Below are 72089 nucleotides of genomic sequence, written 5' to 3' on the forward strand. Positions count from 1 at the left end.
CAATGTAAACGTTTGTTTTCTCATGCCAATAAAGCTCCTTTGAATTGAATTGATAAAGTACATTAAACAAACACAAAAATCTAAATGTGTGTTAGGTAGATGATTTCTCTGTTGTGACAATGCTTCTTAAATTATTGGCAATAATCTGTACAGCATTGGAAAGCCTGTTTATTTAAGTGGTGCCAATCGGATAAGATTAGTGGAACAGGCCTGCAGGTCTGTTATACAGTGAGATCCTATGGGGACTTTGGGAGCCCCCCCAGGTACCCCATGTACCTTACCCGTGAGTGTATATTACATAAAATAAATACACTACACAGGTATATATATACACTTTCATGCAATAATTTCCATATGTGACAAGAAAATACAATTATCATTATCCACTGCCTGCAGATCTTTAACAATGACAAAAAAGTCTCCTGCAGCCTAACAACATTCATTCAGTTTCACAGCATTTTCTCACCAATTAGCATTGGATCCTTAATGGAAATAATTCACAAATGTATGTATCTGTATCTCACAATTGAGGTTGTATTTTGCTATATAAAACAAAGATTTGTTCCTTTGTCCAATATTGAGATATGCACAATGCACACCCACAATTAAAAGAATTTTCCTCTGGCAATGTACCACATAGCAAAGTATTTCTTTCTCTTTCTTCAACAAAAGTCACAGCCACAAGCTACATTCTGCCCACCTATATAGGCTATTCAATATTCGTAGTGGCAACATGTTTTGAAGTCATTTATTCATAAATGCATTAAAGTCAAACTTAGATTATATTTATATGTGCACACTGGTGGCATATGAAATATGTATGATGGCTGTATATTCACGCTGCTCTGAGCCTCACAGTATGAATAAATGCATGAAAGTATAGGCTACATGCACATATGAATGCATGCATAGGTCTATGCATAAAGCATGCCTACTGGAGCGTACAGGGCCGGAGGAGGCATACCATGGATATTATGCGTAGATGGGCACTGTAGGCAAGACAAACTGGCATAATAACATACTCAGCATTATTTCTGCGAGGACGAGGGGGACCTACACTGTCGCAAACATTATATTAGGTGGCATTTTGATTACCGGTAATTAACAAATTAGTATGAGGGGCGGCGTTCGTTCATTCGTTCTAATATCCTATCCTCCTTTATTCTAACTCGGGGCGCGGCTTTATCCCTCCTTTGTATTTTGTGCGCGCACCGGGTTCACCTAAGTTAACCGAGTCTACACGCACGCGCTCGCAAGCGGCCTACTTTTCCAGTGTCTATCGCACATGCGGAGAGAGAGTCAGTGGATAGAGAGGCGGATTCTTTTCGCAGGCTGCTGTTGCTGTGCCAATGCGCAAACAGTCCATGCCGTGGTGGGATAGGTCTCCCCAAATTGAGGCTGCGCTCGAAATGATCATGCGATTGAGTGACGGGCGCGTCGTCATGCCTCCTGTGTCTCTCCCCTACTGTTCTACGGTGCGATCGGTGAATCTGCGTTCCGCAAGCAACCCCCTGGGATCTACCGTACCGCCCTCGATAGCTCTGCTATCGGCGTCTTTCTCATAATGAATGGCTGCTTGTAGCAAGGGAAAGCGGGGAGAGAGAGCAGAGCACCGCGTCCCTTCCACTGAAAGGCTCCGCATCAACTTCCCAGCACTGGCGAGGCGGTGAGTGTCTGTCTGCCGCTGTATGAAGCTCTCAGCCGGGGTCGTCTGAGGATCAGCGACGGTGGGGGGAGGACGTCTGTCCCGTGGCCGGGTAGGTGACTAGTTTAATAGCGGTAGCGCCGCAGCACAGAGTACATTTGGTTTGATAATTAAAAAAAAAAAGTATTCAACATACATACATAACTAACTTTTATCTATGTGATTTGGTGGATGGGCTCCAGGTTGGCACGGCCATAAACTTTATATTCACCTTCATCGTCGTTCTTGTTCCTACACAAACCTGAAACCTCAGCGCTTCATATCAGAGCCAGGGGAGGGTTTTCAAAGCGCAGTAACGTTACAGATATAACGGCACGTTTAATAGCGAAGCGTTGCAATGTTGAAAATAAATGCCAGGTTCGGACGTTTAAAATGAATTGTGCCTTGTTGTGCGGCTCCCACCCACCCTCTCCTCTCCTCTCTCCTCTCCTGTCCTCTCCTCTCCGCTGCGTGCCGCACTGGTTCCGTCTGGCTCTGCCCTCTCAGCTGCTGCGTGTCCTGGGATGACCTGTTGATGTCGGGAAAATGGAGAATGGCAGGGGGAGCGATTTCCCCCATCCCCAAATATATTTAAATAAGTGACATTTGGTATTGACAGCCGCCGGTGTGTAGTCGTGTCATCACGGGTTCGTCGCTTATTAATATTCGTTACTTTAATGACAGCCTGGAGCGGGGGCGGGGGCGATCACTTGAAGTGTTGATGTTCCAGCTGTGCGAGTGAGCGAGCATTAATGTGGATGCTGCCTGGCGAATCCAAAAAATATTGAAGTGCGTTAGCTTAGCCACCTGGTAGCTCCTGGGCCTGCGGGACGGAGGGTGGCACACGGCATCAAAACATCTATGCTACCGGAAGGTGGCAAATTAGCTGACTGTCTTTATCTACTCAAGCATTGTTCAGAATATATAATCGGGATTAGTTGCCGTTACCGAGAGCGCGAAATACAACGTTTACTGCCCTCCTTTGTGAGACTGTGTCGCCCTCCGGATGCCAGCAGTCCCGGGCAGACAGACTGGCACTGATCGGTGCGGTGCGACCTTATCTACTCCGTTTGATCTGGCATCCTCTCTCTGGCGCTTCCATCGGGGACGGGGAGGAAGGACGCACGTAGTGCACAAGGTATAATATGCCCGGACCGGTTAACTGCAGTGCAAAGTGTATAACGTAGCTATTATAACTTAAGGATTAAAGTTGTGTCAATCTATACAGTAGAAGTGTGTTGCATTTGGTATGCTGCGTATGCACCATGGTATCCAGCTTCAGTACAAACTTGAATTAATGTACCTTGTGGTTTGATAAGACGAGCAAGACAGCCATATTGTAGGCATGGGCACTTGAACCAGGAAATGAGAGAGAGAGGCAGAGAGAGGCATCTACAGTATATAGGCTACCTACCAGTATCTCCCTACTAATAATCAACATAGCAATGTGAATTACTTTAGCTGTTGCTCTTTTCAGACTTGGACTTGGATGAAGTAGAAAATGTTCTTTAGACTTAATATAAGTTCTGAAATATGTTGGCAGCCGGCCCTTCATAACATAACATAAGCCCTTCAAATGCTGGCAAAACATTCTGCAGGCTTGCTATGAAAAGACTTGGTCTTGAAGTATGTTGTATGTTTGACCCACTTTTCTCTCCAGGCTGTGTATTTGCCGGCTGGTATGAGATCTAAGCCACAGGGTCAACTTGGGTTAACTTTTATTTTCATTGGTGCTATTGTACTCTACTTTATATCTTTAATCAAATTAAGACCCCAGAATGATCCCACTCTTCTCCAGAAACATGAGCCCTTCTGCAGGCCCCACAGCCTTTCTTTGCCACGCACACACACACACACACACACACACACACACACACACACACACACACACACACTGTCACACTCTCGGGGCAAACTGTGCAAACACTCCCCTGCTCTCAGCCCTATGTGTGTTCTTGTGTGCACATGTGTGTGCATGCTGTGGCTCCCTTTGCCAAACTGTAAACAAGCAGTATTGTCTAATGTGTGTGTGTGACTCAGTATGGCTTTTGTGGGTTTGTTTGAGTTTGTGTGTGCGCATCTGTGTTTTAGTATGAGAGAGAGGGAGCTTGAGAGACACAGAGACAAAGAGAGCATTTCTCTTTACCCCGGAGCTTGGCTGAAGCCCAAATGAAAGGCTTTGGATATGATGGGGCGGATCGCTGCAGCCTTCATCACAGTCACACTAAAGTTGGTACACTTTACACACACACAACAAGATCCTGAGTGTTAATTTAACTCAGAGAGTGTACAAGTGGACCCATATTCAGTGTCAATGTTTACACTCCGAGTTAAATTAAAGCATGAACTTATTTGAACGAATACAGTATAATTTGAACCAATCTGTGTATGGTAGATATAATACATTAACAATCACGTCTGCAGTGGTTAGAAGTGGCTTCCACTTCCATTGAAAAATGTAGACCCTGGTATCAGTCTGTCAGGTTTAGTCCGGGAGTGAAAGGGTGATTTTTGGCCGAACGTGGTTTCGTCAGATAAAGTTTTTTTCTCAACTGATTCTTGTAGCTTCACTAGCTTGGGGTCACCTCTTAAGAATTCAAGAGGGTGCCCAGTGATATCCCTTGAGCATTTTTTGTTATTAACCCCTTAATGCCAAAATAGAGTTGTATGGTATTTAATGCAAAATACTTGGTCTAAATGCATCAAATTGGCTTTCTACAGTGTTTATGAATTATGATATGCACAACGATATAAACTCAGCAACAAAAGTTTGGGTTACTTAACTTTGGTCCATTATTTCTCTACTTGATTAGTCACCTCCACAACGAGGTATAGATTGTAAAGATCAGGCGTTCGTGGAATGAGCAACACAGCTAAACATGTGGGTAGCGCTTCCAAAAAATTTGCCAAAATGGCAAGTGGTTGGTATTCAACCCTTTGCTATAGACCGATTCCGTAGCGGGTCTCATGGTCGCAGCCTACGTATTTCCTGTAGGCAGACTCGACGTAGCTGCGGGGGTAAAACCCTCACCAGGCGCACCTCTTCCACTACAGTGAACGGCAGAGTGACTGATGTTAGTTTGCCTCAAACTTTACTCCTTTACCTGCTTTTTTACTAACACTAACATTACAAAGATGCCCAGAACATTGAGATGAACCTGTGTAGTTTATGGCTGCTCCAACAGTAGTGGCAACATTAAAAAAAAAAAAAAACGGAATGTCTAATATCCACCGCGGTGGCGGAGACCAGAGCCATTGAGTAATGGTTGAGACAAAGCAGTGAAAGATACATAACGCAAGTCTTACCCAATACCAAATATTTCTGTTTTATTAACACAAGGCTGCTGTACTTTATACCTCATACTTTAAATGCTTAGTATGAGGTATAAAATACAGCAGCCTTGTGTTCATAAAACAGAAAGATTGGGTATTGGGTAAGACTGAAATTATGTATCTTTCAGGACCCTTCACTGCTTTGTCTCAACCATTACTCAATGGCTCTGGTCTCAGACACCACGGTGGATATTTTGCCATTCCGTTTTTTTTTTTTTTTTTATGTTGCCACTACTGTTGGAGCAGCCATAAACTACACACGTTCATCTCGATGTTCTGGGCATCTTTGTAATGTTAGTGTTAGTAATAAAGCCGGTAAAGGAGTAAAGTTTGAGGCAAACTAACATCAGTCACTCTGCCGTTCACTGTAGTGGAAGAGGTGCGCCTGGTGAGGGTTTTACTCCCGCAGCTATGTCGAGTCCGCCTACAGGAAATACGTAGGCTGCGACCATGACACCCGCTACGGAATCGGTCTATAGGTGCTTAGTGGATTGGATGATTGAACTCTTCCACAGTAATAAGGGGGGGGGGGACGACATATTGGCCTAATGCATTAATCATAAATCTAATTCATTGTGCATATCATCCACATTCATAAACACTGTAGAAAGCCAATTTGATGCATCTAGACCAAGTATTTTGCATTAAATAACATAAAACTATTTTGGGTGGATTTTCAGTGTTTCTGGTATTAAGGGGTTAATAACAAAAAATGCTCAAGGGATATCACTGGGCACCCTCTTGAATTCTTTAAAGGTGACCCAAAGCTACAAGAAAAAATCTGACGAAACCACGTTCACCCCCACGGCTCCCGGACTAGTAGGACAGTCTCCCCTGACCAAGTAGGGATTTTTATCAGTTTTCTAGAAATTTGGTCTCAAAAAAATAAATCCTGTTCAAATCCTGGGTATGACATGAATATGACATGCAATTTATGGATTGCAGCTCTAACGCTCAGGACTTTAGTGTATCATATTATGTGCACACATGCTTGTTTGTTTTGGGTATGTTGTTGTTCGATCCACAGTTGGTATCCGTATACTAACATACATCGGTTGTCATTCTTTGTAGAGCCTAATCGATGCCAGATTATTGGGTCCAAAATAAGGATGACAGGTTAAAAGTGTAAAAATACATTTGGACAATGCCAATACAGAAAAACAGTTTGGGGGTCCATGGACTATTGCGTATCAAACTGAGGGTCCCTTGAAAAATCACACTTGTGTGAAATGAGGGGCGCTCTGATCTTCATACATCACATTCCGTGCTCAGCCAATCAAATCATCACATTCCGTGCTCATGCACAAACACACAAAGCTGTGCATAGGCCCTCAAACAATGGTGAGAATCACTGCTGTAGGCCTATAGCATTGGCGTATATATTAGTGTATACTGTCTTTGTTAGCTGGGACTGTGCAGGCTCTCTCTTGTATGCATGAGAGAACAATTGCACTGCGTCTGCTTATGCTGCCTTTTGAATGTCAGTGTGGTTGAAGTGGCCATGAAAGATGTAGCCACTTAACAGTACTGCTGAGACATATGCCTGCCTAGTCTGCACAGTGCATAATATTCATTTCCAAAGTAAAAGTAAACATTCTTCTGTATTACAAAATGTTTACAGGGCATGCATGCTCTCAGAGGGTACAGGGTGAGGTGGTATGTTTATCTTGGATTGTTTATGGAAAATGAATTGACACATGCTATATGGTGTTTGTTTAGGCCACTCCGGCGTTTGCACATAGAATACCAGAACATGACCCAGTTATCTAAGGACACTGGATTTTATAGGCCTAGTCACTGAGAAAAAGTGCAATAAAGGTCCAATGAAGAACAGGATTAAGGCAACACAGAGATTACCTGTTTAAGTTTTAATAAAACTGTTCCTGTGAATCCTGTCTCAAAACAAATTACTATTGAATTAGGCATAATCGGTAGGAATTTGTGAAGCAGTTTATTGGGAGGATGGGTCGACTGCATCAAGTGATATAATGTTGCCTTTACGTAACGTTAATTTTCTGGAAGGATTGGGATTTGGCAATGCTGGTTCACGACAGAACTGCTTGGTTGTAAAATGCATGCCCTGGGGAATGCAATCTTTTTGTGCCCATGCCCAGGGCACAGAAATGGGCAAGTCAAACACGTTATAACCTTGTAGATCTATTATTAAAATGCTCAAGATATCTATTTTTCATATTTTGAGAATCTCACTGTTTTTGGAAATTTGTAAACAAAAGAAAAGAAAACAACTAAAGACTAAAAACCGTAATAATTTAAGCATGCAATTAATGCAATGAAAGTGGTTACAATTAAAATGTATTTTTAAAGGTATAGAAAGTATTGTGATATAGTACAAAGATTGTTTTTCTATAGTTTCTGTATATTGCAGTAATAATACGTGGTCAAAATCTCATGATGGAACATTGGACTGGCCAGTGTGCCTTGGCACACTGTTTGGGAACCACCGTTAACCACTGCCTTGGGGTACTAATAATGCATGTTGTTAAGCATTTGTCATCTTTAGAGTGTGTTATGGAATTGTTTTTGCTGCCCATTTATGCAACACTTCCCAATTCATTTTGGTCTGTCTAGACCAAGTCAAATTGAGTTAAGTGGGTGGACATCTGTCTGGTATGTACTGTAGCTCAGTGGTGGACAGTAATAAAGTAGATTTACTTAAATACAGAAGTAAATGTTTTGAGAATCTGTACGAGTATTTGTATTTTTGGATACTTGTGACTACATTTCAAAGACAAACATTGTACGTTTGACTCCACTACAGTTCTAGGAAGAGGAAAAAAAAGTACGTTAAGGTTTAGCAACTTAAACCTTCAATGCATTGCACTGCAACACTTTGTCAGCTTGTAGATGTGCTATATTCAATATTATTGATATTTTCTCCATTAAATTTTACTTTAGGATATTTAAGTATTATTTAAAAGTAAAATAATTACTGAAATTCTTACTTGTAGTGGAGTAATATTTGACCATGTATCTGTACTTTGACTCAGGTAGCCTACTGGAGTTAAGTACTTCTCCACCACTGCAGTAGCTACATGGGCTGTGCAGGCCACTGTTAATCAGCTGTTTTCTGCCTTGTTGACTATATTACCTAACTGAATATAAATATTAGATTTTCAGTCTTAACCTGAATTTGCTTTCTCACATTGTCTACACAGGCACACACACACACACACACACACACACACACACACACACACACACACACACACACACACACACACACACACACACAGAGAGAGAGAGATGTTAATTAGCTATATCATAATGAAGTCCATAAAGAACTTCCTTCATTCTCTCCTCCATTCTTTCTCTAGACTCTGCGGTGGTGTATGTGGGCGCACCATGGCCCAGACCCTCCAGATGGCGATCCCAAACTTTGGCAACAATGTTCTTGAATGTCTTAATGAGCAGCGGCTACAGGGCCTCTACTGTGACGTCTCTGTGGTGGTCAAGGGCCACGCCTTCAAGGTGAGACCAACCCCTTAGTGAAGAGGCTAAATGGTACAGTATACGGTGCATTTATATAGCGCTTTTATCTGTTGATTGTGCATTACATTCACCCGTTCAGTTCACACGCATTCATACACCGATGGCGGAGGAAACAATGCAAGGCACCAACCTGCACATCGGGAGCAATTAGGGGTTCAGTCTTGCTCAAGGACACTTCGACACTTCGACGGGAGAGCCCGGCAATTAACTGGTGTTTGTTTTACTGTGAGACGAGACCTATTCGGATGGCTTCATAAAATGTCACATACTGTGATTGGTTGGGAAGATGCTCCAGACTACAGACACGTCCTTGTTTATGTTTGTGGCAACGCTGTTGTGTCGGCGAGTCACAGGATGAATGCTCAAAACTGTCGGTTGACACTATTCGGTAAAACTATATTGGCCTTTAAGCTCAGATGACAGCCAATCCCATTAGCATGTTTAGAGTTTACATACTGTAGTACACATGCATGCATGCATGCATAAACTTTCCTTAATGATGATCTGGTTTCAGTATTTATTTATGATGTATTTTCTCTATTATTAAGGTTATTGCAGCGGACTAGCGGCCAATTTGTTTTGGTGGTAGGGAGGGGGGCGGGCCGGGGCGGGGGGGTACCCAGCCAAAAACGTTGAACCCCTGGCCTAGTGGCTCATTCAGCCACACCTCACGAGCCTCAAGGCCCCGCTGTTAGCACACCTGCCTTTGATTTAAGATGTTTAAAATGCACTAAACGGAAAAGGACATATCATAACATTTTACATGATGAGACAATAACCTGATAATACCTATTGCAAGCACGTTTAAAGTGCCAGTTGACTTTCTTGCCGCACTGAAATGAATGGAAACATTGGCTTCCTCAAAGATCAATCAAACCACAGTAAGCCATGGAAAATGTCAGTAATGTCAAGTATACAGTGAGTCGTGGTCAATAAGCTAAACATTTCAAACCACCGGTATGGACCGAAGTAAAAAAAAACTTTGGAATATTTTATAGGCGTGTAAATTCAAAACATCTTCATGTGTTTATTATGTCTCCCCATAAGAGCATGAGTTTTCCTCTCAGACTCTTAGAATGGCCTTCATAGGGTCAGTTGAGAAGGACTAACATTCCACCCCTATTTCCATCGCAACTTGACTCTTTCTCATAACAGCTTTGTCACTGCGAAGTACTGTATATCATGAAATAGACTCCAAAACAGCTATTGTACAGAATTTTCATTCATTCATTCATATTGGGTGTAAATCAGTGTTGCATTGGTCATCATTGCACATGATACCACACCGTCCCACCAAAGATTTTTCAGGAGCACATGTGCACACACATGCATCGTTTAAAAAGAAACCTAAATTCACAGTCAACAAAGTTTACAAAATCTTCTGGAATGAGCCTGGATTCATATCAAGGGTCCATTGTGTGACCTGCTAAATCCTGTAGGTGTTAAGTGACGTGCAATACTGGTGTGAATTGATATCAAGCTGTTGTGTGGAATACCAGAGCAACATATATTGAGGCTCTCGGGCGGAAACCTTGTTTGTCCAAATCAAGACATGGAAAAAAATAACCTGTGTTCCAGTGGATACAAAACAGTATTATTAACATTATCTTGTTAATACCTTTGATTGGTTAAATAGTTATGAAATCCACTGACAGACATAACCACTTCCAAGCTAGATGTTGTCTCTCTCTATATGTCATTAATTATCGTTTAATGTTGTGAGCTTGTAGATGTACTATTTTTTCATGGTTCGTGACTTCACTACTTTGCAACTGCCCCACAGCGACAGTATACGACAAATTATTTGTATTACTTTTGAGGCAGTGAGGAAGGGCATATTTAAAAAAAGAAAAGAAAGAAGTGGAGTAAGCCTGTACTGTATTATGTACGTGAAAGGTAATGGTGTCGATACAGGAGTTAATAGACACTTTAGCAGTGGCAGCGTCATCCATAAACTTGTGCTCTTCCACCCCAGGCCCACCGAGCTGTCCTGGCCGCCAGCAGCTCTTATTTCCGGGACCTTTTCAGCAGCACCAGCAGTGGCGGTGGAGGTGGCAGCAGCTGTGGGAAGAGCCCCGCTGTGGTGGAGCTGCCGCCGGCTGTGCAGCCCCAGAGCTTCCAGCAGATCCTGGCCTTCTGCTACACCGGCCGTCTCAGCATGACCGTGGGAGAGCAGTTCCTCCTCATGTACACCGCCGGGTTCCTCCAGATACAGCAGATCATGGAGAAGGGCACCGAGTTCTTCCTCAAGGTAAACGCTGCCGGCTGATTGCTATGCCAGGTCCCGTATGGCAGTGGTTCTCAAACGTGTTTATGTCCAGGACCCCCAAATGTATATATGCATTTGGCCGTGGACCCCCCAAATTAAAATAGTATGGGAATCTTGTATGGGACCCCCATACAAGATTTGTTCTTCAAAAATATTTAACATTGTACAAGCTCACAATGCGACATGCACTGTGAGCTTGTACATTAATTGTACATTGGCTATTTTAAAGTAGCTAATGTAAATTTATATCGGGTGATAGTGGTTTAACTGATGTTGATGCTATATTAAATAATTTAGCTGGGGAACCCCTGGAACTACCTCAAGGACCACTAGGGGTCCCTGGACACGTTGTCCCAAAGCCTATACGGCTTGGGTTAGGACACGCTGTGATTAGCCACTTTGAGTGGTAGTTGGGGCAAATGTTCACCCCAAAACATGATTTACGATTGTGTGCCACTGAGACGGCTCATCGAACAGCCTGAGCTCGCTCGGCGGGGCCTCTCGTGGCTCAAGTTTGCTTGCCTCCATTGAGGTAAAAAACTATACTTTATTGGCCCAAAAGCGGTGTGTTTTTTGTTGGAGAAGAGGCACTCCGCATGCGTCACAGAAGCGGGGCTTGGTTATAGCACAGGCGGTATAGACTTTGGTATGTCGCTCCCTGTACGCGACTTTGAGAACCACTGCCATATGTGTTGTAGCAGAAAAGATTGGGCTTTGTCTGACGAGAAGTCTGAAGTCTAGTATTCTGCAATGTTCTTTTGTCTCTGTGAATTGGTGCGACCTGACACGGCGTTGATTCCCACGTGAACCCATAGGTGTCCTCGCCGAGCTGTGACTCGCAGGGCTTACACCCGGAGGAGGCCCCGCCCTCTGAGCCCCAGAGTCCCGTCACTCAGACCGGCGGGAGCAGCGGAGCCCGCCCCGCCCCCTGCTTGACGCCGCTCCCCATGGTGTCGCGGGTGAAGACAGAGCAGCCGGCCAGCCAGGCGGAGGCGGCCTCCCCTTACTCGGTGGTGTGCACCCCCGTGGCAAAGCGGCTGTGGGAGGGCGGCAGCAGCCGGGACGGGGGCGGCTCGGGGGGCGGGGGAGGAGGGGGTCTGCGGAAGGCGGCTCGCTTTTCCCAGGAGTCAGTGCGGGGCTGCGCCATCCAGGGACTGGTCAACATGGGTACGGCAGGCACCACCGGGCTCGGCCTGGGCGGCGTGCCGACAGGAGGAGGAGGGTTTGGCAGCAGCAGCGGCCACAACGGGAGCTCCGTGGCGGGCCTGGCTGTGTCCGAGGGAGCCAGCCCCGGTACCATGAGTGCCTACGCCAGCGACTCGCCCATTAGCTACCACGACGATGAGGAGGAGGAGGAGGGGGCAGACGAAACCGCCGAGGAGCAGTACAGACAGATCTGCAATATGTACACCATGTACAGCATGCTCAACGTAGGTGCTGCAGGTAAGGAACTGGAGACGTGAGTGTGAACCACAGTACTGAGGAGGGCTACAAGGTGTGCCTGATTTATACTACAGTATGTACGATGCAAGGCATTGTGAGCATAGATTGCTTATTTTCGGCGCTCAACGCTGTATGAATTAAGCATTGCATTCACACTAATTTGTGATTATTGCACTTGTGTGTCAAACTCTGACTTGAATTGTTCAATGGTGTTAAAGACATTCTGTTCTTTTAGTTATCCCACAGATGCCTGCAACTTAAAGTGATGGAAGGATACATCACAAACCGTATTGTAAGATATTTTTGGTCGTTCACTACTACCCGCGGTTGGCATGATAGTTTGTCATAGACTACAGTGAATACACTTTGAACATTTGGGAAAAGAACCCAGAACCCAATTTATTGCCTTCGTCCCGTCATTTACTTCAAAATAAGACACAAAATAGGGACACCAGGTTGAATGTGGTTAATGTATGCAGCGAGCTACACATAGTTTAACACTGCATCATCGGGGCTGGAGCCAGGATTTTAGAAATACTGAGGTCACTCTTAGCATTCCCCCACCAAACCAGAATGTTTTGCAGACAACCGTATAAATCTATGCATTTTAAGGCATTTGGAAAGCAACAACAAAAACTTGTTTGTTTGTTTCCAACTCCAGTTGTGTGCGTGCGTGCGTGCGTGTGTGCGTGCGTGCATGTGTGTGGTCTACAAACAATGCAGTGGTTGCTTAATAACCAACATGCAATTAATAATAGCCTGTTAAATCATTTGGGTTACATATGCCAAAAGTCATGAAGTATAAAGGATACCATTACATTTTACATGACTGTTTAATAAGGCATATACATTATTTTGGTTAGACCGGGGACTATACTTGGTTGCTCCTTTTTTCTCTCTACACTAAATCTATTCACAAAGATAGCAAATTTACAATCTCAAAATGCATCACCTCTTATGACATGCCCAGGATAGGTTCATGTGGTTAATACGACAAAGTATACTATCCACATACAAGTTGCCAACAATGTAATTTAAATAGTGTCAGGGTTTCCTGGAGGAAAAGGTCCTATGGAGGTTGGTGCACGACACGTCCACGCACATGCTAGCCTGGCCCAAGCCGCCTGGGAATACAACCTCCATATTGTGCTGCCCCAGGCAGCACAATATGGACAAAGGTTCATACAGTATCTCAATATTTATTCCAATAGCGATACAATATACAGTATGACTATGGGTTAACATTTGTTATTTTCCATTTTAAAATAGTAACAGTGAAAACCAAATATCCTTCAATAGTTTTTTCTTCAGTGCACACTCCTGTGAGGTTATAGGGAGTCTGACGGGTTGTGTCACATATGTCATGGAAAACAACTACATTATGCCATTGTGGTGGTATATGTTTCTGACCTTTAGTCTCGTGCTGGCCAATTCAGTGTCGGTGGTGCGCCTAGACTGAGCTGGTCTGGTTGAATCGCTGAATGGTAAACATCCTCAGCCGAGCCTGTGGTTTTATTTTTTCCCCCTCTTCAGTCAGCTCAGCTGTGCTAGTGGGTCTTGATTATACTTATCCCAAGGATTCATGGAAATGTAGTCAAAATAGGACGAACCTAACCTCTGGTTGTTTAAACCCCACCTGATGTGCAGTTGTGTAATTCTGACCAATAAATATTCCCAAACCTCATAAGTCCTTGATTAATTCATTGTTATTGCCTGTTTAGATAGATGGTAGTTATTCTATCCAGAGTATATCAGGTACTTGTTCACATATGCTACAGGCAAGTCGTTAACAATGCAAGTCACAAATACAACCTCAATCGTGTAATAACTGTGTTCATACAGTATACATGGAATATGTGAACAGTTAACTGACATACAGTACATCTGGATAACATTATACATAGCATGTGAACAACTTACCAACATACATCTGGAGGACATAAGAATCTATCTAAATAAGCAACAAGAAGTGATACAAGGAACAAAGAATGCTAGTAGGGAGTGAGGTAGAGTGTGAAGACATGAGTTATAAGACTGCGGCGGAAGATGGGGCGTGAATCTGCAGTCCTGATGGTGGTGGTGGTGGGGGGGTCATTCCACAGCTTTGAAGGCAGGGGGAGAAGAGTCAAGGACGCTTGGTGTTGGCCAGGGTGTCATAGGGAGGGATTGGAGGACGGATGTCCCAAGTGTGTGGGAAGGGATAGGGATGTAGGGCTGGACTATGGGGGTGCCATGCCACTGGTTTCCTATTCCTTGTAGGTCATTACTAGTGTTTTGAATATGATCTCACATACTGAGGGAGAAACGTGTGCTTTGATTGTATAGTATTGTATGCAAATAAACCTTCTTAAACGTTTTTCATCCTCATCTCTCCAGCAGCAGGTGAGCGAGTTGATGCCCTGCCGGACCACACAGAGACACGGGGACGGATGCGGGGCAGAGACCTGACGTGTCTCCCTACGGAGCTCATATCGCAGATAGGAAACCGCTGTCACCCCAAACTGTACGAGGAGGGAGACCCAGCCGAGAAGTTGGAGCTAGTCTCAGGTTTGTGTGCGCCACCTGTACATATGCAGCAATGCTAATGTGTGTATTATGTGACAACCATGGGTGTAGCGAGCGCTGAAAATGTGAGGGGCCCGGGCAACCCACCCGTGGTTTCTTAAACAGTGATATTTATTTGTATGACAAATGGGCAAAATGAACATGAACCAGCAGAAATAATCACCCTACATGTAACCCAGTTCCGAACTCAAATAACAGTAGCCTAAATAATAAATATACATTAATAATTGGGTTAGGGTTATTGAAAAATCGGTGTATGGTATACAATATTATGTGCAAGTGAAACTATGCACATGATCACTGAGGTTTCTTTTCAGAGCCATTATCTCGAAATCATTGCAAATGCAAACAATTTTGTGATCCAGTTTTGGACCAGCCAAGCATTTGTCAAAAGGCTGCTGCCTTTACAAGGAACTCCGCTGGTAGTTATTTAGCAGAAGTTAACTGATTACTAATACTACCAGTGATTACTTTTATACTCTGTTGTGTGACAGTGTTGCACGCTGAAAATAGGAAAGCTACAAGTGTGTGTGAATGTGTGTGTTCTGTGAGAATCCTGCTTAGGTGCAATATAACAGTGAAGCGTGGTATGGAATTTCATTGATAATGTGCATTCTCATCTGGACATTCTCTCAGTAAACAACAGATGATGGGGGGGGGGGGGTTCTAAACTCATTTTTAAAAGTGGATGGGACAACATCCCTTTCAGACTTTAATTGGAAATAAAGAACAGGCTAAGTCCTACTATGACATTTTGGACCCATTCACTATATTTACTTTAAATATCTGGTTCAAAGTCGTGAAACAGTTCAGAATGGAGAGGACAATCGGGGTGTTGAGGTGGCCCGCTTATGATCCAGATTTTAAGCCTGCAATGGGCTCGGTATGGCTTTTCCTCTTTCAGTACTGCCATGGAGGGCAATGTGTTTTTGAGTTTTGAAAAACTGAAGAATATGTGCATGTGTATAGATAACAAGGACTTTCAAGTACGAGAGTATGGGTGAGGTGAAAGCTTCTGAGCCGGTGGCTTCAAACGATGATCTCATACTGGTTTTTATACAGGCATATAAACATGAATCCAAAAGAGCAGTGTCTAGTGTATACAATGCCTTGGTTTCAGCTAGGACTAACTTCACAGAGTACATTAAAACTAATTGGGAAAAAGAGTTGGAGATTACCATCACTACAGAGGAATGGGAAAATATGTGCAAAACACAAAATACTCAACTCAAGAATGTGGAGATGAGAACACCTAAAATTAAATCAAGACAATTGAAAACAGAACATCTATGCTGGAGACTGTGTGGCTACAAAGAGGCGGGCCACGTTCATTCTGGACTTAAAATTCAGAAATACTGGCAGGATATCCACCATTCTGTGTTTTAAGATACCTGCTTTTTATTGTTGGGAAATATCCCTGAAGAGATTCTAATACATGATAAATATTTAATCAAGATCCTCTTAGCAACAAGTAAGAAAGCAATCACACGACGCTGGTACTAACAGGACCCACCAATGAAAGAACATTGGATGGACATTACTGAGGAACTGTATGTCATGGAAAAACTAACATTCATACTTAGACTACAAGAGGTGAGGATAAGTTCTATAAAAAGTGGGAGAAGTGGGATCTCTTCTTCCAGCCTATCGATAATGTATGAGGAATTCATGAACGTCCTGTAATATGAAACAATGCAGCCTTTTTCCTTGTCTTTTTTCTTTCCTGTTGTCATTGACAATTTCTCAATAAAAATTAAGTGGAAAACAAAGTGGATGGGACTTGGGACCCTCGTTGCTGTCGGGAGGAAACCAAATTTAATAACTACATTTTTGAGGTTTTATTTTTAATGTTTTTTATAAATCAGTGCTATTGAACACCTTTTACGTCTGTGTATTGTTTTGAAAATATTGAACCAATAAAAAGCGCTTGGGACTAAACCTCTTAACTTCATTGGGCCCTCAAACTGTCTGCTGAAGCAACTAACTCCACCACCTCTCCACATCTCATGCAAGTAATTGACATATAAAGTCACAACACCAACTTTGATGAGGCAGTATTGCTTTGTTTTCTTCATTTCCTAAAAAAAGTTAATTGGTTTCTTCTCAACAGCAGAGATATAATAGCAGCGATGGTGAACAGAAAATGCTAATGTACATAATTATCATTAGTTAAGTGTAGAAACCGAAACAGAGACAGTCAGATGCCGTCAATGTATTTCACAGTCACATTGTGTACCTCTAACTGTCCTTGAATGACTGAGCTTAACACTGGTATGCAGATCAGCTCACATGTTGCGTTTAATATTAGACATGTGAAGGCATGTCAGCCTGCAATTATCTGTATTACCTTATGGCCTGGCTTACATACCTTCCCATATAAATTGTGTGCATGTGCACGTCACACATTGTGAACCAAAAACAGTTCAAGTGTAACAGAGAAATGCTGTGTGTGTGTGTGTGTGTGTGTGTGTGTGTGCTCCTGTGTGTGTGTGCATTTGTGCATAATAATACTTTTGGCATGCGATTATAATATATCCTTTGTGCAGGTACATCAGTGTTCATATCACGAGCCCAGCTGATGAACTGTCACGTCAGTGCCGGGACCAGACACAAGGTGCTGCTGAGGAGGCTGCTGGCTGCTTTCTTTGACAGGTAGCTTTTCCTCTGTCTGCTTGTTTCAATCATTACACAGATGATGCCACAAATGCCTTCTAAATCAGTTCTCACACTTTCAAAATCTTCCAAAAATGTTTATAAATACCAGATGGCAACTAAGTACACAGATGCTTTCCCATATTTTTCTTCTTCTTTTGTGCGAACAAAACTTTAAACTTTAACTGTTTGGTAGAGTATATATTATATATATATTTTATATATATATATATATATATAATATAACTAACACAACAGTGGTGCTCTTAGAATCCTGTGGTCGGATAAGTTGACAAGTGTTATTGCATAGAGAGTAATATGTCCCCTTCCCTGAAGGAGCTTTGTCTGGTGCTTACGTAGGAGACCCAGGTTTGAATCATAAATCTTATGGATTACAGATTTAATTTAAGGTCAGAGACTCTACAAATGTAAGTTTCTGTTAAAGTTAAATTAAAGGTTTGCTGTGTAGGGTAACACTGTAGTTATGTAATTAATACAATACTTTGCACCCCTTTTCACATACTGTATGTTAATGTTTTTTTTTAACCTTTTTCTTATACCTTTTTGGGCTGTGATTGTGCTGAAACATTGCCCAAATTCATTGTAGTATGATGTTATTGTTGTAATATTGTTACAGGAACAATATTACTAAAGCATAATTTTACATTTAGCAACAGCTAACTGAAACACACCTGCAATTAATGTCATCACCGTCAGCAAAATCTCTCTGTGAAAATTGTCTATTTGGACTTTAAAATGATGATAAAATAAGGTAATAAACCAGTGTTCAGTGTTGGTAAAATAAGGTAACGAAGTACTGTACAATATGAGGGAAGATATAAGTCACATGTTCTCTCAACCGAGACAGACATCTTGAAATGGTTTAATGTTTACCTAACAGTTGAAAATACTACTTTTCATTTTATTCTAAAAGACGAGACAAGCGTTCACATTTTAGTGAAGCTCTAAGTAGAAAAGGAACCACCGCTCATCCGCTGAAAAAAACTTAAGAGAGGTGCTGGAGCCACAAAGGGAATATGAGAAAAAATAAAGGGAAGCTCCGCACACTCAGATCTGCGCACAATCAGTTTATTTTTGGCAAGCTTTCGGTCTACTGACCTTCTTCAGGCATCGAGAGTGAAGCTCTAAGTAACACAGAGACTCAGAGAGTGTTCACAAAATGGTCCCTCTAAATCTCACCACATCTACAAGCTTGCGCTTGTGAGCTTGTAGATCTGCTTAGGGAGGGACGCTAGGGTTCATGTGGTTAACTATAACTATACTGTATTCTCCTGTCTCAGAAACACTTTGGCCAACAGCTGTGGAACAGGCATCCGCTCTTCTACCAATGACCCTAGCCGCAAGCCCTTGGACAACAGAGTGCTGCATGCAGTGAAATGTGAGTATGCATGTTTGCATGCGTGAGGGTGCACTCAAAGCGTGTGTATTTCTTACTATGATGAAGACCCGGAGGGGTCGAAACGTTGAATCCTGATTCCTGAATATAATTGATGGGAGCTTAACCCATTCTGACCTGAGATCAGATTCATACAAGGTTTCCGCCGGACACACACTGGTCTGATGAACCCATTCTGACCTGAGATCAGATTCTAAAAATGTCAGTCGTTCTTCGATTTATTTCAAAAATAGCAGACCTACAAGCTCGTATCGCGCCACTCGGTGGCGCGATATGAGCTTGTAGATCTGCTATTTTTCAATAGCTAAAGCATGACATGATGCCAACACCAAAATGGGTGCCCGGTCAGAATGGGTTAAAGAACGGTGTGCGGACTTCCTACCTTCCTGTATGTATTTTTTTGTCCTGCACCCGTCGACATTTTTGAGATGCGCGTGCTTCCCGTTTGAATGTTGAATGTTGCCACTACTGTTGGAGCAGCCATAAACTATACACAGGTTCATCACGATGTTCTGGGCATCTTTGTAAAGTTAGTGTTAGTAAAAAGCAGGTAAAAGAGTAACGTTTGAGCAGACTAACATCAGTCACTCAACTCATTCAAGTAGTAGTAGTAGTAGTGTTTACACCGCAGATATGTCGTCTCCGCCTACAGGAAATACGTTAGCTGCGACCATGAGATCCGTTTCTGAACGTGTCTATATACTGAACATGGGATCTTTCCTTTTTGGGTCAGTTTGTCCATTTTAACAGATAATAAGAAATAGCTCATAGTGGCCACAAGATGGCGACATTTACCCTGTGAAACTAAATGCCAGCTTGACAAAGACCCTCCAACAAAGTTGATAGGGTGGCTTTCTGGCTATTCAGCTTTGACTGTACATTTTGTTTTTGCAATGTGGGCAGCAAGGGTAACTTTTAACTATATAATGAGACGATCCAGGTCTTGCACAAAGGCCATGTATGCCTAACACGGTAACACCACTCAGAACCTCACATATGAGATATGCAAGATGTGTTGTGAGCAGTAGATTACTAAGGCCTCGTCTGCTTGTTGTGTGCAGTAGATTACTAAGGCCTCGTCTGCTTGTTGTGTGCAGTAGATTACTAAGGCCTCGTCTGCTTGGAGGTGGTCAAAATGTTAACATAAAGAAGCAAAAAGCAATCCCAGAAGAATACCTTATCTGTTTGAAATGTTAGTTGTCTTTCAATAAAATATAGTTTGCATTGCAGCTATGAGCAGTGCAGCCTTTTTCTTCATTTAAAAATCATAGCATGCTCTCATGCATTGTCTGGTTGTCTCTGCTCTCAATAGGATAACAGCCCAAATAGTCATACAGAAACTTACCATAGATACTGTAACTCCCACATGTAACATCATTGTGAAGCGCAGCCCTGATCCGTAAGCTCTTTCCATCTCGCCCACCAGTTTACTGCCAGAACTTTGCCACTAGCTTCAAGGAGAGTGAGATGAACGCCATCGCGGCGGACATGTGCACCAACGCGCGCCGCGTGGTCCGCAAGAGCTGGATCCCCAAGCTGAAGCTTCTGATGGCCGAGAGCGACGCGTATTCTGCCTTCCTCCCCGACGCCGTCAAGTTGGAGGACGACGCGTTGGGGCAGGAGCCGGCGTTTGACCCCGCGACCTTGGAGCCCGGCAGCGGCGTGGGCGGCGGCATGGATTCCGGCGGCTCCTCCGGAGAATCGCTTCAAGGCGTGGGCGTGGACGGAGGGACGTTATTCTGACCGGTGAAGCTGTGGAAAAGGTTGACGTGCCATGAGGAAACACAAGCGAGAACCTCCCCCCTGGTTCTGCTCGCCGCCTCACGTCCTCCAGGGGGCGCCACCTGCCTTGACCTCTCCCGTCAGACTCTCACTGTACACTACTACCAGGGGGGGTGAATGGCAGTTGTTGACCCCGCCGTAAACCAGGGAGTGAAAATGATCACTTTCAGATTTTTCTTTTCCGCCACATGCCCCCCAAGCTTCCTCCGCTTGTTTTTAGCCATTTAACTGCAATCGCCCTCTTATATTAAACACATTCCCCGTCGGGATGAGTGTGAGGGTCAGTACCTCAGGCTGAGGAGGTGGTTGGCTGGCTGGTTGGCTGGACGCACAGAAAGAATGGATGGAATAATGGGGCTAAAGGATGCGAAGGTGCTTCAAACTGCATTCCAGCCTTAAACTATGGAGATAAAAAATGACACTAACAACTTAAACAAAAGCCCTGCTGATTCCTTTCCCTCCTCATGCCCTCACACCTTCCACGCCACCCTCACGACCAGAGCAAATCCATCACACTCCAGCGTGTGTCTGTGCTGTGTCTTATACGTACATGTCTCATCTAATGTCATTTGTAGCATGTTTCTCTGTGTGTAACCTTCCAGCGACCAGTACAGGAGGGAGATTTCGAATGCAGTGAACTGTAAGAAAACTGTAAAGCGAACGGGCCTGAAACAAAAAGTTAAGAGATATATTTTGAGGATAAAAAGTTCTATATAAAAGTGCACACGTCTGTATGGTGTGTGCATAGAGAGAGCGAGAGGGATTGTTTTAAAATCTCAATCATTGTGTTTTATTGTATTTTAAGGAGCGGTTTTGCAGAGAAATGTCTTATTGAAAAAGGAAAAGTGCTATTTTTGCATTCAAAGGTCTGGTATATATATAATGACGGTCAGAGTAGTCTTAATGTAAGACTGGTTAGTTGTTGAATTCTTTTTTAAGTTGTTATTTTTTATCTACAGACAGTGGACACTGCAGTTGATCCTTTACATTTGAAGCCAAGCATTTCATCTTCCATTCATTATCTTTCGAGTAATGTCGAGACCAAGTGAGACGAGAACTGTCTGTTGTGGCAGTTTTTCAGTAGGTTGTATAGGTTTGTACAGGTATTTGCAGCCCTTACAACACATGCTTTCTCCTAATTTTGTCAGCCAAGGTTGGAAATGTACAGCTTTGATTGACGTGTTGCATATGACTACTTATGCTTAATGTATACTTTGCCGTATGACAGATTGACAGTGCCGAAAATGTCTGATCTACAAGTTCACAAAGTTGTAGAGCTTGTGTGTGCTTAGATCAACTACTTTCAGCATGTAACCCAGTTGTATAAATCAAGTAAAGTATACATCAGGCTTTAGCTTGCCTCTTCCTAGTTCTATTTCATCCCTACTGACCTCCAGAGGTGGTCATTAGGGATTCATAGAACCGTACTTACATTCGTAACTTTCATTTTAAATTGACAAGTAAAAGATACTGGAATATGTGCCTTGTCATGAAACTGTGTGTATGTGTGTGTGTGTGTGTGTGTGTGTGTGTCTGTCTCTGTCGGTTTCTTTGATAAAAACATCTTGTATTATTGTAGCCATGCTGTATTGTCCGCTACTTACAATGCGAATGCAGAGTGGCTAACAGGTTTCTTTGACATGTATCATCACATTATATTTGTGATGATTTTTGCACCTTCCAGGAGCGCTAAGATGGACGTTCCTGCACCTTGACTAGTTGTTCACGCACCTTTTTAGGAAGGGGGAAAAGTTGTCATCTAAAGAATAAAGCCCTTTAGCCTAATTTATTCTTCATCATACGACTTGCCGAAGTGTAATTTAGATTTTAGGTGTGATGTATTATGTTTTTCTTTGTTGCCCATCTTTTGTAAATGAGTGTGACAAACTCAATGTAAATCAACAAGACTGTTGTCCCAAATGTTATTGTCTTCTTTTGTTGGATGCTCATGGTTAAGATTGGTGTGTGAGACCCCTGCGCACCTGTTTCTATTAATTGTGTCTTTTGAAGCATCAGGGATGTTGGCGTTAAATCTAATGTTTATATCTCTACAAGTTAATCCATGAGAACGGTTGGCATGCAGATCTGAGAGAGAAAGATTGAAAAATAATCAATATTCCAGGTGATGGAGATAAGTTGTTAGGGTCCGAATTGGCTCTTGTGCTGTAGGGGTAGCAGCATTTGTGTTTATTACACAGCAAAGTCCTGAATTTGAATTTAAATCTTGAGACTCAAAAATAGCCCCTAATAGCTCCATTCTTACACTCCCTGGCCTCTAGTTTGAGTGGTAATTGTACTTTATTTTATCTGCACAGTAAATGTAACCAAATGGACCCTTATGGGTGCATTTGGTTACATTTTGTTAAACCTCTGACACTTAGGATTTTACTGTGCAGCGCAATTGATGTATGTATGTATGTATGTTTGACACACAATACCGGTACCGCTGGCATAAAGGCCTAATGAAAAGTGACAACCCACCACAAGAGCACTGGTGTTTAATGCATCTTATTTCAATGTTTCAACTCCAGTCACTTAGGTTTTCTGTTATAGAGGAAAGGAACAAATATATGTGCAGGTTTGATTACAACACGTGTCATTAATCAAACTTGCACATTGTCAGTATTGCTGACACATCCAGATCTAGAACACCTGTGTGGAACCCTGAGAAAACACTGCATTGGCACAAACTAATGGTCTCAGAATTAAATGGACACTCAGGACTTTGCTGTATGGCCCAGTTGCCGCACCCTAAACAACGTTGAATCGCTGATTGGTTTTCTGAAACCAAAATGTCTGTTATGATGCTCATTTCTCACTTTTTGTATTGTCTTGCTAGTTAGCATTTTGCTAAAGAAAGATGTACTGTTGAGAATGTGTTGCTTCTCACTCAAGGTAATTGAGTCAAGTTGCCAATATTTGGCGAGTAATATGTAAAGGAAAATGGGTGTTATCTCGATGTGTTTTGGTCAAGATTATGATGAGTGGGGTAATGAGAAAAACAAAAGAGCTTAGTCAAAAGATAGTCTTTAAACAGAACACAAGTCTGATGATGCTGGCTACAGGAATCACACAACAATGTGGTCCAGGCGTCTGGGTTAATTTCCAATGTGAACGAATGTTCTGTCTCCACAGTTTGTCATTGAAACCCATTGCAGAAATGTCCGATGACTGGTCACCAATTGGTTTCTCAAGATGAGTGATTTTCAATGACTTGAAAGTGTCTGTGTAGTGCCGTGGCTTTTACAGAGTTCAGTATGACATTGAGCACTATGGAATCACATAAAATAATGGGACAGAAGCCATGATTTCTAAAGTAATTTTGGAGCAGCATACAGCAAGCACGTGGGCGAGCTCACTATGTATTCACCACAACACGTGTATTGATCCAGCCTGAGCCTGACCAATTTGCCCAGTTTCAAACCAGTCTCAGGAATTATGGCATGTTTCTCCATAGTAGCATGAAAGTAGAAACTGTGAGGTCTAGCCCATCTTAAGCCAGAATGAGACGTTAACATCATCCCTCAACTGGTATGTTTTAGTCTTAATTTAAATGGAAAATTAGTGACTGGTGAAATTGTAAAAATGGCCGGTGAATTTTACATGTGAAAGATGACGCTAACATATTTAAAAGCAACGATAACTTAGACTACAGGCAAGCAGAAGCAGACATGTCCATGTCCATGTCACTTCTGCTGCAACATGCAAATGGTCAAGCAAGCTCAGCTGGTCTTTAGCATTCAGCAGCAAATTACTAACCTCATATCACAAAATGGTTTTCTGTGGTTTGTACTCGACTGTCTGCATTTGAAGACAAATGGTTAATAAGATGAAAAGACGTGTTTCTGTGTCCACAGTCATTTATAGTTTCCATACACATCAGCATCTTTGTTTACACTTCCATACACACATGGACCTACACACTTGAATAAAGGCGTGGCATGGGGAAACCTTATATCGCTATACAGTACATATAAAATGATTATATACATGTATAGATAAATACTGTATATTCTATATAGAGGCACACATAGAAGTCAGATTGTTTGTTGTGCACTCGCAGCATGAGGTATATATTTACCCAGAAACAGCGCTTCTTGAAAACTTGTACAGTAATGGTCTGCCCATGTCTTGACTTTGCCCCTGCTCCTAGCACTCTGTAACCCCGTAGCGCCAAGACTCCTATACTGCTCATCCTGTTGTCTCTGTGTTCCAAGTGCCAATAACTTTGTGAAAGCCCTGTTACTGTGACCCTACATTATCCAAGGTAATTGCACATTAACTACTGTAAAAAAAGAAACGTCATAGAGAAATCAATATCTTAATAAAAAGGTTTGTAACAATTTCTCTTTGAGTGTGTTTTACTGCGATGATATAAGTAAACAGTCTGGCCATATTGACATTAAATTTATATTTTCTCCCCACCTCAAACCTCAGTAAAGGCTGATGTACAGTACTTTAGAAGAGACTCACTGAAGTGCTTTGGAATGTGATATGTTGGAGTTGCAGCTCTATACAGGTCCAGCGAACTGGAGAGCAGCTATACGTGATCTGCTATACCGTTATGGTCAGTGTGATCTGCTGAGGAGGAAGCAGAATGGATCTTTAGACATGGCTTCTCCAATCTCCACCCCACATATTTCCATGCAGGAGAGCACAGATTACCCAGACAGAAGAACGACCACAGACTGCAGCTTAGATTAAGGCTAGATGGCTAGATTAAGGAAACCCTCAGGAAAGAGTATGTGTGGAACCAGAACTAAACATCAATGACCTACGTGGAAGGTGATGGGGTGGGATGAGAATTGGACTCAACTGAAGAACCGCGAGCAGAAGGGCTCTTCCAGAGGATGCAGTCCTACCAGTTTTAGCACATCTCTCCTAACCCTACATGCCAAATCCCTGGCTGATGACATCCATCCCTTAGATACCACCGACATAGAGAGGCTGAGACACGTCACTCCAGACTTTTGACAAGTTGAGGGATGTGCACGACCAATACCTGTCAGTGGGGAGTGTTGGCTGGGAGGAGGAGTAGGACTAAGGCCCTATACGTCCTCTCTGGGGGGGGGGGGGGGGGTACTACCTGTCAGTGGGGAGTGTTGGCTGATGAATGAATATCAACATCCTAATACATCCTAATACTGGGGGGTCAAATTATGTCAGGCAATTCAAAAAACACTTTGTTTGAAATAGACACTCATGCTTTCTAAGGTGTGATTTGGGGTCCTATAAAGGATGAATACAAAATGAATATCAACATCTTAAACGTCAGTGGGGAGTGTTTGCTGATGAATGAATATCAACACACTCATGCTTTCCAAGGTGTGATTTGGGGTCCTAAGGATGAATACAAAATGAATATCACTGAGACAACACTAGTCTTTGTAAGGAGCCTGTACCAGCAGGTTTTAGCACTGAAGAACTATGGCCTCCTGTGTGTATTCAGTCAACTCACCAAAACAAGCTTTCTAAAGTTTACATATTAATAACTGCTATGATTGTATTTCAAGTCAGCCCAGCCTGTAAAACATGATGAACACCAACACCCACAGCAAACACATTAACACAGCTTGTGGAACTGACCTGATAAGGTGTCCAGGGTGGAAACTGTCCCCATGAAGTAAAGTATTCCTGTCAGTGGGCTTACGGATAAATCTGTCTGCAGCGAGGCCCACCTCTTTTTTCACCAAAACATTAAAAAAAACTAGAAAGGTCATAGCGCGGCACCGAGTGCCACGCTACGAGCTTGTAGATCTACTATTTTTCAATAGCTAAAGTATAACATAATTCTTAAAACACCAAAAGGGGTTCCCGCCCGTCACTACACCATTGGTTTTAAGGTTGGGGTCTCAGCTGGTCCTTAGAAGGGTAGAAACTAAAATCAGCCAGAGAATGTATCATTCATATACTGTACAGTACTATGCTGCGAGAATAAACATACAATTTGATTGCGTAGATCACCCAGGTTTTATGGTTTTTCAATCCCCACACGTGTGTGTGTGTGTATGTATAAGTGTTGCAACACTTTAAAATGTAGAATATGAAATTTTAACGGTAATATCGTATATACGTACACGCATGTGGGTATATGGATAGGGTGGCCTGGCTGGGTGTGACTACCGCGGCCTGAATGATTCAGCCCTGCAGCCCTGGTGTGAGATATGATCTGGACAACAGATGGCAATATGAAGTTGAGGATAACATTGACCACTTCTGTGTTTTTGTCATCAGACGGACAGCTTGGTCATATACTTCTCTCTTTGTTGACGTTTTGTTAAAGGTTTTATGACATTAATTTTCATTTATTTTTATTTTTATTTTAGGTTTTATGACCTCAATTACACCCAAAAAACCTGAACTTTGAACATTCAGTGGATTTTCTGTGGTCTGAAGTTTTCTTTGGGGTTTTTTGGGCCTTTTGAGCTATAATGAAAACAGGCAACACAGTGAAACAGTGACATCTACTGGCAAATCCCATTGACATATATGGGATTTGATGGAAGTGATGTTACTTACTGCCGGCAAATCAGAGCACCTGTTTGAGCCAGAAAACCCCAGATCACAGAAAATCTACTGAATGTTAAAAGTTCATGTTTTTTGGGTGCAATTGAGATTAGAAAACCTAAAAAAAACAAGAACAACTTTTTTTTAATGTCACAATCCCTTTAACTCATCTTCCTGCCTTTAACCCAGTGGTGGAAAGTAACTAAGTACATTTACTCAAATACTGTACTTAAGTAAAATGTTGAGGTATTTGTACTTGACTGTATTTGTCACGCCTCGCTCCTCTGCCTTTGTATTTGAGCATTGATTTAGGTCCAAACCACTGGACTATTGCTGTCTCGTTCTGTCCCAGAACGTCCCATGCCTGGTCCGCCACCCTTATGTTCTCTCCTACCTACCCTGTTGTATTCCCCTCCTCCACCCTACCTGAGAGACAGTTTCCTCCTGGGAACACAGCTGTGGACTATTGTGCCAATTATTGACTCTGTGATTTAAGTGGTGTGTTTGCTGGACTCTGGGTCGGATTATAGTTTGGTGTTACGCCAGTTTTGCGCTGCTTTTTTTTTCCTGCCCTGTGTGGCGTATTCCTGTGTTTCTTTTGTTCCTATAAGTTAAGTAAAGTGTTTTATACCAGTCATTCTTGTGTTCGATCTCCTGCTTGGTTCCACACACATACTCCGGGTCGGCAGCCTGACAATTATGTGGCTTGACCTTTATGGTTATGTGGTTGTTTTATGTTCAGTATTTTGCCATGTCTTGTTCTGTTTGGTTTTATGTTACCCTGTTGGTTTTGTGTATCTTATTTTGTAGTATGGTCCCTAGTGTTTCCTGTTTGCCTAGTTGCTGTTCCCTACCTTGTCTCACCTACCTTGTGATGTGTCAGTGTTTTCACCTGTGTCCTCTTTGTCCTGTTAGCCTATCCTGTGTTTGATTGTATTTTGAGTTCACCTGTGTCTAGTTAGTCTTTGTCTATTTATATACCCCAGTTTGTTCAGTCCCTTGTCGGATCGTCATTTCATGTCAGCGTGTTTACTGTGTCCTTGTTTTGCCTGCCCCATTTTATGGGAAGTTATAGTTTAATAAACATCCTGAACCGTGAATTGCCTTTTGGTCGTACTGCTTTTGGGTCCTCTGATCGCACCCTGACAGTACGATCCGACCAGTTATGGACCCAGCGGACGACGTTGCAGAAGCTGAATTGAAGAAGGTATTGCAATATATCCAGTCATGTTTGGAGCTCAGTGTGCAGCCCTTCTGTAACCTTGAACAAAGGATTGAGGCCTTGAAAGGGGCTCTCCGAGTGGCTTATTCAAGACCGAGTTTAGCAGAGGAACTTGAAGGGACTATTAATGGTTTGTGGACTGCTTTATCTAGTGCACCTGTTCACCACATCCACTCTCCAACCAGCCAGTCTCTCAGATGCCACTCATGCCAGCCCTCTGCCTGCTTCTCAGCCTGTTCTCCAACCTGCTTCTCAGCCTGCTGTCCTGCCTGCACCTCAGTCAATCAGGCTGGGGTTTGTATGTCTCCAACCTGTCTGTCCTGAACCTGCCCCAGGTCCATATGTTGGGTCTCGTTTGGCCATAGTCAGGGGAAACCAGGCGAGGGGGCGTCATCGTCGTGGCTTCCGCCACCACCAACGCTCCCAACTGCCCAGCATCCAGGAGCCCCTGCTTCCCAGTGACAGTGATCCTCCACTGTCGACCAGCGACGGCAAGGCTCTACTTCGGCCCAGTGTCAGAGGTGGCGAGCCTCCACTGCGGCCCAACGACGGAAGTGGCGAGGTCCCACTGCTGCCCAGCCACGTTGAGGCTCCCCTGCTGTCCACCTGCGGTGACGGCAAATCTCCGCACTTGTTCAGCGATGGTGGGCCTCAACTGCAGCTCAGCGAGCAGCGTGCACAACCGCCCGGCGAGCAGCGTGCACCTCTCCAGCTGTCCAGTAACAGTGGTGGCGGGCCTCCGCTGCTACTACCCAGCTATGCCGAGGTGCTTCTGTGTCCGAGCGACACCCTGTCTGTTTCTGAGTCGGCTGCACCTGCCGACACCACGTCAAAACCTGTGTCGGCGGCCCCCGCCGACATCATGCCCGTATCTGCGTCGGCGGCCCCTGCCGGCATCATGTTTGTTCCTGCGTCGGTGGCCCCCACTGACATGTCTGTTCTTGAGTCGGTGGCCCCCACCGACATGTCTGTTCCTGCGTCGGTGGCCCCCACCGACATGTTTCCTGCGTCGGCGGCCCCCGCCGACATGTTTGTTCCTGCCTCGGCTGTCCCCGCCGACTTCCCACCTGAACCCTTTTCTGCCATCCCCAATGTACTACCTTTGTCAGCTCTCCCTTCGGACACTCCTTGCAAACTTCAAGAACTGTCTGTTTTCACTGCCATTGTTGAGGAGGCCCTCTTGCTGCCGGTCCCCGGGCCTGACCTCCAGCGGTCAGAACCTGGGCCTGCACTACAGCAGCAAGACCTCGAGCCTGCACTCCAGTCTCACTGTTCTCAGGTGCCCCAGTCCATGCACTGTCGATGTCTGTGTCCCCTCTCCAAATCTAGCTCTGTCCCCAGCCATGTCTGCAGCCCGGTCCCCAGCCCTGTCCCCAGCACTGTCCCAGCCCTGTCTGTAGTCACGGCCCCATCCCTGTCTGTAATTCCGCCCCTCTTGTAGCTAGTCCTCCATCAGTTCCCCAGTTCAACCCCACTGTTTTCCCTTTCATTGGCCCGTTTTCTCCCCATTTCCCTGTCCCTCATCTTCCCCAGACCATTCCCTATTCTAAGCCCCCTGTGTTTCATCATGTGGTGTCCGGCCCTACAGTGAGTGGTTTAGTTAGTCCACCTACCGACCCTTTAACCCATCTCCTGTTCTGCCTGTCGGCTTGTCTCCCCGTATGTTTGTCTGCAAGCCTGTCTGCCAGTGAGCTTGTCCGCCTGTTTATTCCCCAGTCCAATGTTTCCTCTGACTTATTTTCCCGCCTGTTGTTGTGTCATGTCTCATGTATGTCTGCCTGCCTGCTTGTCTGTCAGTTGATCTGTCTGTCTCTCGGTTTGTCCCATCTTCTGTCTGTGTGCTTGTCTATGTGCTTGTCTGTGTGTTTGCCTGCCTGCCTTTCTGTGTGATTCTGTTTGTATGATTGTGCGTTCTGCTGCCTGTCTGTTAGTGTTTTCTTGTTTCTCTGTCCGGTTATCAGCTGTACAGCTAGCTGCCTGCCTGTGTTGTCTGTGATGTCTGTTTGTGTTCTGTCTGTCTGGTGTGATTGCACTTGTCTGTATTTGTCCCTTTCAATGTCTGTAGTGTGTGTTGTCTGTCCGTATGCTTCTGTCAGTTTTTTCCTGCTTGGCTCCCTTTCTATCTGTTCTGTGTTGCCCTGGCCTTTGCCCAGTTCAGCGTTTTCTGTACGGCCCTGTCCTGGCCAGTTAGTGGCCTTTTACCCATCCCTAGCAGAGTCCACACCTGCCCTGTTCTACTCAGCTGACTCTGTATTTTTGCTCTGCCCCTACCCGTTTTGTTTTTGTTTTCTAACCCTTTTTTCCCCTGCCTCTGGCTCCCTCCTCCGGGCCCCCGCCACCCGCCCTGGGTGGGTGTCCTTGTAGGACGGCAGGAGCCGTCCGTGGAGGGGGGGTACTGTCACGCCTCGCTCCTCTGTCTTTGTATTTGAGCATTGACTTAGGTCCAAACCACTGGACTATTATGTGGCTTGACCTTTATGGTTATGTGGTTGTTTTATGTTCAGTATTTTGCCATGTCTTGTTCTGTTTGGTTTTCTGTTACCCTGTTGGTTTTCTGTATCTTATTTTGTAGTATGGTCCCTAGTGTTTCCTGTCTGCCTAGTTGCTGTTCCCTACCTTGTCTCACCTACCTTGTGATGTGTCAGTGTTTTCACCTGTGTCCTCTTTGTCCTGTTAGCCTATCCTGTGTTTGATTGTATTTTGAGTTCACCTGTGTCTAGTTAGTCTTTGTCTATTTATATACCCCAGTTTGTTCAGTCCCTTGTCAGATCGTCATTTCATGTCAGCGTGTTTACTGTGTCCTTGTTTTGCCTGCCCCATTTTATGGGAAGTTATAGTTTAATAAACATCCTGAACCGTGAATCTTTCCTTTTGGTCGTACTGCTTTTGGGTCCTCTGATCGCACCCTGACAGTATTCCAATTTCCAATACATTTACATCTACTCCACTACATCTCAGAGTCAACATTTGTACTTTTACTCCACTACAATTATTTGAAAACTTTAGTTACTATAGTTACTTTGGAGATTTACATTTTGATTAGAAAAACCACTTCAACCCTATATACATTTCAACCATTTGAAAATAGCTGATCTACAAGCTCACAATGCGTCACGATGCATTGTGTGTGACCTCTTTTCTATTCAAATATGAATATAAACTCTCATAACATGGTCATAGACTGGGTTATGAGAAGAACCACCGAAGACATACCAAGAGGCATCAGATGGACCCTCTTCTCACAATTGGAAGATCTCGACTTTGCAGATGACTTGGCTCTGTTCTCCCACACACACCAACAGTTGCAAGAGAAAACAAGTCGTCTGAACACTTTTGCAAAGCAAATAGGTCTGAAGATCAACCAGAAGAAGACAGAACTGATGGTGCTCAATATCCCAAACCCCACACCAGTACACATAGAAGGAATAAACCTACCCACAACAGAACATTTCACTTACTTAGGCAGCGTAGTAAGTCATGATGGAGGCGCAGGTAGCGACATCACAAGCAGGATCAGCAAGGCCAGAAACACCTTACAGAGGCTTAACAACGTCTGGAAGTCGGCCCAGTACAGCAACAACACCAAACTTAGACTGTACCAGAGCTGTGTCCTGTCTACCCTGCTATACGGTTCTGAATGTTGGAGAACGACAGAAAATGATCTACACAAACTGTCAACCTTCCACACCAAAAGCTTAAGGAAAATCCAGCAAATATTCTGGCCCAAAACCATCTCCAACCAACACCTTCTTGATCTGTGTAAACAAGAAAACATGGATATCATCCTTATGAGAAGGCGGTGGAAATGGATTGGGCAAGTAATACGCAGAGAACAAGGCAACATCACCAAAACTGCACTTCACTGGACACCAGAGGGCAAACGCAAAAGAGGCCGACCCAAGAACACCTGGCGTAGGACAGTGGAGGGAGAGTTGAAGACCCTGCATCACACCTGGGGATCTATAAAGACACTGGCCCAGGACAGACTGAAGTGGAGATCCTTTGTTGCTGCCCTACAGGCCAGCCGGCATAAAGGGCAGTAAGTAAGTAAGTATAATAATAAACTAGAAAGGTCGTGAAGTATATTTTATACCATACAGAGGAGAATATGTGCAAGGCAGACAGACGAGATTCGATGTTCCATGAGTTGTTTATTTCAACGAAGTACAGCTTACAGCATAGACAGACTCACGCCAGCCAGCAAAGTGGCTGACGTCTCCACACAAGGCTTGCACCCAACTGACCAACTGATTGTATTCTTGGTCACTACTTAAGCACTCTACATTGGCGTGGGGTGTCGACATTTGTTTGCATATTATTAGTGGCAAAGTCTTTGATCAACCAGTCTGTTCCTTCAGGTCAACAAACTCCTTTGTTATACATATAGGCTAGCCACCGGAATTCGGCTCCAGGATATATCACCCTGAAGACCGACACCCTAGGTGCTAATCACCAAAAATAGGTCTACTGCAGAAGGACACAAGAGCATGTAATATTGCAGAATTATGGAATCTCATATTCATCAGTCGCAATTTTGAAGAAATGCACAGTTGTGGTTTGCAGTTACATTTCTCGCATTTGCGGAATGGATGAAAATGGAATTGCTTTTGGAACTTGGTTGATTGAACCACCCGCGACATGCGATTCAAATTTGAATCGCAAAACAGGGCAACCAGGGCAACCACACTAACTAAGCTGCTGTCACTGAATTCAAGGGTAAATTCAAGGTGTTCAATACATGATTTTAAATAACTAGAGCGGTGCCCGTGGGGCCTCTGCGGCGTGCCCGTTGGGCACTAGCCTGATGCAATGATGAATGATGCAATGATGCAAGTTGAATGGAAATGCATGCCCCATGCACCCAGATATGTCTGTGTCCCTTTTATGGAGTTCTGTGTCAGCCATGCCCAAATATGGTGCTCCATATAGGGATGCTGGCAGGAGCCCTGTCCAGAGCCCAGGCAGAGGCCTTTTGTGGCGGTTCTTGACAACCATGGGTCCGACCGACTCAACACCGGGCACTGCACCCCCTGCGGTGGTGTGGAACTCGTGTGTCAAATTTGAAGTCGTGGTGCTAAGGGTTCTCGAGTTATGTGGATTACACGCGTACGTACAGAGACTTGGTGCATTTAGATAGATTATGAAAGAGACCCAGATTAGCAGCTCTATCATTCCAAATAATAAATATATCATCTATGTAACATTGGTATTCATGTAGTATGGAATTGGTGAAATTGAAAATGAAGTTCACTTTTTGTTTTACTCCTCTAAATATGAAGACATAAGGGATATTTTGGTTAATAAGATGTCTTCTCTCTGTGGGGATTTCCTTGATTTAAAATAAATGACTATGTAAAAATTGAGATGTTTTGCCAAAGGGACTTTTGTTGTGGCAGATTTTATTTGTCAAGCTTGGGAAAGAAGACAGAGTAGGCTACTCTGTATAAATCTGAGTTGTAATGTAATGAATTATGTAATGTAAACATGCTGTAAATGCAATTGTGAAATGGTGTCTTATAAATCCATGAGGGTTGGGCACACACACGAAAATAAATAAACAATCAATCACCTCAGAATTCAAAACAAAGGAATGTTCAAACAAACCCATAAATTGGCATAGTTAGGAGCCATCGAAACCTGGCAGTATTGAGTTCACAAGTTCCCTCCTCCTGAAGAACAACAAATGGTCTACAAAGGTGGATTGATTGATTGATTGATTGATTGATTGATTGATTGATATATTAATATTTATTAACAGTTTGCAGAATTACAGTACATTTCAAGCACAAACTCAATACAAAGTCTGTTAACTGTGAGTGGACGACCCAATTAAGCATTACACTTGTTTACAACAGGGTCCACCATGTTCAATTCATCAAAACATTTAGAGACGTACAAATAGACACTTCTATATAGTTAAAGAACAGAACAGGAATTCATCATAAAGGAAGCAAAAAGGGAAAAGAAACATATACAGTGAGGGGAAAAGGGGGGGATTCAGATTTTACGGGGGCCAGTTTCGAATTGCAGCCGTCCGTAGGTGCCCTTTGAGAGCGGTTTTGAAGGAGTCAAGGGATTCACATGTCTTAATGACTGTTGGTAGGGCGTTCCACATTTTGGTGGCATAGGAGCGAAAATAATTTTGTCCCTTGTTTGTGCCGAATCTGGGTTGTATATGGTTTGTTGCACTCCCTCTGGCCTTTGAGGTGCTGTGGTACCAAGAGGTGCATGCATAGTCAAAGAAACCTTGTACGAGGGCTCCTGTTAAAGGTATATTCAGTGATTTCACTTAATTCAAATATCACTTATTTTTTTGCTTTGTTGTGATAATCCTCTCTACTATAGAGTGTGCTGACCATATAAGGAGTTCCTCCCGGTCCCCAGTTAACCCCTGGGGTTTACAGGATCTCCTCACTGGTCAACGAAAACACCTTGAAGACTATATTCAGTGATTTCACTCAAAAATCCTTAGGTTTCGTTTTTGGCTCTCTATCCTGATTGGATGAAAGGCTTAGGTCCCAGCCAAAAACGAAACCTAAGGATTTTTGAGTGAAATCACTGAATATAGTCTTCAAGGTGTTTTCGTTGACCAGTGAGGAGATCCTGTAAAGGAATCTTGTTCTTTGATTGACTTTTTTGATTACGTTGGTGGCCATTTTATCACCGGAAAGATTGGCCTCCAGGATGGAACGTAGGTAATTTCATCTTTTCGTGTGATAATATTGTCACCCACTCTAACCAAGAAGCCATCTATCTGACTTGCTGAGATTACTTGTTGGAGCCAAAATGCTCTTTGTTTATTTTGTTTTGTTTATTTAAACTAATTAATGATGAAGTTGATGTAATGATGAACGTGTCCTTCTTTACGATGACGTCATGGGAATCAGTCAGTCAGAATGGTGGGTGGTTGTCATGGAAACCCTCATTACCTGTCACTGTGATGGCACTCAGGTGCGACAGGGGAAGACGACACAGTTTTCGACCGTGCGTATAGGTTCAGTTGTTTGTTTGTTTAAAAGTTTACACAGTTTATTTACGTTTGAATAATACTGCTGAAAGAAAGTGGATATCAAATAAATGGATTGACATATCCGAAAGTAACACAACTCTCTGGACATTGAATTAATCACTGCACGCGTCAAACTCAGTTCAACCCAGTTGCCCTGATGTTTAGCCTATAGTGGTACAGGATTCACATATATTTGATCCGAAGAGAATGGATTCAGTTTTTCCCAGGTGTAAGGATAGTTTGTGATAGTTTGTGATTGTGATAGTTTGATGAATTGAACAATGTGGACCCTGTTGTAAACAAGTGTAATGCTTAATTGGGTCGTCCACAGTTAACAGCTAGTCTTTGTATTGAGTTTGTGCTTGAAATGTACTGTAATTCTGCAAACTGTTAATAAATAATTAAATCAATCAATTGTTATCAGCGAGCCCTCAGCCAGGTGCAGATTCTACCGAGTTCAATGTTGGAAACATTTTTAGTCAAAGAGCCAATACCACTGACAATGGCGGGTCTCCCAACCAAAGTAACAGTTTGTGATTTATACATTTTAGGAAGGGTATAAATAACAGGTGGGTGTGGTCGGTTCATTTTTATAAAGTTCCTGATGGGTCATTACCTGGGGTGCGTTCAGTTTATCTTGAAGCCCGGAGTAACCGTGATAAAGTATGCACACTCTTTTGACTTTTATGGTTGATCATCAACCATAAAACGTCGACTTTGTACCATCATTCCTTGTCATTAGTGGCATAGTCAGTGGCATTTTGGACGACTATACACCCACCCTGATGTCTGATATTCAGAAAGAAATCTACTTTTATGCCTCACTTCGAGTGCAGTACTTTCATCCGACGGAGCATTGGTCCGAACGACAACCTACCTCCTCCCTCACCCTAACCCTAACCTCCCCCGGGGCAGACACCTAAACCTAACCGCAACCCTCTCCCGACCCGCAGCGCACCTCGGAGCATTGCTCCTTCGGAGCAATGCTCTGTCGGATGATAGTATGCCTCCCGGAGCAATGCTCTGTCGGATGATAGTATGCCTCCCCCTCACTTCATATTGCAAAGTACTCTGAAAATGAGAGCAGAGGTGCGTGCTTCCCTCTGGATTAATGATTACTGATTATTTACAGGCTTTGAGGTTTACTCAGCCAGTCTGTATCTAGGCTATGCAATATAGATTGCATAGCCTATACACAGACTGGCGTGAAGACGGCTGTTAATCGCAGTAAATTCACGTGACAGAGCATGCAAATCTATGCGGTAACCCATTGATGCCTGAGGCCGAATCTGGGAACGCCTTCTAGGGCCTGACCTAAGGTTTCTGAAAACCTTCAAATTCTTTTTTTTAGATAGTTATGTTGCTACATGTATAGCAATAGACTGTCTGGAGCTAACAGAATAACAGATCATTGCCTTTTGTTCTCCACTATTTGACTCAATCAAATAATTATGTCAAAACGTGAGTAGACTATATTTACTCTATTATTACGAGTTACGACGAATAATTTACTTTAATAGTCTTAGTCTATTAAAAGAAACAAAAACGTGTCAGTGCCATTATAAGGATATTTGCCTAATTGTTATTTATTGTTTAAAGGACAACTTCTACTGTTACTTGGAGCCGTACTGCTTTGTCTCAGTTGGTAAGTTTTTAAGTCGCATAATCTTCTGGGAAATAGATTTTTTATTATTATTATTTTGCTTGTTTGACGCCGTAGTTGTTTACTTGTTTTATATATTAAAGATAACTTGCCGATCTTCTGCAACCACTAGCCCAAACATTTTTTCGATTCTGACGAATCTCTTAGAGAATCTTAGAGAATCTCGTAGAGAGATTCATCAGAATAAAAAAAAACCTCTACGAGAATCTAAATGTTTGGGCTAGCAACCACCATCTCTGCATGTCTCTAACAAGAGAGTGATCATTTTGACAGCTATTTACAATAATAGGCTTTTGTTTTCAAATCATGCATGGTACCATTATAGTATCTGCTGTCAGGCAGAAACCTCGCATTTATCTGAATGCCCTGCTTCATCAAGAGTCGCGCAAAAGTAGTGAAATCTCTCACCCAAACATGGTGAAATAGCACGGAATTGCAATTCCGTACATACACGCCTAGAAAACCCAAACGAAAATAATCAGATTGTTTGGGCCTCAAGTCTCCAGGGGCCTTTTTTTTTTTTTTTTTTTGGGGGGGGGGGGAATAAATATTAGTAGTAGTAGGCCTAGTGTGTTGTTTGGTTGTAATTGTTCCCACTTCCCAGTGTGTGCACTAGCAGCGCTGACAGTTGCGATTGCATCATTGTATAGCCAATGCTGCCTTCAAGTTATACCTTAAAGTAAAACATTGTTTAATCAAGCAAGCTGCTTTTGTGTATTTTCTACTTGGCTGTGTATGCTGTTCATGCTTTGAAGTCCGATAATAAACACTGACAAAAATAAATAAATAAAAATAATAATAATAATAATTATTATTAATTATTAGAGAACAACATTGTAATATACAGCCTATGATTGTAATGTAACAGTGAATAACATACAGTATCTGCTGTCTGGCAGAAACCTTGTATTTCTCTGAATGCCCTGCTTCATCAAGAGTGTGTGCAAAAGTAGTGAAATTGCTCTCACCCAAACATGGTGAAATAGCAATTGCAATTCCGTACATATACACGCCTATGTAATTGTAATGTAACAGTGAATAACATTGGCGTGGCGTGGTCATCATGGGCATGCACATCAATGTATATATAATTGGCTATTTTGTCATGCAAAATGTTAAGAAAGAAATATTTGATGTCAATATGTCAATATTAAAAGCACATAGGCTATACACATCGAATGTAGGCTACTCCATGTGTGTGAGCAATTATTTACTGTATACTTAAGGTGAAATCGTTTTTAGGGTGGGTGTATGACTCATCCTGCTTCTTTATTATTCCATGAAAGCTTCCTGTTTTCATCACAACGTTTGAGGTAAGGAGTGGCAGAGAAGTATCTTTGAATTCCCTCTACTCCCGAGTCCCCTTACCGTTTTCATTTTACCTATACCCGGTCTCCAATTAACATATTTTTGTCCCTGGAAACCTTTCTAGCTGTGTGCAACACTGTGTGACCATTTTTTATTTATTTTCTAACAAATATATGGATTGAATTTACACCTGATTCTGATCATAATTCCTTGCATTAACAAGCATTGTCCATCAGGTGAAACTATATCCAAACAATATGTCAATATTAAAAGCACACATATACCCCATGGATGTGAGCAATTATTTACTGTATAGGCTATAGTATATAGGTGAAATCGTTTTTTTTTTACTGTGGGCGTGTACTCATCCAGCTTCTTTATAATTCCAAAGCTTCCTGTTTTCATCACGTTTGAGGTAAGGACTGGCAGAGAAGTATCTTTGAATTCCCTCTACTCGTCCCCTTACATACTTTCATTTAAGATATATATATATATATATATATATATATATATATATATATATATATAAAAGTGAACAAGGTTTTGGCCGGACTTTCATTTAAAAAAAGCTAAATTCATGTTGTTGAGAATGCAGGTCAGCACCAAAAGTATGAAATAAAAAAGGATCCTGGTCGACTAGAGGTTTTCCTTTTGTACATTTTAGAATGACAGTAAAAGATGGTGACCACTGTAAGTTGCTTTCTATTAGGGCTGCACGATTTTTTCTTCTTCTCTAAAACCTAGATTGTAAATATGTGGTTCCATTTAAGGGGGTCATTTCAAATAAAACATTTGAGAACCACTAGTACTAGTGCACTCCTAATGTGACATAGATAGTGTCATAGTAAATTATAGTGTCACACATATTCTGAAGAAAACCTGGACACTTGATTCAGTTTTTGCACAGTACCTACAGATTTTGTCCAAACATTGCGCAAATTAGTACACAGTCTCTCTAGAGCCATTCAATGAAACGGGTCTTTCAGATTTCTCAGACTCCATCCTGATTGGTTAAGATTGGCTTCCAAAGTTCACAGGAGTGCTCAGTTTCAAACAAAATGCTGCAAATCATGAACACATCGCGTGATTTCCGTGAAATTGTGCACGTACATTCCCACTAGGCGGAGGAAGAAATGCCACATGAACAATTTCAACTCAGCCTCAAGGTGGCGCTATAACTGGCCGAAAAGTGTTTTTACCTCTAATTCACTTTTGTTGCCCTTTTATCCAACCACCAGATGAAGGCAAGCTGCAATGTCCTACATTCCTAACCTGGTGGAGACCTGTGCCCAGAAGTGCACTTTTTCTAGTTACTCATATAACCGGCACTGATAATAATAATAATAAAATGATTGAAAGAAAGGACTATGTATTCTGCTAGCGTGCAGCTGCTTGCTATATGTTGCATATACAGGCCTACTGTTGACATCAGTAATACAACAAAAAAATACTTAAAACACGCACAAATACATGACATTATAAACAGTGATGTCTTGCAGGGTCTTGCCGCAACCGCTGCAGTGTTTACATAGGCAAAACGAACTGCTCGTCAACCATGATCCTTTTTCTATTTCATTTCACACTGTTGACCGCATTCATAACACCTTAGATACCGTAGTAGGTCACGGTATTTGTTTTTCTGTTTCACTGAGCATGTGAAAAAGTACATTTTAGTTTTAGTCATCAATATTGTACACTGTCACTGTACATATACATAACGTTCCACTTAAATGTCAACATTTAACCATTGTCACATTTCTCCCCTTTGCTAGTGGGACCTCTTCTGTTGGAAACCTGATATCGCAGCCGAAGGAGCCGATACCAGAAAGGTAGGGTCAATTCTAATGCTATTTTGTTTCATATTCTTTGTTTCATAACATATTATCCTCAACCTCAATGATAGAGAGTATGAAGAACGAAGAATAAGAAATGCAATATGATTATAGTCCTTGACTCCTTATACTTCACAATAACAAAACATTGAAGTACATTGAATTATTTTAAGGCGCAAACCTATTCAAGGATGTTGGATCCACAGACACTATATACCGTAATTGCCGGACTATAAGCCGCGGCTTTTTACCCATGATTTGAACCCTGCGGCTTATACAACGGTGCGGCTAATCTATGGATTTTTACAGCTAACGCAGAGCCATCTCAGGCTCTGAGCTAACGTAGCTGCGGCTTATAGTCCGGTGCGGCTTGTATATGGGATTTTCCCTAAATTTGGCTGGTGCGGCTTATATTCAGGTGCGGCTTATAGTCCGGAAATTACGGTAAATGTCTTATAGGCAAGACTGGTGGATTCTTATTTATATACATATTCAGATTGTTGTACGTACTCTGTAATAATATAGAAAGCAGCTTACAGTGGTCAGCATCTTTTACTGTTATTCTAAAATGTACAAAAGGCAAAGCTCTAGTCGACCAGGATCCTTTTTTATTTCATACTGCATGCTGACCTGCATTCTCAACAACATGATTTATTAAAATGTTTTACTGAGCATGTGAGCAAGCAGGTTTCTGACCAATTAATGCATGTCTGTGCCATTGTCACATTTGTCTGCTTTGCTAGTGTGAACTCTACTGTTGTTCCAACCCGGCGACCCATACCAGAGAGACTAGTGGTGGAAATATGGTAAGCTGTTTAAACTGCTCGAATTTCAGTTGATTTTCTACTTTTGGACATCACAATCACAATTCGTAGATGCAATGTGTGTGTTTTTTTTAAATACCACAAAGGTGCCATCTCATTGGCTTTTGATCCATGATTTTTATAGCCTGTTTGTATATTGATGTCATGTATTTGTTTTTAAGACAGTTCCTGGTCTGGATATGTCTTTCTGCCAGTGGAATGTGTTGCTTTGTCTTATACCAAATCAGTTGTGGGAATGGTGGGCACATGAGGTGTTTTCTTGCAACTTGTAAGGTATAATGATTGTGTTACAAGCACATTGTACAGTAAAATAGTTAAGCTGGCTATCTATCTATCAATCAATCAATCAATCAATCAATCAATCAATCAATCAATCAATCAATCAATCAATCAATCAATCAATCTTTATTTATATAGCACAATTCAGACATCGAGTGTACTTCAAAGTGCTTCACAGAAAGAGAAAATACAACAATAAAGCATCAAGTACATAGTAATATAGTAAAAAGAAAGGACCAACTAAAACAGGTAAAAAAGACATGCAACGATCTAAGTAAAAGCAATGCTAAAGTGGTGCGTCTTAAGATTTCGTTTAAAAATGTCCACAGATTCAGAGAACCGTAGATCCCTTGGCAGCCTGTTCCACAGCACAGGGGCAGCATCTCCATATTGTTTTGTGTTAGGGGTCTCTGGAATCTCTAGGAGACCTGCACTAATACCCACTCTGTATCTTCAATGCCCACACTGCATATGTTTTTAAAGATGGAGTGCAGTGATTTATTTTCCAAATGTTCCAGTTTTTCATGTGTTTAAGTTGACAGTAATTCATTATATCCCTTGGCGTGGTTATGTGCAATGATGTCTTCCCCTTGTATTTAGGGTTTCTTCCTGGAGGCTGAAACCTTGACAGTCAAACTTGCCAATGAAAATGTATGTATTTATCATACAACGAGGTAAAGAAATAGAGGTGGTTTTGAAAATAAACTGAACTGAACTGAACTGAACTGAACTGAACTGAACTGAACTGAACTGAACTGAACTGAACTGAACTGAACTGAACTGAACTGAACTGATCTGAACTGAACTGATCTGAACTGAACTGAACTGAACTGAACTGAACTGAACTGAACTGAACTGAACTGAACTGAACTGAACTATATCATCATTGAGACCTGGGAAGGTTGTGGCTTTAAATGTTACTATCCAAAAGGGATTGAGTCTGTCACTACTGTAAAAAGATATGGACAAAGTGAACCGGCTTACATGACCCATTGGTATCTATAGTACAGCTCCCGTTTTGTTTGTACTTTTTTCGTCTAATTCAAATCCACCATCTTGGAACGTCCGGTCCTGAAAAGAAACTTGAAACGACGAGTGTGTGTCTTCAATCATTAATTTAAAAATTGATGTAACCATGATCATGATTTTGAAAATCTGGGTAAAATCTTGTTGAATTATAGTTGTTGCAGCCTGTAGGGTGTAGGCCTAGGAGGTGAAATAGCAACGTCTTATAATATATGCCACAACACGATTGGAAAATCAGTCAGATTGGAAAAGGTGCACTCGGTTTCACCGTCGAAGGCGGTCACCTGAAGGTGACTTTCAATCTGACTGGTTTTTCAGTTCAGAATACAGAATATTACACTTAATAAGATGTAAGCTAAACCTCCCCACCTCTATAGGTCTTATGTGAGACCTCCAGGGTCCAATTCTTTAATGTCTTTTTTACGTTTCAGGCAGGACACCCAACAGGCTAAAATCATGCAGCCGAGGTAAGTACAGTATACTGTACATCAGAGAAGATATTTTCAAACACAAACATCTCTAGGTCAGTTAATCAGCACAGCAACAGAATAAATTTTTCTCCATAATGTTTTTTGTTGTTGAAGGCGTCAAGATGTTCTAACAGTTACTCCATGGCTGGCACCTATTGTTTGGGATGGCACCTTTGACCCTGTCATCATAGATGAGGCCACCAAGGCGCAAAATATTGTCATTGCAACCACCGTGTTTGCAGTTGCCAAGTAAGTTTATGATATAATTGATATTGCACTTTTCTGGTAATGTTGCTTGTTTTGGTTAAGTGAGACTCCTAAGCAACAACTCTGTTTCAGGAATGGTTTTTTCTCTATATTTATTTTTGTCCCCACCAGGCCAAAGGCATGGGGAGAGAGTATGTTTTGCACTGTGTCTGTCCGTTTATGTTTTGCACTGTGTAAGTCCGTGTGTGTGTGCGTCCGTCTGTCCGTCTGTATACAGCTAATCTCCGGCACCATTGGCCCGGTTGATGCCAAACTGTGCACTCCCTGAATGCCAACGATGAACCTCTGCCCCAAATTCTTCACAACGGCCTGTTATAGCGTCACCAAGAGGCCGACTTTTGCAAAAAACTATTCTTTATATTAGCTGTATACTATACACATTTTATCCATACATCACGCAAATCTGTATACACTATCTCTATGGTCATGTCAGATCAACACAGATCTGTCTACTTCGCTTCCCCGTTTTTACCCCAGTGAGGGGTGGGAGGGGCTGGGGGCCATTAGAACGTTTTATATTACTCCTACACGTTTTCTCCAAACATCACAAACGCTATTTACTCATCTTTTCATTCAGATATATCCGTTATCTACAAGACTTCTTAGAGACAGCAGAGCAGCACTACATGGTGAGACACGGAAGACATACATGAGTCCATATCATTAAAAAATAATTATGGGGTTCCACTTGATATCTGACAAACCTTTCACATACTTGGCCCATTCATTACCTTTTTAATAAACATTATCAATAAGTATACTATTCAGGAAATTATGTTTTGATGAACTCAACCAACATCTTATTTTGGCTAATCTGTCCATGTACTCTTGAAGGTGGGACTGGCTGTGAACTTCTATGTTTTCACCGACCAGCCTGATGCCGTAGCCATCAATATGACCATGGCAGCAGGCAGACAGATCCATGTCATCAAAGTACCTAAATACAGCCGCTGGCAGGAGATCTCCATGAGGAGAATGCAGTTCATCCAGGAGACCATTGAGAAGCGCATACGCTACGAAGCCGACTACGTGTACTGTGTGGATGTCGACATGAAGTTCCACAGCCGTGTTGGTGCTGAGATACTTGGTCGGCTGGTGAGTTCATGAAAATGACGATTGGAGAGATGCTTATATCTATTAAGTCAAATAATCCTGATTTGAGAAATGCTTGCCTCTCATACCAACATCATGTTGTATACAAGTTATACATTTGAAAGCATTGCAGGCGAAAATACTGAACAGGCACAACTATTTGGCTCTTTTCAATAAAAAATAAACAACATTTAATTTAATTTCTATATATCCAGGTGGCCGTCCTGAATCCTTGGCTGCACAAAAGTGAGCGAAACAACTTCAGCTACGAGCGACGTGCCGCATCTACTGCTTACATCCCATATGGCAAAGGGGATTTCTACTACGCTGGGGGTTTCTTTGGAGGAGCGGTGGGCGAGGTGCATGAACTGGTCATGGCTTGCCGGGCCAACCTGGAGGCAGACAAGCTGGTGGGAATAGAAGCCAAGTGGCAGGAGGAGAGCCATGTCAACCGCTACCTGGTGGTCAACAAGCCCACCAAGGTCCTGTCCCCCGAGTACCTCTGGGATGAAGAGCTGGGCACAGGAGGCAGTGAAATAAAGTTAATCCGCTATGCCACAATACGCAAGAACATGAAGGAAGTGAGGGAGAACATTTGAACATGTACATAAAAAAAAAAAAATATATATATATATATATATATATATATATTACACAGAGATTCATGAACATCATTACAATGAAGGGGTCAAGGAATACGTGGGCCAGAGCTTCCTTTTTTGTTAATAAATAAAGTTAATAAATAATGTTAATTAGGGGCCATGTCTTGTCTGGAACTGAAGGATTTGACCAATTGGTAGGATGTGATGACTGAGTACTATAAGTGTGCATGCGTGCGTGTGCGTGTGCATGCTTGCGTGCGTGTGTGTGTAAACTTTAAACTACATTTCGGAGAGCACGCCACATGCCTTTCTATTGGCGATATGCACACGGCTGCCATCTTGCCAGCAAGGTGCTAACTTTGATTGATTGATTGAAATATTTATTAACAGAATTTGCAGAATTACAGTACAATTCAAGCACAACTCAATACAAAGACTTTTAACTGTGAGTGCCTGGACGACCCAATAACGCACTACACTTGTTTACAAGAGTGTCCTTGTTCAATTCATCAAAACATTTAGAGACGTACAAATATACACTTCTATAAAGCCAAAGAACAGAACGGGAATTCATCATAAAGGAGGGAAAAGAAACATATACAGTGAGGGGAAAATGGGGTGGGTGGCCAGTTTCGAATTGCAGCCGTCCTAGGTGTCCTTTGAGAGCGGATTTGAAGGAGTCAAGGGAAGCATGTCTTAATGACTGTTGGTAGGGCGTTCCACATTTTGGTGGCATAGGAGGGGAAATAATTTAGTCCCTTGTTTGTGCCGAATCTGGGTTGAACATGGTTTGTTGCACACCCTCTGGTTTTGTGGGTGCGGACTTCATTAACATTAAGGAAGTATTTGGACAGGTACATGGGTATCTTGGTGGTGTATCGAATCTTGTGGACCAGACCCATTGCAAGATGCTGTACTCTGTCGTCGACCCTAAGCCATTCCAGCCTGTCAAAGTGGGCAGGGCCGGGTGAGGTGGGTTCGGGGGGTGAGGCCAAGTAGGAGTTTGTTTTGGGAAGTCTGGAGCCTTGTTTTAAGTACCTGTGGTACCAAGAGGTGCATGCATAGTCGAAGAAACCTTGTACGAGGGCTCCTGTTAGGGTCTTCAAGGTGTTTTTGTTGACCAGTGAGGAATCTTGTTCTTTGGTTGACTTTTTTGATTACATTGGTGGCCATTGTCACCCACTCTAACCAAGAAGCCATATGCCTTGCTGAGATTACTATTAGATCCAAAGAGAATTGATTCAGTTTTTCCCAGGTGTAAAGATAGTTTGTTATCAACGAGCCAGGTGCAGATTCTACAGAGTTCAGAGCTGAAGGCCTTTTCAACCTGCAGTTTTTTTCCTGTCCGAGACCAGCAGTGCTGAGTAATCTGCGAACAGGAACAAGTTGCAGTCACAAGCTCATGTCATGACGTTTACATAGGCCTATATTAGGAACAGTAAACGCCCTAGTATGCTTCCCTGTGGAACGCCACAGTTCACTGGGAGGGGAGGGGACAGTGTTCCGTTCACCACCACCATCTGTTCTCTCCCCTCCAGGTAGGATTGCATCCAGCTCACTGATGTGCTATCAAAACTATAGTGCAACTTCCCATAGATAGCCCATTCATCCAAGCAGAAAAGTCCTATTTAATTGTATTAAATAACGTCAAACTCACCAACATTGCAGCTGTACAAAAAGCTTGAATTATTATCTACAAAGTGTAGTGTGTCAGAGTTTGGAAGCACTCGTTATCAGTAAAGCAACCTGCTGGTTCCTGCATTATGTGCATTATGTGCCATGACTATATATACTCATGTCTGCAGTAATAATTAAATAAATAACGTGGATTGAATAGATACATCTCATGGATATTACATTTCACTCAATTAAACTGCTTGAGCTACTCTCAAATCCACACATCCAGAGTCCTGACCACATTTATGTTGCATTTTGACCTGAAAGCTGTCAGGAGATATGGCAGATCTGGAAGGAAATTGGCCTATTTTATTTCATTCCACATTAAATAGTTGTTGAAGAATAGTTGTGAATGTATTGCGGTATTGTTAAAGTATTGGCAAGAAGGTATAGTGTCAAATAAATAAATAGCCCCGGACCCCCGTAAAGGTTTCTACTTTCTGACATTTAGAAACATCCAAATGTCAGAAACCTTTACGGGGAGGGGCTAATAAATAAACAAACCACAACTCTGGAACCCAGGAAACATAGGAACTAATGTTTACGGTTGATGTTCCCAGCCGATGAGTTAAGTTGAGCGGACATCCCACAGCTCCCACTCGCCGCTGTCGTAATAACGGTTGTCTGTGAGTACAAACGTTTTTCTTTTGACCAATTTTGCTGTCTTGTATTTTTTGCCATATGCAGTTACCCATATTTGACAAATTTGTGATGCAGTTCAAATAGACAGTCCGGTGTATCTAAGGCACGTCGATTAGCGCTTTAGTTTGCGCACCATGCTCTGTTTACAAATTACAAAACCAAGGCCAGGCAAAAACGTCATGGATGGCTAATATACTTATATTCCATACAATGCATGCATTCCATCGAGCACGATGTTTAGTGCTGGGTCATTGTAATCGCACTGTGTAATGTATATACGACCATTGTAGCCATGCAGTTTAAATGTAGTGCTGTGGTGATCAATGCCAACCCGTCGCTAGCCCTACAAGTCAGAACCCAATGGTACTGAAGTTTCTGACATTTTGGAGACCCGTTTCGGCACGAATCGATTGGGCTGACCCACGGGGTTTCGAGAGGGGCTAACCCGTCGCATACATTGAGGAATGTGGGTCTGAATTGGTCTGAATTAGCTCTGGTCCATAGCCTTACTGCTCTTCATTAGAGCTATGGGCCAGAGCTATAGGTCTGAATCTCTTTGCAAGGGGGAGATTAGAATCGAGAAATGCATTATTCACAGCATATAATTATTTGGTTATTTCTACTATTATTTATCTTTATTGAACAACAAGTAAATTAAAACATTGACGCGTGAGCACAACAAAACACCGCCGAGATGAATGGTTCCAGGAAATTGCATTCGCTGTTCATGGAATTATATTGGAATATACGCAGTGTAAAGATTAGATTAGAATATCGGTCATTCTAGGCCTAGGGCAAAGACAGCTGCAGCTCATTACATAAATGTGTGATATTGGGACTTGGGAGACGATATCTTGGGTTGTGTTAATCAGTCATAATAATTTAAAGGTAATGCCAGTGGCAACTGGTTCAAGCATACCCACAATTCAGCTGCAGTTGTGTTCCCAGTTTTAAAACGTGGAAAAAGGTTCCATTTGTTCTCTTTGGGCATTGAATAAGCTTCATAACAATGCATATCTTTTAAGACCTGGCTAAATCGGACGTGCCATCTTCAGGTGCATATTAGTATAGGCATTCTATCGATAATAAGGGCTTAACCTAGCTCTGGTCCATTAGAGCTATGGACCAGAGCTAGGCTTAACCTAGAACAAATTGCAACAGAAACTCTTTTTTCTTTTTCTTTTCTGTTAAATATGTTTAATCGTGTAATAACATCAAAATTCTCACTAGCAGTAGGAGCATGGTCTGTGCCAAATGACAAAGCCACAAGCTCACCTATCACCCATGTAATGTTTGTCTTTTTTCACAGGATACCTAGCCGGATAACCTGCATTGTGAACACACACACGCATCAACCATGACTTCACTGGTATGTCTAGGGTGTGGGTGTACTACTAATTACTAGTGCAATGTTGTCAATCATTCTGTCATATTCACTCTATTTTTGTATTCACTCTATATCCTCTACCATAATATATTTGCAGCTATACACATATATTATACTTGGCTAAATGTTATAATAAAGTAAACAGTTGAAACGAGAAGTCAAAGTCTGAGACATTTACAAAAGCATAGCATCTCGGACAGTAGTTGGTTCATTAATAAACTGAACATATTGGCGAAAGCATATCACTATACAAGAGTACGACCACATTTGAAAGAGGACAGAACACATGTTCTAACAACTAGTCTTCTCACTCTTCTGGATGGGTTGTTGTCTTCCAGGGGAGTAGCAGTTCTTCTGCTACTGAATACACCGTACGAGTCCCCAAGTGAGTCCTCCTGCTGCCAACACAGATACTCCTACAAAAAATTCTGGGCTGCCTGCAATATCTTGTCAAAGGCCTCTCTTGTGTGCCAATGCTGTTCTTTGTTGTGTGTGGCTGTGTACATATGTCATAATGATTGATATTATTCCTTCAAGTGTCGTGATCAAGTGAAGCCCAGCTTCTATTGTCTTAGAAGCAAAGACAAAATACAAACACATCTAAAATACACATTAAGACACAACAATCTACATACCGGCAATACCATGTTAGGAGAACCAGCGACCAAAACGGGCAAATAAAAGCAAATATCTATTACATAGAAACCTGAGATTGCCTTCTATTCCAGTATAGAAGGCAAGTATTCCATATAAAATGGGCAGATACTTGAACATAACCACTCCACCTGTCCATCTACCCAGAAAAGCACAGGTTATTTATTTTGCATTTCATTTAAACATGGGAATCCTCATAATAATGTACAATAGAACATGAAATTAAACTTCAATTTTGACATATTTTAGATGACCTATACTATTCTCTGCCAGCATTGCTAGCTATGGATGAACATGAACCCTATATTGTCCCTATTCTGGGGGCGAACATTCCCCCAGGATAGCAGATCTACAATGTGTCGCAACTCGTAGAAGGGCAAGTGTGTGTGTGTTCTGTGTATGAATTGGGGGGGGGGGATTAATGTGTTTCTTTGCGAGTATACCTACAAATTTGTCTGTCTGCCTGTCTTCTCTACAGGAATACCTCTAAGAAGTACAGCATCATGGCATTCAATGCGGGTGACAAAGTCAACTGTTCCAGCTGGACACAGGTGAATTTTCTCATGGATGCATAACTGCCACATTGCACTGGGACTCTGGTCCACCGTAACCACATTAACCCTGGCGTCCCAACTCCCTATTTTAGGCATAAGATAAAAAAATATATATAGTAATACAGTTTTTACAACATGGCAGTATAAAAGGCTTAACTGGGTAACAGGATGTAAGTCACTATCAGTCATCGTGTGCATTTTTTTCTCCCTATATTGAAGAACAAAGTTCTCTTTTACTTAGATTTTTGGCATTTGGCACCATATATACTATATCAACTTTTTAGAATTTTAGGCATTGCAGTCTTCACAGTAAAATCCTTAAACACTGAAGAGAGTCCAAATGTACCCTTACAGGTCCTTTTTGTTACATTTGTACACTCTTCAGAGTAAAATGAGCACTGACTATTTTAGTGTGTACCATCACTTCAGACTGTTCTTTCCTTTCCTAAACAACAGTCATCTTCCCTGGACAATGAACAATAACCCAACGACATTGTCACATTTCATATTCTTCAACCTTTTGATGTCTTATACAGTGGCGGAAAGTTCATTTTGGCAATTTTTATACATTTTGAAATGGGACAGTGCATAATGAGTACTTTTGGTACTTTAGAAGTACATTATGATGTCAATACTTTTGTACTTTCACACAAGTACATTTTGAATTATGGACTACTTGTAATGGAGTATTTCTACATTGCAGTATTCATACTTTTACATGAGTACTTTTTCCCGCCACAGTATATACTGTATATACTCTTTTTTGCATGTTGTGCTGACTTCTGCCTTCCCTCTCCCCTCCCTCCAGGCTCGCATGGAGCGAGACATGAGTGCTCGACGGATGTACGGTGAGGAGGAGAGTAGTGAAGGCGCTGCAGGCAGCGAGTTTGGCAAGAAGCAGCGGGAGGAGGCGCGCCGGAAGAAGTTTGGCGTGGTGACGCGCGAGTTCAAGGTCGAGGACCAGCCCTGGATCCTCAAGGTCAACGGGAAGTCCGGCAAGAAGTAGGAGAACTCGGAAACACCTTCGCTTCATTTCATTTCACTGTGTTCTCACTTATCTCGTTTGCATACAAGTGCTACTAGGGCTTCCTCCCTAGAATAGCTGATTAATCGAACGGATTGGTCTTAGTTGAACAATATTAAGATGATTTTATTTTTTCCATGGTGATCAGAATCGATTATTTGCTAAGAGAATCCTGTGGTGTTGAGTGGCTAAAAGATAAATTTTAGACGGAAATAGGAAAGTTGCACATGACCAAAATAGCTGAGAGAACCAGAGTCTAGTTTACAGGAGTGAAGGCGCTTCTGAAATGCATCTGATGGAATCACAAGCATTGTCTAGAGCTGTGTCTGGAACCATGACGTACTTTTGACACGGACAGCTGAGATGGAGGAAATGCATGGTTTAATCTTATAAGATTATCATTTGACTTTAAAACTTGTGTAGTGTGAGCCCAGCTTAAGTATATTGTGAGGAAAGAACCAGCCACTCTCTGAATTTGCAGCAGTCAAAATTCTTTGAAAACATTGCAACACAAAGTTGCGAACTGGCACTTAATATTTTGTAAATTAGCATTACAACAAGACCGATGAGTGCATGGCACTCTTTCCAGTAAATGAATGCTAACGTATGTGTTTGCGTGTGCCAGATTCAAAGGTCAAAAGAAGGGCGGCGTGACGGAGAACGCCTCCTACTACATATTCACTCAGTGTCCCGACGGGGCCTTCGAGGCATTCCCCGTCCATGGCTGGTACAACTTCATACCGCAGACCAAACACCGCACTCTCACCGCCGAGGAGGCAGAGGAGGAGTGGGGAAGGTGAGCATGCAGAGATGCAGAGTTTTTGACACATTCAGGGAGGGGTAGTGTTTATTAAGTCCTGACCTTTATTCTTACTAACTATACTCAGATCAGACCACTTTTTCATTCCGATTCGGACTCTATTCAACAAAAATAGCCACTCTACAAATTCAAACACGTGGCGTGTTTCCAGCTTGTACTGTAGATCGACTATTTTGGCCGATTGTTCCCCCTAGACTAGGCATGCTGGGGAGGAGTAGGTAACGTAGACAAAGCCTAGGGGCGGCCACAGCAAAAGCACATCATGCATCCAGTAGTTTTCTCTTATGTGGTGATTATGTGTGCATGTTAGTATTCATGTGCGTGTGAGAGAGTCTGTGCATACTCTTGTGGGTAGGGGGGGCAATGGACATGAAATGTTTGTTTCACAAAAATGCACACACAATTACACACGTTTCACGTTCTCAACAGGAGAAACAAGGTGGTGAACCACTTCAGCATCATGCTGCAGAGACGCCTGCGGGAGACGGATCGCGGTGACGATGACGACGATGAGGGTGAAAAGGGAGGCAAGAAAAAGAAGAAGAAGAAGAAGGGCGGTGGTGGCGACCTGCGAATCACCGACCTGGAGGAGGACCTGGAGATGAGCAGCGACGACAGTGACAGCAGCATGGGAGAGGGTGAGGACAGCGCACACACACACACACACACACACACACACACACACACACACACACACACACATACAGCAGCATGGGAGAGGGTGAGGACAGTACACATACACACACACACACACACACACACACACACACACACACACACACACACATATACAGCAGCATGGGAGAGGGTGAGGACAGTACACATACACACACACACACACACACACACACACACACATACAGCAGCATGGGACAGGGTGAGGACAGTACACGTGAGTACACACACAACATACAGGGCATGGCAGTTTTATTGTTATGAGTCGTGTGTGTGTGTGTTTGAACACAGACATCAGTAAGGTTGAATTGAATGAGAGAGAGGAGAGATGGGAGAAGAGGCCTGAGTGAAGTATCATGGGAGGGAAGAAGTAGAATAGTGGAAAGAAAAAACAATCACACCCATGTGAATTGAGGGGCGCTCTTATCATCATACATCATCTAATTCCGGCCAATTGCAATTTTGTGTCTTCAATTTTCTGCCCTCACTTTTTATCCTCAATCCGTATTTTCTCAGCCAGTCAAATCATCTCAATTCTGTGCTCAGCCAATCAAATCATCGCTATGATTCACACAAACACACAAAGCTGGGCATAGGAGGGGATATTGCCCTCAAAAAGGTGTGAGTTTGAAGGTGGGGTGAGGGGGAGGTGTTTTGGCAGGTGCATCGAAGTCATTCTTCTCCCTGAAGCTTAGTTTGCCACATTCTTTTCTTATGATTCTTGCTGAAAGACCCCAAAATAGTTGTAACTCATTATTTGAGTTTCCTATCGCACCCATTGGTTGATGAGTGGATCCATATTTACGCTCAAGAGTTAAATTAACATAATTGTACTGTGTAGGTACTCCCGCTCTGCCTTTCTAATTGAAACATTGTCTTTCTCTCTGTCCCCATCTTTCCTTCCTTGTTCCCTCTCTTCACGGTCACTTCTCTCTCCGTTCACATTTTGTTTCCCTCTCTCCTCCACCAACTTCACATCCATCCATCCATCCATCCATCTGTACCTGCCAGATGGGGAGGGCAAGTCCAAGGTGAAGAAAGATAAGGAGAAGGGAAAGGCCGGGAAGAAGAAGAAGAAGAGGAAGGGAAGCGACAACGAGGCCTTGGAAGACAGCGACGATGGAGACTATGAGGGCCTGGAGGTCGATTACATGTCCGATGAGAGCAGGTCAGAACACACACACACACACACACACACACACACACACACACACACACACCCACACACTGTCTTACTGTCTTTGTGGGGATGTCACATATTTTGCTTTTTGTGTGACCTGCTGGCCGAAACTAATCTTTACCCTAACATCAATTCTAACCATTCAGAGCCTAACGTGAATCTTGTCTTAATTCTAAAGATCTTAACCATGAAATGACCAATTTGGTGACCAAAGTAACAAGGTTGACTTTTACTGGTTATAATATACACATGTGGGATTTTAATCCCTAAATAGATGGTAATAGCACACACACACACACACACACACACACACACACACACACACACTGTATGGACTTTTGTTATATATATATATTTCTTATATATGTATCAGGATACATGCACACACAGGCATCTGTCTTTGTTCTCCCCAATTACAGTTCAGAGGAGGAGCCGGAGAAAGGACCTAACAAACCTAGCAAAGGAGAGGAATCTGTCCCCAAAGGTCAGAACATGTCTCCTCCTATCAGAACATGTCTCCTCCTATCAGAACATGTCTCCTCCTATAGAACATGTCTCCTCCTATCAGAACATGTCTCCTCCTATCAGAACATGTCTCCTCCTATCAGAACATGTCTCCTCCTATCAGAACATGTCTCCTCCTATAGAACATGTCTCCTCCTATAGAACATTTCTCCTCCTATCAGAACATGTCTCCTCCTATAGAACATGTCTCCTCCTATAGAACATGTCTCCTCCTATCAGAACATGTCACCTCCTACCAGAACATGTCTCCTCCTATCAGAACATGTCTCCTCCTATCAGAACATGTCTCCTCCTATAGAACATGTCTCCTCCTATAGAACATGTCTCCTCCTATCAGAACATGTCTCCTCCTATAGAACATGTCTCCTCCTATCAGAACATGTCTCCTCCTATCAGAACATGTCTCCTCCTATAGAACATGTCTCCTCCTATAGAACATGTCTCCTCCTATCAGAACATGTCTCCTCCTATAGAACATGTCTCCTCCTATAGAACATGTCTCCTCCTATCAGAACATGTCTCCTCCTATAGAACATGTCTCCTCCTATCAGAACATGTCTCCTCCTATAGAACATGTCTCCTCCTATAGAACATGTCTCCTCCTATCAGAACATGTCTCCTCCTATCAGAACATGTCTCCTCCTATCAGAACATGTCTCCTCCTATCAGAACATGTCTCCTCCTATAGAACATGTCTCCTCCTATAGAACATGTCTCCTCCTATAGAACATGTCTCCTCCTATAGAACATGTCTCCTCCTATCAGAACATGTCTCCTCCTATCAGAACATGTCTCCTCCTTTCAGAACATGTCTCCTCCTATCAGAACATGTCACCTCCTACCAGAACATGTCTCCTCCTATCAGAACATGTCTCCTCCTATCAGAACATGTCTCCTCCTACCAGAACATGTCTCCTCCTACCAGAACATGTCTCCTCCTATCAGAACATGTCTCCTCCTATCAGAACATGTCTCCTCCTACCTGCACAAGGGTTTGTGCCTGTGCATACAACTACGGTTGAAGGCATTGGCATCCCTGATTGGCTACCCCAACCCATAGATTGCACGGATTGGCCGAGCTTCGCTTCAAGTTTGTGCCGCAGTATAAGTGTATAGCAGTGCCCGCTATCTATATATATATAGCATCTGTATTGTGTAGGTAACTGGTACTAGAGCCTTGCATCGGGAGTGGGATCCAGTGGGACCCAGCGTGGTATTTAAATGCCTGCAGTCTGGAACAGGCGGTCAATATAAAACCAGCGGGACCCACAAAATCCTGCATCCTCCTGCAATTAACCAGATACAGAATTTATATACTTTAACAAGATATGAATATGTCAGAGGAGAACGTAATTTCCCCTAAAGTGCTGGTCACTGCGGGCGGTCAAAAAATGAAATCATCCACGCAGGGCTCTAACGGGTACCACACTGCATACTCCTAACAACAGATACAGCGAGTACTCTGACAATGGGAATGTTATAAACATGTGAAGCATGCAATCCCAACCTTCAACGTTCCAGATTTGTATGGTCCCCGATGTCCTCCAGACATGATTGAACATTGCATGTATTTGATTGATAAATTGCTGCTACTCAATTTACTACCTTACCACACTCAATCTGCAGGAATTGATGAGGCCTCCGAGAGCGAAGAAGAGAGTGAGGAGGAGAAGCAGAACGAAGAGGAAGGCAAAGAGGATGAGGAGGAAGAGGAGGGGAAGAAGACTCCAGTCCAAGGGGAGAAGAAAAAGAAGAAAGGTACTGATAATTGTATGGCTAGAACAGATGATCTGAACAAAATATCTGACTGACTAATATCTGAACATTATGCTATGTTTTATTGCCATTTTCTGAGAAGAGCTTTGCTTAATTTACACGATGATGTCTCGCAACAGCAATGGCACGTCTACAGCTTTTGCCGTGCGACATAGGAGCGCCAAAGTATAAATGTGTTTTTTGTGTGTTGCCTTGCAGACAGTAGTGGAGAGTCGGATAGCTCAGATGACAGTGACATTGAAGGAGAAGGAGCAGCTTCTGCTCTCTTTATGGTGGTAAGTATAGGAATGGGGATTAGGGCTGTCATTAAAACAACGCAAGTAGACAATTAACCATTTTAATTGTGTTTTTGGCATTGAAGATTGGAACATATGAATAAAACATTTAATTTCTATTTGCATTTTATGCTTTGTAATAAAACAAATGCACTGGTCAGATCTGTCAAATAACCAAATAACTAAGTATGTGAAGACATTTAATAATTGTATACTGCTGAAACAGCTGATCTAGCTGGTAGATTAACTATTTCTTGTATTTTTGGAAAATGTGAACATTTTCCAATATGGAAATATATTACAATTGCGATTATCTAAAATAATTCCAATTAGGTGATTATGTAATTCATTGTGACCGGCCTATGGGTGTGACCGGCCATTGTGACTGGCCAGGTTTCGATGGGGTTGAAACCTGGTTCTAGCTGGTATTGTGTAAATGACGTATACCAGCTCAGTGGCCTTGTGGTTAAAGTGTCCGTCCTGAGACTGGGAGGTCGGGGTTCGATCTCCGGCCAGGTCATACCAAAGAATAAACATGGGACCCAGTGCCTCCCTGCTTGGCACTCTAGGGTTGGATTGGGGGGCAAGTCCTGCGACATACTAGCGTCATGTCCAGGGGGTGTACTTGTACATCAAGCTGCCTCACGCTACAGAAACAGAAGATGGGCTCCTGCCCTATGGGCCTCATGACTCAGCTAGGCTTACTTAATTACGTATAATATATTCTTCTTTCGCTTACGCCCGTTCTTTTCTCCTCCTCCCGGTCTCAGAAGAAGCGCACGCCTCCCAAGCGCGCGGGTGGCCGCGGCTCCGGGGGCAGCTCTAAGACGGGCAGCCGTCCCGGGACACCGTCCATAGACTCCGCCTCCACATCCAGCACGCTGCGTGCCGCTGCCAGCAAGCTGGAGCAAGGTGCTTACACACAGATCCTCGCTCACTCAAATGCACATGCCATTATATGAACTAGGATGGTGTGGTTCCCAAACCTTTCAGGCAGTGTTGATTTTGACAGCACATTTTGATTTTAGTTTTCATTTAGTTTTTTTTGTATTTTAGCCGGCCTTGATGCCGTCTTAATGGCTAATTTTACACTTAAAATAGCGATCTACAAGCTCACAGATCGGCTATTTCCAGCATGCAACCAAGTGTAAAATGACCCTAACTTTTATATTTGTTGACTAAATTGTCAACATATTTAGTTTTAGTCATCATAGCTTAGTTTTCATTTAGTTTTGTCAGTGAAAAAAGGTAGTCGACGAACATTTTTCGTCATAGTTTTACTTACAAAATCAACACTGCAAACTACTGAAAATAGCAGATCTACAAGTTCACAACCCGTCACTTCACACAGCGTTGTGAGCTTGTACATCGGCTATTTTCATTACTTTGAATTTGTTTTTAAGTCATGAAAAACTTGAAAGTTTTAATTTGAAATAATTATAAACTAAATGTAGGAAATGTAGGGACCCATAAAATGTGTCCACGACCCACAGATGGGTCTCGACCCACTGTTTGGGAAACGGTGAACAGGAGACACTGTTTTTTTTTTTTTTTTTTAAGATATTTTTTTGCGGCTTACGCCTTTATTGATTTTTTTAAGGGATAGAAAGTAGGCTGACAGGAAACGGGAGAGAGATGGGGGGATGACATGCGGTAAAGGCCGTGTCGGGTCCGGGAGTCGAACCCGCGGCACACCGCGACTGGATCACCAGTCCGGTGCCCAGACCGTTACGCCACGGCCTGGGCCAACAGGAGACACTGTTGTAGTGATTGTGGGTGCGATCAAAAGTCTGCAAAGTCCAGTAAATAAAGTAATAAATTCCTCTCAGGTTGGACAAAATTGGATTATTTTGTTTCTCACCTGATTCTGACAGGACATTAGGTCAACTAGCCAGGATAAAAAAAATCTACCCTAATCTGCTCACTGCTAATACCCTAAATGTGCCTTAATCCAAGATGGCCCTATTGATAACCTATTATAAGGCAATATTGTGACATGTCAAACTAGGGGGTTTTCATAGGGCCATCTTGGATTAAGGCACATTTAGGCTATTAGCAGTGAGCAGATTAGGGTAGATTTTTTTATCCTGGCTAGTAGACCTAATGTCCTGTCAGAATCAGGTGAGGAACAAAATAATCCAATTTTGTCCAACCTCTGCCATTTAATTATTGGACGGCGCTGACCGAACCGAACCTCAGAACAGCGAGACTGCGTTAACCAACCAACCAACCGACTCAGTCATTTGTGGGAACAACAATAGTTGAATTAGAACACTGTTATTTCTCAAGGGGAAAGTCCACAACTTCTATGCTTGTGAACGTATGTGAAGTTGCCGGAACAGCCAGTCTCTAGGGGAGCAAGACATGTCATCAAACAGATGTCACACACACACACACACACACACACACACACACACACACACACACACACACACACACACGTGCGCACAGTGCCGCACATGCACACACACACACACACACACCTCTTAAATAATTAATATGTTAGCAATGGTACTTTTACCAAAATCTGTGAGTTCTGTGATTATTAATTACTGTCTCCTGAGTCCTGACGTTAACCCCTCCCTCATCATCGACATCCTCACCAGGTAAGAGACAGCCACCAAGTGGCGCCACTGACACGCCGGCTGCCAAGAGGCTGAAGATGGAGCCCAACAGTCAGAGTCCTGCTGCCTCTGGCTCTGGGAAGAGCACGCCCCAGCCCGCGTCTGGCAAATCAACCCCCAGCACTAGGTAAACGTTAACTTATGTTGTACCTTCTCTCTCTAGCTCCGTTTTACATATACTTTTTTTGTCGTCACGTCGCACCCCAAGGGCCGCCACACATTTGAATGCAATGGCAAATGTATTCAAAAACAAAGCACACAGGCCCTCACGTCATTCTCGGTGAACTCCTCCAGTCCTGGGAACAGTCGACGTCTGGTGCACGTCTGGTGCAGTGTAGCAAGGTTATGCACATCCCTCACCTTTAACCCGTCCTAACGGGGAAATGTTAGATTTTTGCGTATAGCAGATATAGGAGCTTGCAGCATCTTGGAATATCGGCCTCAGGTCGTAAAGGGTTATGGTGTATTAATTCCACTTCAGACACTGTACAACCAAATAAGTTAGTCGACATAACTGACAAACCAAACCAAATGTGTCCCCTTCCAACAACTTGATCCACAAATCACAGGAAATGAAAAAACATTATTTTTCCCCATAAACACTTTTTTTTCTTCAAACAGAGGTTTAGAGTTATTAAGTGGTTTAAATTACATTACAAAAACAGATGTTTGTGTGTGATTTCTTGTGTGGGTCGGAGAGTGATATTAACATGCAGGGACAACATTTGCATGAGTGGTTTTGGTTGGTCATTGGCCCCATTCTTCTCCAGTTTCACCCTCCTTAAACACAGCCTATCAGTACCCATTTGCTTTTGTTTGTATACAACAGCATACAGTACCAGCCGTTGCGACCGAAAATCAACCGATAATTCCCAGTAGGTTACTTATTACGCCGATCTTATCTAGCCGATCGGCTCGTCTGGAGCCTGATGGCTGCGATTGGCGTTGATGACACGTTAACCGATCTTATCGGTCTAGTCAGGTCTACTGGACATGTTGGGAGCCTACTGAAAATGACAAGCCTCCTCATACCCTCCCCTAAACTTAACCGCAAGCATGTCGCAGCGCGGTCCTAATATTAACGCATGTTCGCCAACCTTAATCCTGTCGTTTTTTTTATCAGTCGGCAGAGCATGCCCATACTCGTCGAAAACAATCGTACTGATCCTAAGTGATCACTGCGGTCTTGTCTATTGATAACAGTCGAATCGGGTGACAGTACTTGCTGCTAGCAACAGAAAAAACACTTTGCGTTCACCACCACCACCACCTGTCCTCTCGTGCCCACAGTGACGTGCAGCTGACGGAGGAGGCGGTGCGTCGCTACCTGATCCGCAAGCCCATGACCACCAAGGACCTGCTGAAGAAGTTCCAGACCAAGCGCACGGGCCTGAGCAGCGAGCAGACGGTCAACGTGCTGGCGCAGATCCTGAAGCGCCTCAACCCCGAGCGCAAGAACGTCAACGACAAAATGCACTTCTACCTGACCGAGTGACTGGTGGAGGGGGCGGCCACGTTGTGTTGTGGATGGGGAGAGGTTTGACGAGAGCGACCCCGGTGAGGAGGAAAGGGAAAAACCATTGAAGAAAATGTGATGGAAGGAAGCCCAGCCCTGTGCTATACACTCCTCACATAAACAATAAAAGCGGGTGTGTTTGTGTGTACGCCGTTCTAACACTCAGACAGATGGGCAAAATTCCATTTGAATGGTAGAAAAGCTGTTTATTTTTATTTTTATTCTGATTATTTGACTAGTTTCCTAATAAAAAGATGTTACTTGTAGGTTGTTATCTTTTCCTTTTTCTTCATTAAGGAGTTTTGTATCCTCTTAGTAAAGAAAACACTTGTCATATGGTCAATAAACTGTTTTATAACCTATCCTATAGTATGTGTATTGGCAAGAATCTGGTGATATTTATACGATATGATACAGTGGTTCAGATGATTCAATATTGCAATTACTTTTTAATGCAATCAACATTGGGATCTGTATTTGTATTTTTAACATCCTAGCAGAACTTTGTGCAATTAATCTTTGCATATACCAGTAAAAATATTTATTAAAAACTATTGCAAGTATTAATGGTTCACCCCTATTAGCCTAACATGGCTAATCAATCAATCAAATCATCATACAAAAGTAATGAAAATCACACCCGTGTGAAGTGAGGGGCGCTCTTATCATCATACATCATCTAATTCCTGCCAATGAGAATTTGTGTCCTCACCTTCGTCTTCAATGTTTGTGTTTACAGTACACACACCCTCAAAGCTGGACATAGGAGGGGCTAGCGACACTCAATAAAAAAATCATCCATTCATTGTCAATGGGAATTTAATCTTTGAGTAGCTAGGAAAGTGGTTAACTAAGTTCATGGTGATAAGGCATCATCAGAGCATCCGTCTAAATAAACAAAGTAAAGTATTGGGCCTTTGAAGTCCAGTAATTCTGCAAGCATCTCCACAGCATCTTTGATGGAGTGCTCTTCCTCTTCCCCCACTGTGTGACCCAGAGACAAGAAAGCATGGTTGTATACAGTACATGTATGCACACATTGACAGTCTCATTTACATGTGCGCAAACTCAACGTACTTCACAATAAGGTTTTTATCTACTAGAGTAGAGTGCTTAACTTACCAGAGAGGATGATGGGTTCTATGATCTCATTATACTCCCTCAATGCCCAGATGATTAGATGGCCCAGATCCCGAGGAAAAAACACATACACACTTAACTGGTTAGGCTGCACTTACAATTTATACATATTTAATAATGTGTAAATAATATGTATATTTATGCAAATATTTATGCTGCACTACTGTACCAGGGAATAAGTGAACTGTCTTCTAGCCATGCCAGAGCCCCACACATTCACAGGAGTTCCTTCCTCTATGGGAAAAACAGGAAAATATTGGGATTTGTTTTAATCCCGTGACACCATAATTGACTTGAGTAGAAGTATTTGTATCAAAATGTGCTTAAAGTACCAAAAGTACTCATTATGCAGACTGTCCAATTTCACAAGTTTTCAAATGTATACAAATCTTTTGAAAATAGCAGATCTACAAGCTCACAAAGCACCACATTGTGGCGCAGTGTGTGCTTGTAGATCGGCTATTTTCAAATGGCCGAAATGTATAGGGATGAAGTGGTTAATGTATGTTAATAATAATCAAAATCTACAAAGTAACTAGTAAATAAATCTTTCAAATAATTGTAGTAGAGTGCAATATTCGCCCCTGAGATGTAGTGGAGTAGAAGTAAAAGTACTGAAAATTGGATATTCTCCAGTATAGAGTAAATACCTCAAAACTGTATGTAAGTACAGTACTTGAGTAAATGTACTTAGTTACTTTCCACCACTAGTCGGTTCGCTCCTTCCAAGCCCTCCACAGCAGGGTTAGCATTGAGTACATGTAGGCCTACTGTACATTGAAAATAGCAGATCTACAAGCACAACAGGTGATGATGCTACACATCGTGAACTTGTATTGCCTATTTTAGAAAATAAATGCAAATGAAGTGATTTTCTTTAAGTGTAGTTTTGAAAATGATTGAAAATAGGGTTTTAGTGTTTATTATATCTCTAACTCCCTACTAAAGAGGAAAGTATGGGTTACTATTTGCTGCTTTTCAAGCTGTTGTCAGATTAACTTGTGTGTCCCCTCCACACCCTGTTTGTGTGCACAGCTCACCTGTTCTGGACATCAATAATTCTTTTAGCATACGAGTAGCCAAAGTTGGGGTCGTGGGGCGGCCCATTGTGTATCTGCAAGGGTTAGGGAGGAGAGCAGGTATTCATGCAAGACAAGCTTTGTCCAAATAATTAACAGATCGTGTTTCTCTGTCATATAGCCGTACAAAAACAATGCTACAAAACCAGGATAATTGCTTCTGTAGGACCATATACTATAACTACTCCTATGGAGTCTGTCATTTCTATAGGCTCTCTCTCCCTCTCTGCATATACAATGTCATGTAAAAGGCTATATATTTTTCTTTGTATTAGTTAATGCCTATCAGTTATAAACTATTCACCATAGTCTCATCAATAGGGTAGGTTGTCTTGTCAGGGAAGATGCAACTCGAAAGGCAAGACACCACCTTGGTGACGCCTATTTCATGAGCTGTTTGTAGCACGTTATCGTTTATCTTCAGATTGTCTCTCTGTGAAGACGGGAAAAGACACTCAACTTGTCTGCTTATATATTTCAACTAAACTGAACGTCTTTACAATAGAGTAGTTGGCTGCTGAGAAACTCATTTAGATTGTCTCACCAACAAGTGTAGGTTCTCCCTCATGTGTTGGTACAGTCCTCCTACTTTGGCAGCCAGGTGGATGACATGAGTGGGCCGGTACTTCTCAAAAACAGGATCTCTGTACTTCTGTATTCTGTATTTCATACAGTCTTAGCATAACAGTTTCACCGCAGCATCTCACTCATGGGGGGAAGCAGTTGGTCTCGCCTTGCAAACGGGTTCCCTGTGTAACTTCTCTGTGCAGCACTTCTGTTTAGAAAGGTGCTCTCTATATATATATATATATACAGAGTACATACAGTATTATGAGCATTAAAAGCAGAGCAACTGTATGTACAGGGGTCTCCACATATGGCCATAAAAGGACAAAGACAGACTGAGGGGTACAACACATTTTTGATAAAATCACAATCCCCATCTAGTACCCTGATGTCATGATGTCATAGTACTGGCGACGGCGTCATAGACTGGCCTGGACTCAATATTTGGGCATGCCTGATACAGAACTCCATATGGGCATAAAAGGGACACAGACGGACAGGTACTCTGACAACGGGTACAATACCTAATGTAATAATAACATTTAAACTTCAAATTGATCGCCAAATCAAAGCTCACTCACACATAATTGTATGTTTCAAAGTAGCAAATCCACCATTATTAATTTATTGAGTAAAATATTAATAGTAAAATATTAAGTATTTTTGATATATCTGTCTGTGGGTTTTCATAAATATTGAACCTATGCAAAGTATTAACAAGAGCGTGTGACTAAATAACTACATTGGATCCACAGGAACATACGATATGGAACATGCCTCTCTGACAGGTCACTTTTTACTCTTTGGGTGTGGCCTCATACAGTTACAGTAATCCTCGGCTGTCATCAGTGCGTGACTTAACGTCTGGGTTTCCGAAGCTAGTGCGTGACAGAACATACAAGTATTTCATCATGTTGCTTTACTTGTTGTCCTAGTAGTTACTTTGAAGGGCCTGAAGGAAGACTGTAGACACAGTAGGTAGATCTCATAGAGATTATGACATGTGTTGTCTTTCTTTGAATGTATTAATATATTGTGTCAATTAATATATTGTCAGACAATAGTATTTAAACTGATACACCGACACAATTGGTACGCAGCGCTCAAAGACCTTGCTCAGTTCAGTGAAGAGGGGTAGTGGTTTGCTCAAGGACTTATCTTTATCATACAGTAAGACTCAAGGAATACACTGTTGCTCTTGAAGAAAAAGGATTGATAATAGGCCTTTTTTATGAAATGGAGAACCATGGTTGATTTTTCACATTGTCTTGAAATATTACCATGATGATTGTTGTCCTTTTTTATTGTACATAATTAGTCATATTAGAATAAAGGCTTCTTAACTTAAAGGGAAATTATTATTATTTTTTTTTTGAACTTTGTTTTTATTCAATTTTTTTTTTTTATTTTTTTTACACACCAAATGATAATAAAAGATCGAACACAAGTAAAACATATGAATCAGGTAACTGTTTTGTATAGGCCTATATGTATATAAATATTTTAGCCGTAATTTTCCTCTATCAAACACTATTATTGTGCTGGTGTGTTTCCTTGCAGAAAGACCTCTGGCTATATTTTGATTGTGTTCCACTGTTTATGTCGACATTCATCCCATGCAGGGATGCCTCTCTGTGGGGAGGAGGGGAACTTGAACTTCACTGAGTTAATTGACTGTCTAAGAACACACTGTACTACAACTGACATGAATTACTTGTGATCAAAATAGAATCACTCATGATGATAAAAGTAATGTAGGGGAAAAGTGGGTTTCATCACATACTGTACATCAACATAAGCAAACTGTTCAAGGTGATCAAAAAAGGGATAGGCCTATCGTCGTACATGACCTTATGTTTGGCAAGAATAGTTGGAATAGCTGAATAAACGAAAGTAGACACTCAACAAACAAACAAAAACGATCCCACTCTATCAATAAGCATGTAATTATATTGATTTTAATTATTATTATTATTACTGTTATAACAGATACCATCATCATTCTAAGCATATTATCTTAACATCATCCCCATCACCACAACCATTACCACCAACATTTCCATCTCTGCCACCATTGCTGTCACTAGGCTATAATCATCACCACCATACTACCATCATCATGTACTTATATACTATATTTATACTGTATTTAGCCAAGATTTGTTTGAACAGTTTCTTGATGAGAGTGACATAAAAGGTGGTTGCACACTGAGCGAGTTTTTCGGAAAACCATTAAAAACGCAGCTAAAAATCCGAAATCGTGTCCGGTGTGTAGGGACCTTAATACTGTGTTTAACATTCTCAGTCAAGCCATTCCATGTCTTCACCCCACACAGACATGCACACACTCTTCTGAGTGGTGTGAGCACTGGGTTGCTGGATTATGTAAAGTTTACATAATCCAGCAACCCAGTGCTCACACCACTCATACAACATGGGGTACCCAGCAACATCTATTTACATAGTGTGATAGGTTCTTGTGTCATCAAATGGAACAGAACACAATAGGTGTTTGCCATCTCAACCAAAATGCTTGGTGGTTGGGTGAGGTCTCTATGTGCGAGCAATGTCATAGTTGGCCTCAAACCAATCACAGGTCTTTTTGACAGCTGAAAGAGAAGTGGAAAAACAAGTTATGTGATGCCAACATGCTGCATGCAAATATTCTGTACGCTTGTAGGCCGAGCGTGGAGGGCCAAAACTACAGAGATATTTCCTTGACACAAATTGAATCATTTGGTCTTGTTATCTTTATCTAGCTGTTGGATGAATCCATTTTAAAACAGAGACTCGTGTTTGACTGTTGTTAATATCTCATTAACAGCTTGTTGTGACCTCATCATTACACATTCTCGCCACAACTCGTCAAACACCTGAAGCCTACATTGAAGCTGAAATGAATACAGAATACAAATTCTGACCTTCTTTAAAGGGCGTGAAGGTGAAGTCGGGGAGGTAGCGTCTCAGCTTGGCATTGCTGGCTGTCTTCTTTATTTGGCCATCTGACATGGTTGTGTCGTACTGGCATGAAGGGGTCAAGGGCAGTGGTGGAAAAAGTACTGACATATTTTACGTAAGTAAAAAAGAATCAATACTGCAATGTAGTAAAAGTCCAGAATTCACTTGAGTAAAAGTATTGGTATCAAAATGTACTTAAAGTACAATGCATCATTCGAGCATTTGATTAAAGGTCATAGTTTTGGATACAAGTATTGGACCTTTGAAGTCCAGTATTTCTGCAAGCATCTCCACAACATCTTTGATGGAGACTTCATCCCCTTCCCCCACTGTGTGACAGAGAGGCAAGAAAGCATGGTTACAATATAAACACCTGCGCACAGTGACATACTACGGAACCCCTGAAAGGCCATGCATTCAAAATATATTTTATCTCGTCCGTACAAGATAATATCTCGTCCGTACAGGAGATAATCTTTGTGACCTGCTCATATATGTAAAACATCAAGAGATAACCTTTTGTGATTTGGCGCTATATAATAAAATTGACTTTTTACTTTTACTGACCCCTTGGCTTACAGTATGACTGAACTTACCTGAGAGGATGATGGGGTCGACTTCATTATACTCCCTCAGTGCCCAGATCATTAGATGGCCCAGATCCTGAGGAAAACACAGTACACACGCTATGAGAGTTAACCGGTTACGGTCCTTTCAGATGGGAAGCGATTAACGCGGCCCTCATGAGCAGACCTAGCCTTGCGTAGCAACACTAATATCACTGCGGGCATATTAGTTGGCTCGTGAAGTCCTCCCAGAATTGAGAGGGGCCAGACTTAATCTGCCTGGGTCAATATGCATTGCAAAGGCAGGTGAAGGCTGGCTACGCAAGGCTAGAGCAGACCTGTCGTTGATCCAGGCGACAACGTCTGCGTCACACACTGCCCATCTGAAAGGATCTTTAGGCTGCATTTGAATATTTCTGTTGCATATATTGATGCTGCACTACTGACCAGGGAAAACATGAACTGTCTTCTAGGTGTACCAGAGCCCCACACAGTCATAGGAGTTCCTCCCTCTATGGGTAAGACAGGGGGAAAACATTGTCATTTTCTTTTTCATGGTCTTTGTGTGTACAGTTACAGTAATATTGGTGTGTGTGCGTGTGTGTGTGTGTGTGTGTGTGTGTGAGAGAGAGAGAGAAAGAAAGAGAGAAAGAGTGTGTGCTTGCGTGCCTGTGTTACATACTTTTGGCCTTGTACATCTTGTGCACGAGTGCTGTAAGCACATGTCCATTTTCTATGTTGAAATTGTCGTGTGGTCCAAACACGTTAGTTGGGATGACTGCTGTGTATCGATGTCCATACTGCTGAAAGTACGCCCTGTGAACACGCACGCACGCACGCACGCACGCACGCACGCACACACACACACTTCTGAATTATTGTTGTTTTATTATTATTATTATTATTATTATTATTATTATTATTATTTATTTATTATTCACTTGTGTGTCCCCTCCACACCCTGTTTGTGTGCACAGCTCACCTGTTCTGGACATCAATCATTCTTTTAGCATGCGAGTAGCCGAAGTTGGAGTCGTGGGGCGGCCCATTGTGTATCTGCAAGCGTTAGGGAGGAGAGCAGGTATTCAATAAAGACAAGCTTTGTCCAAATAATGAATAGATCGTGTTTCTGTCATTGCTAGGCTTCTCTTTCACTCTATCTTGTGTGTGTATATATACACAATATATACTGTACAATACATACCCACACACTATATCAGTATATGTATATGTAGTATATAAAATATTTGTCTTTCTATGTATTAGTTCATTAAAAAAATCACACCCGTGTAAAGTGAGGGGCACTCTTATCATTATACATCATCATTGTCAATAAAAGGCTCATGGAGAGTCACTGACACTCAATCAAGCCTGATTAATATATATATATATATATATATATATATATATATATATATTATATGTATGTATGTGTATTGTTTGATGTATATAGACTTGATCCTTTCATTCTATACATTAGGTTTACATTATTATATTATTTTTTGTGGCTTTCGCCTTTATTTTAATGGAGGGACAGACAGTAGGCTGACAGGAAATGGGGAGAGAGATGGGGGGGAAGACATGCAGTAAAGGCCGTCCGGATCGGGAGTCGAACCCGCGGCACACTGCCAGACTGGATTACCAGCCACGGTGCCTGGACCGCTGAGCCACGGCCCAGGCCTAGGCTTACATCATTGATTGATTACTTATTTAGATATGAATTATTCCATGATCTGAAGATGGTTTAATATTGAAGTGATTTAGATTGAACTGCTATTCATGATTTGTTTATTGAAACAGAATTCCATATGTTTCTTTTATGTAAAGCACATACCACAAGTAAACTGCCACATTGTGGCCAAACACAGTCCTCTGCCTTCATTCCTTTATATGGTCAGCCTGGCCAGTGGCCTTGCCTGCTCACCTGTCAATCACTATACCTGAACTATTTCCATGAGACACTCTTTCAATCATCATCTCATGAACAACTGAATTTATGTGAATGGTTAGCAGCCAATTTGCTCGTCTACATGTTGTATTTTCCCTTCATTGTCAAAGGCATTTAATGTTTGTTGCCACAAGTTTACGTCATATTCGGCACACATTTGACCTAATTTCTCCTTTCATTGTCAATGGCAAATATGAGACGTGTGGGGACAACATTTACGTCATATTTCAGGCACATTATGACCTAATTGCCCCTTTCATTGAACTGAATTCATGTGAATGGTTAGCCGATTTGCTCGTCTAGCGCCCCTCAAAAAATATACCTAAACTCACCATAGTCTCATCAATAGGGTAGGTTGTCTTGTCAGGGAAGATGCAACTCGAAAGGCAAGACACCACCTTGGTGACGCCCATTTCATGAGCTGTTTGTAGCACGTTATCGTTTATCTTCAGATTGTCTCTCTGTGAAGACAGACTGTCATAACCAGCAACTCAGTAGATAGGTTGTGGCCCCATATTTATGGTGGCTCTATAACCAAATTGAACATGTTAACAATAGAGTAGTTGGCTACTGAGAAACTGATTTAGATTGTCTCACCAAAAAGTGTAGGTTCTCCCTCATGTGTTGGTACAGTCCTCCTACTTTGGCAGCCAGGTGGATGACATGAGTGGGCCGGTACTTCTCAAACACAGCCCTTGTTTGCACAGGATCTCTGTAAGCATGTCATAGTCTTAGCATCAGTTGCACCGCAGCACCTTTTAGAGATCACGCCCATATTGATCAGCAGCATCCCACAAGTTTAGAGAAGTGGTCAAACTCAGAGAGATTCACAGCCCTCCCACCCCAACAGCAAACTGGCCAGTGTAGATATGATTGATAAAGACATGATGATATGACTTACACAAGATCGGCCTCCTTGGAAGAGAGGAAGAACCACTCTTCTCCCTCCCGTCTCTCACCTTCCTCCTGCACCACATGCTTAATGGCGCTGCCCACCAGCCCAGACCCTCCAGTCACAAGGACACGCATCGAATTGTTCTCCAAATCCATCTTCCGTATCTACTGTATCTGGTTTTCAATGAGGTGGCATTATTTGAGTTTTTTTCCCCCTTGAAAACAAAGTAGGCCTAACTATATATACTAAATAAAAATAAAAAATAAAATACACTGTACGTGTACACTAAATTAACACAGCACTGAAACAAACAGTATTCATTTTAAATGCTAAATTATCAAACATGCGTTCCAATTAAAACCAGATACATTTAATCATTAGTCTTACCATTTTAGCCACCTGCTCCTTACCCGTGTCAGTTTTTTTTGTGTGGGTGCCAGTCCTGTCTGGCAGGTTAGTCACACACACAAAAAAAGAAAAGAAAATTCACCCAGGCTTTCATGGCATTTCAACCCTGACTATGAACTGAAACAGGTTTCCTGTGGGTGTGGGGATAGCTTTTGACCCCACCTACAAGGTGGGGTCATCCAGCATCTCAACCACCTGGATAGATGGGATATACTACCATCTTGTGGCTGCAGCTAGGCTTCGTGGGGTCTGTAATTGAAGTCTCTTTTTTTGGGTGAACTACTCTAACTACTTTAACTTAAACAAACAGCTGAGGTCGCGGAAGAGTTTAATCTAAACTCTTACCATGGCAAGACTGAGCATACTGTATATAGTGTGCAGTAACAAGACACAAAGTGATCATCCTGCATCTGTAAGGTGACAAGGTCTCTCATTATTCTACCACATTTAACCACGGGTCAAATGCTGACTTTGTTTTTTTAACCACTGGTCTAATAAACCTGCACTGTCTTCCTTCCCCTTGTGTAGGCCTACAGAAAGTATGAATTAACATTGACAGGAATATTTAATGCGTTTAGTACTTTGTTGCATGTCATCCATCTATACTTGTTTTCCAATGCAGGTGCACATTATTGACCCAGTTCTTTGATGCTGTTGATTCGAAAAACAAAATCACATTTAGCTGGTTACAAATATTTATAAGATATTTGCAAGTGTTCTCATCTTGCATTTGCAAGCCTAATTCACATCTACAGCTAATGTTTTCCTAAACCCTGTAAGAAACATGATCATACTAAATTAGGCTCACAGAGCCTTAAACTGTTTTGTTGCAAGGAGTTGCATTGGTGCGGTCGGACCTTATTAGGCATGCTTTTAAATTAGACCTGATGCAAAATAAGTTTACAGTTCCTGTGCAAAGTGTGCAACTTACATTTTATTTTAGTAAAGTGCATCAGAAAGTCAACATCATAAATGCTTTAAGCACTTCTGTGTATTACACAGACTTTACAGTGATAACATAATTTAAATATAACTTATCTAAACACTATGAATCACATTCACTCTTTGATCAAATCTGTGTTGGTAATTGCCAACAACATTTTTGAAAACATTCCCAACATTGTATGAATGCATTTTTATGTGACTTCCCCAGAGCAGATCCCCTCAGTTCAAGTTGTGGCCTTTCTGTATTAGGAGTCCAGTCTGTGTGGCAGTTATGTGTTCTCACTGTAGCTCTCTGGCTTCAGACCGGAAGGTTCCGACAAATGACGGAGACACGGCGCTGGCGAGGGATCCTCTGTCCGTGGAATGACGACTCTTCGTCTTTCAGGATCTCGTGGGTGAAGTCATACCTGGCCTGGTCCCTGCGTGGTTTTGGACAGACGAGGGGGAATAGATTATGCTACTTTTTAGCAGCATGAATGTGATGATCAACTGAACATGATGGCTCATGTTCAGGATGGATTTTGCTAATTGCCATCCGCAATCCCAAAACATAAAAGTAATGAAGTTACATAACTACCAATAAGAAGAATGAATATAAAACATTTTAGATCATTGTTTTAGTTGTGTTTTATTATATATTTCCAAAAGTGGTCTGCCTATGATGGACCTCATTATCACCTCTGGTATCTGACCTAGTGCCACATCCAGTCTATCTCTATGTAAACATTAGTATACAAAACAAAGACTTTTAAAATGAGCAAAACATTAAAGCTACAGTGATGGTACGAGTATGGTTTCCTATTGAAAACCTTGATAGCTCTCTTCAAAAGCTGTTAGAGTTTCTCAGTCCCACCCCCTTTCATGACGAAGCTAGGACCAGAAGTGAATTCCTCATTCATTTTTCCCATAGACATTTTAAAAAGTATTTATTTAAAGACTATTACGCCACGGAAGACAAAGACAAATCATGACAACAAACACAACATTTTGGGCCGATCAAATAATTACAAAGAAGAAAAACAACAAAAAAAGTGTTGTAACCTGCCGTTTTCTTGTTCTTTCTAATTATTTGTTCGGCCCGAAAAATTGTGTTGTTGTCATGATTTGTCACAACTCGAGTTGGCTTTGTACGAAGCTTAAAAGGTCTTTAAATAAATACTTTTTGAAATGTCTATGAGGAAAATGAACGGGGAATCATTTCCTGGTCCCTGGTAGGGGGCAGGACTGCAACCTCTATTGGTTGTAGGACTGTGGCACCAGAAAACTAAAAGTGTATAAAAATATACTTTTTGAACCAGTCTTGACATTAGACAAACCTGATTATGTAAAGGGAGCGACGGAGCAGCAACAGGTCCAACCATTCGTCGGTGCCCCCCTCCTTCACCAAACGCATGACACTGTCTGAGAGCAGACTTAACCCTGCGATGGTACTGCCACAAAACTGACAGAAGATGAGGATCAGAACAGGACATTACGAAACACATGTGTGTGTGTGTGT

General features: G+C 42.2%; 5 protein-coding genes across 9 annotated transcripts in view; 2 read left to right on the forward strand and 3 right to left on the reverse strand.

Moving 5' to 3' along the window:
- The first annotated feature begins 1325 nt into the window (after positions 1-1325).
- On the forward strand, positions 1326-22567 carry nacc1a (nucleus accumbens associated 1, BEN and BTB (POZ) domain containing a). 5 transcript variants are annotated; one of them, XM_083778867.1, is made up of 9 exons: positions 1327-1757; positions 2698-2822; positions 8353-8506; positions 10503-10778; positions 11612-12239; positions 14616-14786; positions 17351-17456; positions 18758-18855; positions 20300-22567. In XM_083778867.1, exons 3-9 carry the CDS (start codon positions 8381-8383, stop codon positions 20614-20616), a joined length of 1722 nt encoding a protein of 573 aa, XP_083634993.1. In that variant the 5' UTR covers positions 1327-1757; positions 2698-2822; positions 8353-8380; the 3' UTR covers positions 20617-22567. The 5 variants fall into 5 exon arrangements, with proteins under 5 accessions (XP_083634990.1, XP_083634993.1, XP_083634992.1 ...); XM_083778864.1 differs by lacking the exon at positions 2698-2822 and having other exon boundaries at positions 1326-1666; positions 14619-14786; XM_083778866.1 differs by lacking the exon at positions 2698-2822.
- A 24473-nt stretch (positions 22568-47040) lies between these two features.
- Positions 47041-60351, forward strand: gtf2f1 (general transcription factor IIF, polypeptide 1). Its single transcript, XM_083780200.1, has 14 exons — positions 47041-47059; positions 48385-48444; positions 48801-48847; positions 49595-49667; positions 50479-50672; positions 51320-51490; positions 51944-52152; positions 53201-53357; positions 53789-53853; positions 55521-55652; positions 55869-55945; positions 56716-56857; positions 58552-58696; positions 59860-60351. Exons 2-14 carry the CDS (start codon positions 48433-48435, stop codon positions 60062-60064), a joined length of 1629 nt encoding a protein of 542 aa, XP_083636326.1. The 5' UTR covers positions 47041-47059; positions 48385-48432; the 3' UTR covers positions 60065-60351.
- A 590-nt stretch (positions 60352-60941) lies between these two features.
- On the reverse strand, positions 60942-62974 carry LOC310868619 (GDP-L-fucose synthase-like; the record flags this gene model as incomplete). The annotated part of the gene is made up of 7 exons (XM_083779077.1): positions 60942-61069; positions 61208-61277; positions 61395-61459; positions 61931-61947; positions 62266-62339; positions 62609-62737; positions 62849-62974. The coding sequence occupies 7 exons, from the start codon at positions 62972-62974 to the stop codon at positions 60942-60944; spliced, it is 609 nt and encodes a 202-aa protein (XP_083635203.1).
- A 2403-nt stretch (positions 62975-65377) lies between these two features.
- Positions 65378-69375, reverse strand: LOC310868764 (GDP-L-fucose synthase-like). The gene is made up of 10 exons (XM_083779227.1): positions 69245-69375; positions 68941-69055; positions 68676-68804; positions 67378-67451; positions 67078-67211; positions 66843-66907; positions 66426-66492; positions 66079-66158; positions 65793-65892; positions 65378-65480 (listed from the first exon to the last, which is right to left on the reverse strand). The coding sequence occupies exons 1-10, from the start codon at positions 69370-69372 to the stop codon at positions 65425-65427; spliced, it is 948 nt and encodes a 315-aa protein (XP_083635353.1). The 5' UTR covers positions 69373-69375; the 3' UTR covers positions 65378-65424.
- Positions 69376-70628: 1253 nt separating this feature from the next.
- The window catches only part of alkbh7 (alkB homolog 7), a 4344-nt gene continuing 2883 nt past the window's right edge, over positions 70629-72089 (reverse strand). The window contains exons 3-4 of the mRNA XM_083780010.1: positions 71908-72032; positions 70629-71010 (exon numbers count right to left, since the gene is read on the reverse strand). Of these exons, the coding sequence (XP_083636136.1) occupies positions 70890-71010; positions 71908-72032 (246 nt within the window). The 3' untranslated portion in view covers positions 70629-70889. The remainder of the gene's footprint in view (positions 71011-71907; positions 72033-72089) is intronic.

The sequence above is a fragment of the Protomyctophum parallelum genome (genome assembly GCF_964188405.1).
Source record: "Protomyctophum parallelum genome assembly, chromosome: 13".
Taxonomy (NCBI): Eukaryota; Metazoa; Chordata; class Actinopteri; order Myctophiformes; family Myctophidae; genus Protomyctophum; species Protomyctophum parallelum.

What these genes read in the sequence shown, in the direction of transcription:
- nacc1a (XM_083778863.1), top strand. Translation starts at nt 1,569, where the DNA reads ATGGCTGCTTGTAGCAAGGGAAAGCGGGGAGAGAGAGCAGAGCACCGC. An exon ending in TTCCCAGCACTGGCGAGGCG is followed by an intron (nt 1,667 to 8,352) that starts GTGAGTGTCTGT and finishes TTCTTTCTCTAG; the next exon opens with ACTCTGCGGTGGTGTATGTG. An exon ending in GCTCAACGTAGGTGCTGCAG is followed by an intron (nt 12,240 to 14,615) that starts GTAAGGAACTGG and finishes TCATCTCTCCAG; the next exon opens with CAGCAGGTGAGCGAGTTGAT.
- gtf2f1 (XM_083780200.1), top strand. An exon ending in TACACCGTACGAGTCCCCAA is followed by an intron (nt 48,848 to 49,594) that starts GTGAGTCCTCCT and finishes TCTTCTCTACAG; the next exon opens with GAATACCTCTAAGAAGTACA. An exon ending in GCAGAGGAGGAGTGGGGAAG is followed by an intron (nt 51,491 to 51,943) that starts GTGAGCATGCAG and finishes CGTTCTCAACAG; the next exon opens with GAGAAACAAGGTGGTGAACC.
- LOC310868764 (XM_083779227.1), bottom strand. Translation starts at nt 69,372, where the DNA reads ATGCGTGTCCTTGTGACTGGAGGGTCTGGGCTGGTGGGCAGCGCCATT. An exon ending in TCCAAGGAGGCCGATCTTGT is followed by an intron (nt 69,056 to 69,244) that starts GTAAGTCATATC and finishes ACATGCTTACAG; the next exon opens with AGATCCTGTGCAAACAAGGG. An exon ending in CAAGATGTACAAGGCCAAAA is followed by an intron (nt 66,908 to 67,077) that starts GTATGTAACACA and finishes TCTTACCCATAG; the next exon opens with AGGGAGGAACTCCTATGACT.